The sequence below is a fragment of the Mauremys reevesii genome, linkage group 12 (genome assembly GCF_016161935.1).
Source record: "Mauremys reevesii isolate NIE-2019 linkage group 12, ASM1616193v1, whole genome shotgun sequence".
NCBI lineage: Eukaryota > Metazoa > Chordata > Testudines > Geoemydidae > Mauremys > Mauremys reevesii.
In genome coordinates, this window is record NC_052634.1 from 50,201,076 (window position 1) to 50,270,582 (window position 69,507).

Genomic DNA, 69,507 nt, shown 5'->3' on the forward strand with positions numbered 1-69,507 from the left:
TGTGTAGAGCAGGGGTGTCCAAACTACGGCCCGCGGGCCAACTGCGGCCCGCGGGTCAGTTTTTATTGGCCCGCAGCAAATTCGTTTGAGCTCCCGCCGGCATGCCTGCGGGAGCTCAACCGGAGCCGCGGGAAGACGGGACCCGCCGCAGTCATGCCTGCGAGGGGCGCCGTCCCGCGGCTCGGCTGGACCTCCTGCAGGCATGACTGCGGCAGGTCAAGCGAGCCGCGGGACCACGGCACCCGCCGCAGTCACTGCCCGGGCTCCGGTCGACCTGCCGCAGGCATGCCTGCGGAGCTCAACCGAGCCGCGGGAAGACGGACCCGCGCAGTCATGCCTGCGGCAGGTCCGCCGCCCGGGCTCCGCACACCTCTTGTGTGTGGCCCGGGCCTTTGCTTATTTTTCTGTATTTGGCCCTCACCAAAAAAACTTTGGACACCCCTGGTGTAGAGTCACTTTCTTGCCAGTCCCCAGCACTTTCCCAGAGGACTTTCAGTTACCTGGAGTCTGTGGTAGAATTTGTATTAACAGGGCCCAGGGCTGCCCCAAGGGGCTAGGACCAGCTGGAGAAAGTCATCACCTGGGCCAGGCAGAGAAGCAGCTTTAGTTAAGGTCACATCCCAGCACAGAGCCCCTGCTGGGGGAGCAGCAGCTGCTAAGCCTGGTCTCCCAGATCACAATGGAGGCTACAGCGTCTGACTCAGGAAGCTGAGCTCCAATATCCTGGGCAGAGAGGGACAGAGCGTTTGAGCAGCTTCCCTCCTTTAGCTCTCTGGGGAGAGCAGCTAATGAGAGCCCCTCCTCACAGGGAGAACTGCTGATCTCATTTGCCCCACTGTCCATCTGGAGTCACTCCCTGTCTTTCCATACAGTGACTCTGGATTAACAATGGTCTCAATGAAACCAGATTTCAGAATGAATGAGTCCAGAATGCTGTGGAAGAGACCATTGTGTGGCATTTCTAGCCCCCTTCCCACCTGCCGCACCCTCAAGATCTAGTATAAGGACCCGGGGGACAAATTTTCCCAATGGAACTGGAAGGTCCTGGAGTTTTCAAGATGTTTGATAAGTGGCTAGAAAGTTATCATGGTGACTGGGCCTGGCTGGGGAATGCTGGGACGTGCTTGGAGTCAGGATTCTGGCACAAGCTGATCAGAGAGAAGGAGCATGGTTAGTAGCAGCCCCCAGAGCCTCCATCCAGGGCCCCCCAGACACCCCCAGTACCCAGAGCCCAGACCCCGCAGCCAGAGTCCCACCAGATATTTCCTGGGACCCAACCCCCAAAATCCCTGAACAGGGACTCCAGATACCCCTCAGCACCCCACTGGCCAGAGAACCCACCAGACCATCACTGGCAGGCTGGGAAACCTAAAGGTTCCCCCCACCAAGAGCCCCCAACAGCCAGGGACCACCCCCCCAGGGGACCCCTCACTGGGAATTCAGTCCCTCACTGCCTGCCCAGGATTCCCCTACTGCCTGCCTAGGACCCCACCTGCCCTCCAGCAGGACCTGCCAGGCCGTTTGCCTGGGACCCCCTGATGCTTTACAACGGGACCCCTCACTCTGCTTGCCTGGCATCCCGACCTAGCGCCTGGGACTCCCCCACCCAGTTCTGTGCATTGGGCACGACTGAGCCCCTGGCACAGCACCAGGCTCCCTCCAGCCCCCTGCCCCGCCTCCCCAAGAGATGCCCACCCTCACTGTTCTGCACCAACAAGTCCCCAGCGATACCCACCTCCAGGACCCACAGCCTCAGGGCTGGGCACATCAGAACCCACCCCCCCAAACCTCCAGAACCCCCTGCCCAGTCACCCAGAGGCCTCCCCCTCCCACAATGCCCCTTCAGCTCCAGCTGCAATCTCCCCACACAGACACCCCATCCCCTACCCCAGCAACAGTTACCTCACTGTGTCTGCTAAGTGGATAGAAAGTTATCACTGCCCCCTGCTGGCCAGTCACCCGGGCAGAGGGATCCCTGGGGGGTGCTGCTTTAACAGGAGAATGGAAGGGCAAGAAAGGTCCATGCCCTGTCACTAGCTACATCTTCACACTGCGGGAAGCAACCCCTCCCAGAGACCATTTGTCATGGGCTTTGGGATACTGCTGGACCCACGCTGCACTCAGAGTGACCTCCTCACCCAGTGCCAGCTGGAGAAAAGAAAAGGGTCCAGCCAACTCTCCTGTTACCAGCTGGGAACCACTGATCCCCCAAACAGGGGGAGGCATCTGGGTTTGATGGGTATTAAATACGTTTAGAGAGGAAAGTGGAAAATCAGAGGGATTTTATATCAGTTGTTGATACGAGGTAAAATCTGAGTGTTTCACATCAATATCTGATAACTGAATAGAGAGAAAATGGGCAACATTTGCCAATATTTTATATCCATGTTCAGGAATCTGAGAAAAGGTGTAAATCTGAGATTTTCTTAGTATTTTATAATTAAAGAGACAGGGAAAAATCTCAGGCCATAGTCATTTAGAAATAGACAATTAGAGAAAAAGTGGGGCTTAGGATAATTTTTAGATTTGCAGAGAATACATATCAGAAACTACGCAAGTGATAACATGAGAGGGGGGAGGGATAGCTCAGTGGTTGGAGCACTGCCCTGCTAAACCCGGGGTTGTGAGTTCAATCCTTGAGGGGGCCATTTAGGGAACTGGGGTAAAAATCTGTTGGAGGATTTAGTTGGGGATTGTTCTTGCTTTGAGCAGGGGGTTGGACTAGATACCTCCTGAGGGTCCCTTCCAACCCTGATAGTCTATGAACACCGTCGAGATCTGAGGGGATTTTATATCACTGCTACATAACTAGAGGGAAAAGGGGAACTGTTGGACTGGATTTTATATTACTATCCAATACATATACACAAAGTGATGGTTCCTCCCACCCCCCACAGGCAGCAGGGAGCCCTGTGAGGAGCTGCTTTAAGAGGGCAAAGGGGGGGGGAGCTGGCAGGTCCCTGGAGGAGGGAAGGGGGCAGCAGTGGGGGATGGGCAGGTGGTAGTTGGGGGCAGTAACTGGGATCGGGAAACCGGGTCCGGGCAGCCCCACGGGGACACGTGCCCCTCCCGCCCCGCCCTGGCAGAGAACTGGCATCTCACCCCCGCCAGGGGCAGCCACGTGCTGGGGACTGACCCGGGGCAACAATTTCCCACCGAGACAAGGACAAATCGCTGCAGGTAAAACGAGGGGGGGGAGACCGGGGGGGGAGAACAGGGGAGCCGAGAGAGCGGATCATGCGGAGGGGGGCGCTGGGGCAGTGGGGCAGTGGCAGGCTGGCAGCACAGGGCGGGGGGACAGGGGAGCCGAGAGCGGATCATGGGGAGGGCGCTGGGGCAGTGGGGGAGGGGCAGGCTGGCAGCACAGGGCGGGGGGGGGGCAGGGTGTAACCAGTGCCCCTGTGCTGGGCTGAGTGGGGCCGCTCACTGCCCTGCGCGTCACCGCCCCCAGCCGACCCCTCTCTGTGCAAAGCGACCCCCAGCACAGGCTCCATTGCCCCAGGGGGGGCCCACAAATATGTTTGGTGCCAGGGACACAAAGTTAATCTGCCCCCGGGGAGGGGGGGGCGAATCTCCCCGGATGTTACAGCCCGAGCGAGACCCCGGGAGAGAAACGGGGCAGAACCGGAGAGACTCTGTGCCGGGGGGGGCGAGAGGCGCCAACAGGGACAGGAGCCAATTCACTCCCTGCCCCCGCGTGTCCCACCGACCTTCCCCGCAACTCCGGCTTCTCCCCCGGGCCCCAGGCTCCGCCCCCCCATCCCAGATGCGGCTCCCGGGGCCGAGGCGGCTCCGCGGCTTCTCCCAGGTTCCCCGGGGCAGAGTCACGTGCCCGCCCCGGGTCTCTCACTCACCGGCTCACACGGAGGCGGCAGCAGCAGCTTTGTTCTCCCGCCCGCAGCGGGGCTCGCACGGAGCATGCGCAGTTCCAGCTGCTGACCCCTCCCTCACCTGGGCTGGGGAGGGCGGGAGCGCCCCCGGGGCAGGCTGGGAGATGTAGTTCCTGACTCTCCCTGGACCGCAAGTGACGTCGGCGAGGGAGCCGGAACGGGAGCGCGCACGCGCTGCGGTTCTGTCTGGCTCGTGCGGGGTCGGAGAAGGTCTGTGCTGTTGGGGCTCTGGGCATGCGCACATCGCGGCGGGAGAGACCTTCATTAACCCCCCCCATGCCCGGCCCCTCCGTGGGAATGGGGCGGGGAGCGGTGCCCCGGGGAGCGGGAGAGAAAGGGGGCTGAGACCCCTCGGATTTACCGCTGCCCCGTGGGGACCCCTGCCCCCGCCCCGCCCCCTTTCTCCCTAGAGCCGCGAGCAGCCCCAGGGTGACCCCCTCCCCAACCCCTGAGAAGTTCCCTGTCCCCCCCCCCGATTGTGCCCCATTTTCTCTCCCCTTCCCCAGTGTCCAGCTCTCCCTGGGGCTGGTGGGGCTGTGGGGGTGTCTGGGGCCCCGGCTGTGGGGTCTGGGCTCTGGGGGGTGTTGAAGGGCCTTAATGGAGAGAAAAGATTGGGTATTAAAGCAGAGAAAGGCCTAACAAGCCCCAATGGCTGGAAGGTGAAAAGAGACAAATTCATATTACAACTAAGGCACAAATATTCACCAGCGAGGATGATTCACCACAGGAACAAGCTACCAAGGAAAGTGGTGGATTCTCCATCTCCTGATGTCATTTAATGAAGACTAGATGCCTTTCTGGAATGTGTTTGCCCCAAAAGTAGCTCTTGTGTCATACAGGAGGCCTGTGATATGCAGGGGGTCAGATTAGATGCTCTAATGGTCTCTTCTGGCCATAAAGTCGACTAATTTCTGAAAAACTGAGTGTAGCATTGGGAGCAGCATCTGATGTTTTCCTGTCTAGCCGGCTTGCTGCCTAGAACGAACGCTCCTTGAATGGGGTGATCCACAGGGAGTAGCTCAAACCTCCAAAGGGCCTGGCCAGGGGCAGGACATTAGCACCGCAAGGGAGGGGTGTGGCAGTGACATCACAAAGGCCTTTTGCAGGACCTCAGACTATTGGTCAAAGGTGGTGGGGAGGTGGTGACCTCACAGAGAGATGCTGACATCAGCCAGGCAGGACAGGAGCGAGGGGCCAGGGAAACCTCAGAGACCCCTGTGGCTTTGCTTCAGCAAGTCTCCTTCTCCAGGTCTCTCTTTGAGGACTGAGAGAGTATTCGGGTTCACGGACGTGAGCGCCAGGAGGAACCTCTTTCGAGTTTTCTCCTTCCCTTTTAGGGAGTTTACTAGAGACCAGCCGTCCCTGTTTAGAAGGTAAGAGCCTCCTTGAGGTTTGAAACCTGTTCAGTTTGATCCATCTGGTGATGAAATCTAAGCCTGGAAAACACGAGCTTAAGGAGGCAGAATTTTATTCCGCACCAGGGATTTTGTCCCCTAGAATTACTGGAGACATTAGGGTTTATCCTTTGTGTTTCACCTTTTCCTCCATCCCTTCCTCCTTTCTCTTCTCTTGCTTCTTTTGTCCTTTCACCTGTTTCCCTCCCAACACCAAGAGCGGGGTGTGTGTATGTGTTGCGGGGGAGTGTTTGGCAGCTCCCACTGTGGGAGCTCCACCCAAAAATGTGGGGCTGAAATAGTGCTTGGGCAGTGATCCCCACCAGTGACCTGAACCATCCTTTAGGCTCCCTGCTGAGAACCGTCAGCTTCCCGTCCTCAGTCTCTACCCTGATTGGCTCAGCAGGGGGTTATTGACAGGGAGGAGACTCAGGTCCTTGTTCTCTTTTAAGACCAAGGAAATAAGTCAGAACCAGTCATATGTTTGAATTTTGCTGCTTCTCTGCATTAATGGTCTCTGAGCAGGTCATGATTCTCTCGAACATTGCAGTTCTCCTCAAATACTTGCTGAATAATTACTGTGCACTGTTGGTCTGGAGCTCATCTGAGAGCACTTTATTCAGGTCATTCAATGGATGAAATTGAATGGGGGAGGGATAGCTCAGTGGTTTGAGCACTGGCCTGCTAAACCCAGGGTTGTGAGTTCAATCCTTGAGAGGGCCACTTAGGGATCTGGGGCAAAAATCAGTACTTGGTCCTGCTAGTGAAGGCAGGGGGCTGGACTAGATGACCTTTCAAGGTCCCTTCCAGTTCTAGGAGATTGGTATATCTCCAATTATTACATTATTACATTACAATTCAAGATCCGATGGTTAGTTTGAAAATCAGGGGTCTTGGGTCCTATTCCCAGCTCTGCCACTGGCTGGCTGTGTGACCTAAGACAAGTCAATTCTCCTGTCTCAGCCTGAGCTTCTCGCTCTTCCAAGTAGGGATAATAATGATCCGCTCCTACCTACCTTACGGTATGTGGAGGCAGGGCTGGCTCTAGGTTTTTTGCCTCCCCAAGCAAAAAAAAAAAATTGTCTGCCCTCCCATCCCCCTGCTGCCCAAGCCCTGGGTTCTCCCCTCCCTACACCTGCACCCACTGCCTCCCCAGCTCTGGGCCTCCCACCACTTTCACTCCCCTGCCAACCCAGCCCTGGGCTCTCCCCCACACACACCCTGTGCTGCCCCAGCTCTCGACTCTCCCCTTCCCCCCTACCAGTGCTCCCCCACCCACACACCCCCTGCTGCCCCAGCCCTGGGTTCCTCCCCGCACTTGCACCTTCTTCCACCCCAGCCCTGGGTCACTGGTAACTTGCTCCCAGGTTAATAAAATAGAAAAAAGAGAGGATTGAATGTGTAACAGGGAGTTTGGTAAATCTTGGTTATTTTATTTTTTCAACAGGCTCCTGTCCACCTCCAGTAGAATTTTCAGTCCCAATGGCAACTTACTTACCAAATGTAATACAGACTAGTCCATGCTTCCCAAGTGGATGTGGTTCTTGTCCTTCTGCACATTGTAGCCCGTGGAGGCCAAGGACCTGCAAATGTGTCTTCATGTGCCTTTGTTTCATTGATGAAAACATAAACTAGACTCTTAGAGGATTGGAACTGATTTCAGCTGGGGGACATATTTGCTAGATTTTTATGCATTTGCACAGGAAAATGTTGAGTGTTTCCATTCATCCCTAGTCAGTGGAGCTCCTGAACATAATGGAAATGGATATGCAATTACTTTTGTTGAAGGACCAGGCTTTTAAGGGGCACTTGGATTTGAACCAAGGCCCGTTTGATCTGCAGTCAAACACTCTACCACTGAGCTATACCCCCTGACAATTACATTGGCAAGTCAGTGATCTTAAGTATCTTGAAACCTGAGAGTGGAGTTTGTTTCTTCCACACCAGTGTTGCTGTCTGTGCATTCCAGAGCTATGGGGTGAGTGGGAAATGCCCACAACTAGCTTGTCAGTATCAAGAAAGGAGCAGCCGACATCAGGACCAACGAGACGTGTTGGTGGCGCATCAGGAAGAACCCACACTCCCAGAGACTTCTCGGCGAGGGCACGGTACACAATGGGGGCTACCTACCCGCCACGTCCCATCAAGGGTCTTTCTAGTCCCACTTCAGTGTTACCCAATTTCTAATCAGGCTTTGGCCCAGATTCCCTCCCTGAGTGGCACCAGCACATACCTGAGCCCCCTGCTAGTGTTAAATCTGCCTTGAGCTGGGACCCAGCTTGGCAAAGAGCCTGCAGCCCCCTCTATGCTGGAGGAGTGAGAGCAGCCCTGGCACTGGGCAGGGCAGCCCTGAGGGAATGAACCCAATGTGCCCGTGGGGCCCTGATCCAGAACCTCTGCCAGGCAGCTTGTGCTGCTCGGGCGTCTCTAGTCTCCAGTGAGGATTCAAAGCTTCTCTGCTCCAGGGGAACCCCTGGGGGAGGGAGGCAGGGCTCCTGCAGGATAAATCTTCCTGCCGGCAGAGCCCCGGTCCCCTCCTCATGGGCACAGGGCATTGCACACGGCACCCACCACGTGCACACACCCCTTTGTGAGGAGAATCAGCTCTGGGATATTGGGGTCAAACCCTTCCCACCTCGTCCTGCAAACCTTCTCCTGGCTTCAGTGAGGGAATGGGGGCGTGAGGGGCTAGTGCGGTAACAGCAGCAGCGTGGTCGTGGGGCTTGGCCGGTGGCTGGGGCCAGTCGCCTGAGCATGAACCCAGCCGACCCCAGGAGATGAACCCAGGTCACCAGCCCAACCCACCACGCGGCTGCTGCCGCTGCCCCGTTAGTGCGTGAGCTCACACAGACCACGCTGGGGAGAGCCCCCAGCTGCAGGGGAGACGCCCCTGAGTGCCTGGCAGGGCCCAGCTCCTGGCTGACCTGCACTGCTGGGGGTCAGGGGGCTGGGTGACAGGGAGGCGTTGGCTCTGGGGTGGGACTGTCACTTCCCCCCTGCCAAGCCAACAGGATCACAGCAAACGAAACCAGCTTGGCCGGCAGGGGAAGAGATCAGTCCAGGGCCTGGTGCATTCTGGGAGCAGGGGTGGTGCAGAGAAAGGGCAGATACAGGGCAGCTCTGAACACTCCGCGCAGAACTGCCTGTCCTGTCCCGCAGCCCCTGGTACAGGGGGCTTTTAGCCATAGTTATAATCAGGCCAATAAATTGAAACAAATCCCTGTTAAATCATTGCTCAGCCCGAGTCCTTCACCCACATTCCTTAGGGCATTGGGTGTTTCATTTCCTGCCTCCATTTCACACAGAGACACAATTTCCTTTGCACAGATCCATGAACAGCAAAACCTCCCTGTGTCTCTGGTCTGAGCCAGGGCGTTCGATTCCAGTGAAATCTTCTCTCCTGCAATGCGATGGTCAGACAGAGGGGACGTGGCACCTGCATCCCTGCCAGGGAGATATTGGCTCGGCTCTTTCTTTCTGCTGCTGTTGTTAGTCCATGAAACATCAAGGGTGGAATGCAAGGCTCAGTTCATGCACCAGCCCCCTGAAAACTTTCAGTGCCCCAGAGAAATCCTGCCCCCTGCTATTGGAACGATGTGCTGGAGATTTGACTAGGAAAGGGACTGTCTGAATTGTCAGAGTGGGGAATGAACAACAATCTACAGCAATGTCATTAACACAAACACACTCTCATCCTGCTCCAGCCGGAAGGGAAATGGGCAGGAATTCTCGCTGTTCACCCAAGGACACACTTACACTGATGCACAGCCATGAATGTGCTGGGGAAGCTGGTCTGAGCAAACAATTTGAAGAGACATTTCAGTGAGAACTGAATTATCGTGTAGTAAAACAATTATACATCAAGTAGTTGTGGCCGAGTGGTTAAGGCGATGGACTAGAAATCCATTGGGGTTGCCCCGCGCAGGTTCAAATCCTGCCAACTACGCAAGCACTGCACTGTTATTATGATTACTCTAGTTTTAGTTCCTGAGCATTCACAGTGCAAACTGGAGCTAAATCTAGTTTCACTCTATCTACACTAAAAATGCTGCTGTGGCACCTGCTATAGCACTCTGGAGTAGACAGTCAGTGGAGAGGTTTTCTCATCCCTGTAATAGCTGCATTGACAGAACAATTCTTCCTTTTCTTTAGCACTATCTAACCAGGGCTTAGGTCACTGTAACTATATGGGTGGACGGGGGGTTTCATACCCTGAGAGACGTCGCTCTGCCAGTGAAGTGCCCAACGTACACCAGCCCTTAGATCCCTTTGGTATTTCAATGCAGGCACTGACCTGTGAGAGGAAAACATCAGCTCACAAACACAGAGACTGAATTCACATTTAATCTCGCTGCACTTTCCAGAAAGTCACGAAATTCAATTCATTCTTGCTAGGACAGAGAAAAAATAAGTGACACTAAGTTTTTGTCTTGGTTAAATAAAATTAAGTGTTTAATTAATATAGTAAAAATCTGTCCTGATTCCTCTAACTAACACCACAGCGTGAAATAGGAACAGAGACAAAGCTTGTCAGTGATGACTAATTTTGCAAGTGATCTTTCCATTATTAATTTCCACGCTGCCCCATTGGAGGTCTGGGCATCTCCAGTGTCATTGCTCTGCATTCACCTTCCCTAGAATTGTTCTCAGACATTCGCCTTCCTCTGCAGCATGGGGCCTGGTCACTTGCTGGAGGATTCCCTGCCCCTTGAGGTCTTTAAGCCATGATTTGAGGACTTCAATAACTCAGACATAGGTTAGGGGTTTGTTACAGGAGTGGGTGGGTGAGATTCTGTGGCCTGCGTTGCGCAGGAGGTCAGATTAGATGATCATAATGATCCCTTCTGACCTTAAGTCTATGACTCTATTAATCTATTCCCAAATTTGGAAAATTGTGCAGTTCAGAATGTGAATAGTGACCCCGTCTCCTTCCTGCACCTGCTCTACATTGCTCCACAGCAGCTTCTCCACCTGCAGAGTCACCCCAGCACTGCAGTGCAGCTGCCCAGGGTTCAGCAGGAGCCCCTGGCAAGGACTGTTGGTGCAGCTAACAGTCCGGTGTGCCTGGCCGTGAGGCAGCTGTAGAAAAGCAACCCGACCCCACAAGTACAGAGACTGAATTCCTCAACTTTAACATCATGACCCCCTGTAGAAAGCCACACGTGTCAGTTGTATTTTCACAGGGAGATGCAAAAACCAAGTGACACCAATTTTTAAGTTGAGTAAATAAAGTTGAGGAGATAGTTATTAACCTCCCAAAAATACACTAAAGATCCCTCAACATAACACCTGAAGGTGAAATATGAACAGAGACAAACCTTGTCAGCAAAGGCTCATTTCCCAAACAATCCTCAAAATGTTACTAATTCCCACCCCTCCTCCACAGGAGCTCTGTGCAGTGTAACTGTTCTGCAGGCAGCTTCCCATTAAATGCTGTTGGGGGACATTCCCAGGCCTGGAAATGTACCAACGACAGAATTTGAAGAGCAAACCTGGCTCCCCGCACCAGGCGGGATTTGAGTGTTTTGTCTTTGTCACTTAGTCTTTGTCAATAGTACAGATGCCAGGGGCAGGACTCCAGGCTCTGCTTGAGGGATCCTGGCACAGGGGCTGGTGGAGGAGAAAGGATTGTAGCTCCTGACCTGTGCTCTGGAGAGGAGAAAATAATTGAAGGGGGCATTATTAACTCTTCCCCTTCTCCGGCTCCACTGGGCTGGAATTCTACATTCCACAGGGCCAGATAAGGGGGTGATGCCACTTGGTTAATGAAAACCAGTGCTCCAGGTGAGGCTTGAACTCACAACCTCAGCATAGCTCCTCTCAGCACTGCCCTATAAGTACTGTGTACTAAGCAATTGTGCCACTGGAGCACCTCTTCATAGTGATTTTCTGAGACCCCCCTAGGTTGATACAGGCGAGGAGTGACCCCAAAACATTCTCAGTGGGGTTGAGAGCAGGTAGCGACAAGTGTTGTACTTGGTGGGGTGGATTCTTCTTAAGGGTTCCAGGCACCATCTGACCCTTTTGTTCTTCCCTGTGTAATAACAGAGCTGGTTAAGACTCAATGGAGAGTCTTGCTGCAGACCAACAGATCTGAAATCACTGGTAACCAGCTCTAAGCATTAGTCCTGCTTTGGGACAGTGTCTCTCATGCAAGAAACTGCCCAGTCTGCGCTAGCAGTGAGGCTCCCTCACTAACAGCTGAAATCAGGGAGAGCTGTGGGAAGTGCAGGGCCCCAGGGGTGCCTGGACAGGGGGGAACAACACCCCAGGGCTTTTAAAAATGGGAGGGCTCTGCCTTGCCACTTTGTAATGACCGTAAGGGTGGGTGAGGGTGGGGAAGGGACGGAGAACAGTGAGCGGGAGGAGGGGCCTGGTGGGAAGAGGCATTGTAGGAGTGGGGTCTTGGGGAGAGGGGTGGGGCAGGGGTGTGGCGTTGAGTGGAAGGGGTGGGGATACTGTTCGGGCTCTGGGCGGCCCTGCTTTTAGGGAGCCTGTTCCGCTCCTGGTGGGACCACAAGACGTCCCAGAGCAGAGAGGGTGGCCAGCAGAGCAGTGACAGGGGGGAACGGCAAGTGACCGGCAATGTGGCCAGACAGCGGAGGGAGAAAGGGGCTTTCCCCCCATGAGGTGAGAGGTGAACTCTGGGTTTTCACTGACCCAGGGCAGCAGCTGTGGGTGAGGTGCAGTGAAGGGAGGGGCACATCCACAGAGCTTCTGGGGTCTGGATTTAAGAGCCTTAGGCAAAAGGCCACTGCCCAGCGCACTGTGGGTGGGTGTTTTGCTCATACTGTTGTGTTATGAATCCTGATTGTGGTGTTTTCCCAAGTTAATACAAGGTGATTTTCCTCCTTTTATTAAAGTTTCTTTTCTACACTCAGTGCGTGTGAGTGGGAAAGTATCGCCTCTTAGAGGCACCCAGTGGCCAGGGCTAGTTTCCCCAGGTTACTGGGTGGGGGCTTAAGCAGATTGTGTGTTGTATTGTTGAAGAGGAGCCCCAAGCACCCAAACAGGGAACTGTAACTTCAACCTTCAGAGTAAGAGCCAGAGGTGCTGCCAGCTGAGCTAGCCAGGCGGCCTAAACGTATTAACCCCTTTCACCGCAAGAACAAACACCGGGTACTTCTGTGCTTCTCAGCAGCTGGGAAAAAGCCTCTTGGGGGGAAATATCTCCTGCCCCACTGCCAAAAGGAGCCCCTTGAGTGGGAACGGTCAGAGGTCCCACCTGCTTTCCAACCACCTTGTGATGCTGGCCGGCCGCAGAACGAATGCTGGTCTGTGGGTGGCCTTCAGTGGGGGTTCGGCATGGCAGGGAGCAGGGAGCAGGCTGGCCGGGTGTCTCTGTGGCTGTCTGCTGGCCACTCATAGGCATGGTTCTCCCCTCCTCTTGCCCTGCCCTTGGTTGCTCTGTGGCTTTTAAGCCTTCCCTTGGAGCTATCAGCACCAGCTGCCTCTGCTCCAGGTGCCCAGAGGAGGAGAGGTGTGTGGGGCTCCAGCCTGGGACTCTTCCTCCCTCCTGCCTAGCCCTGACTATGAAGCCTGACCCTGGCCCTCCTTCCTTTAAATGCCATGTGGGCAAGAGGAAGAGTGTGGCAGCTGCAGGGACCAAAGGTGGAGCAGTGAGAAACCACCATATGGTCAACCCACAGGAATCTCTAGCTGGACTGTTATGTTCTAGGACCCCAACCTATAGCCGCCAGCCCATTGAACCAGCCAGACCAAAGACCTATCTCCAGTGGGCATCAGTCACCCAGCAGGAGGGAAAAACCTCACTCTAGTTCACCCTGAGAGAAGGTAGCCAAACACATTGAGCTCCAGGGCTTTGTAGCAAAGCAACATATCTCCACGAGGTCCCACTGAGATTTGAAATCAGATTTGAGGATTCAAAGTCCTGAGTGCTGCCCATTACACCATGGGACCTGCTGCTATTTCATTTTCTAGATCCCTGTGACTCTTGGCTGGTTTGCACTCTGCACTTATTGCTTCCCACCATCAGCTTCCTCTCGCAGGACTCTCTCTCCTCCTCCAGCGACTGTGGTCCTGCTCTACCAGATCTGTGGGTCCTGCCCTGAGTCCCCACATCCCCCTGCTTTGTCTCCATTCCCTGCAGGCTGCAAAAATGTCAGGGGAGGCCGCCCCTCCCTTCACTCAGTGCTCCTGCTCATATCGGCCAGCTGCAGCCTCATCTCCTGGAACTCGGGCAGCTGTCGCTTGATCCGGTCGTACAGTCACACGCTGACTGGCTCCCCTGCCTGGATGCTCTTGTGGAAATCCCACAGGTGACGCTGCAGGACTTGGCACTGTTAGTTTCTTTAATGTGGTGGTGTTTGCCCGACTGCTGGAACAAAGCCACCAACTCCTCCCTCACCGACTCCCACCAATCCCCTGGTTGCCATAGAACCCTCTGATGCTTTCCCGTTCTGCCAACAGCGCCAGGCCTCGCCCCCTGCTCCTTTATCTTGCAAGCTCTGGATGTTCAGCTTCCAATGTCCTCTGCTGTGGGTCAGGGACAGGGGTGGCTCCAGGCACCAGCGCAGCAAGCTGCGGGGGGTGGCCTGCCGGTCGCTGTGAGGGTGGCAGTCAGGCTGCCTGCAGGAGGTCCCCTGGTAATGCGGATTAGGTGGCATGCCTGCGGGAGCTCCGCCAGTCCTGCGGCTTCAGCGGCAATTCGGTGGTGGTTACGCCAAAGGCACAGGACCGGCAGACCTCCCGCAGGCCTGCCGCCGAATCCGCCTTACCAGAGGCCCTCCGGCAGGTGTTGGGATAGATCTGTATTACATTATACACTAATGTTAGATGTGTAGACAGTGTGACTAGAAAGGAGCAGTGTGATGGTGCTGCCCGTGGGAGCCAGCTGAGGTCACTCAATCAGGGTGAACTGCAAACAAAACGGGGCAGACAAACCCCAAATGCTGGTGGTTATTCCAATACTTAGATTTACCAACCAGCACAAAACAGCTTCTGTAGCACCTCACTGGTTACTCAGAATCCAAACCACGCAGTTCCCTTGAAGTGCCCAGCCTCAGGCCTCCATCCAGACACACATGTCAGATATGATGATGAGTCCTGAAAATCTGATCTCATCGTATAAAAGAAAAGGTTCTTCCAATCCCAAAGGATCAGCCACATACCCAGGTCCAATTATAACTTAGATCTTACGCAAAATACACACTACAGCCAATTCTTATTAACTAAGCTAAAATTTATTAAAAAAGAAAAGAGAGAGAGAGAGAGTTGGTTAAAAGATCAATCTACAGACAGACTTGAATTCAATTCTCGAGGTTCAGATACATAGCAGAGGTGAGCTTGTAGTTGCCAAAAATCCTTTTAGAAATGGTCGAGAGGTTATAGTCCAATGTCCATATACAGGGTGACTCCAGTCAGTGACTCGGGATCTCAATCCTTATGGCTTAAGGTTTCCCCCTGTTAAATCCCAAAGCAGATCTGAGATGAAGCAGGATCATGTCCCAGGGTTCTTATATATTTCCAGCAGCCTTTCAGCCTGAGAAAACAACAGGTTTAACTCCTTCTCCCAAACATCCTGGCAATTAGCACAGGGTAATTTACCCATTAAACAGTTCAGATACAGTTTATCACAACCTTCAAAGAGACACAGAGACAATAATACTATATCACTCAAGTATCGTCATAAATGTTAATATTCCTTTTTTGATCTTTGAATTAAAACTACAGCAATAGACAAAACTTGTTTGCTGACATCACAAGCCCTGAGCAAACATCTCCCCTTCTACATCTAACAGTGCAGACTTGCATTTCAAAGCTCTGTTCATTTACAGATCTTCCTAACCAGTCCTTAAGGTTCACCCATGGGGCAGGTCAGTCAGTGAGGTGAGTTAATTAACTCTTTCTGGCCCTGTCACCTTTCAATGAAATATTATATTACACTCATAATGTCACAGGACATCAGGACTGGGATGGCAGGGGCTGCAGGACGGGAGTGAGGGGCACCAGCAGAGCTGGAGGGAGCCCAGGGGGCTGCGGATCAGGAGTGAGGGGTTGTCACAAAATACACCCAAGCCCCAGCTGCTCAGTAGGAGTAGCGATGGGGCTGTAGCTTTCCACAGCATCTCAATTTGGGCAGCTTTCCATTCCTCTTTTCTGTGTAATGTCCCTCCCACGGGTTTCACTTGCGGAGCTGTACGACTCTGGCAGGGTGGCCATTTAGAAATCTTTTCCTTGCTTTTCTTTTTCACCTGGCCCCAGCGTTAGGACCGTTTGGGTGTTTCAGTGTGTGTGTTTTCCCATTTGGAGGCATTTGGAAGTTTGGAAGGGGAGCCGAAAGAGGCGTCTTTTTCACAAGCAAGTTGGCTTTCTCCACAGGTAGAGCCCTTGGCCGTAAAGCTTAGCTCCGTCAGTGCGTCTGCATGGGGTTCCTCCAGTGCCTCAAGAGCCCGTGCTAAACTCTCGGTGTGGGCGTTTGGCTTGCGCCAGTCAGAGTGCCGTGCCTGCGTCTTCCCAGGGCCGGCTCCCGTGAGGCGCGCATAACTTGGGAGGAAAGGGGTAGAAGAGGAAGCAAGTGAAGCTGACTTCAAGTGGTGGTGCCCCTGGGCGGAGTGGTCCTCCTGCTCCTTCCTGTCGGAGGTGTGGGCTCGAGTGTGGGCTTGGGGGGTCTGGCTGTGGGCGGTGGGAGGATGGTGTCCAGGGAAGTCCCAAAGGTCACCCTGCGCCGGCGGAGTGTGAAGCCTCTCCCCTAGGTTGGGGTGCCGAGTATTAAGCCTTCCTCTGTGGCTTGGGCTGGGGAGCGTGATCCAGCATCGGGTCCATTTGGGTGGAGCTGGCAGCCGGCAAGAATTCGGGCCATCAGGTCAACCCTCTGTGGAAATGGGGGTGAGCCGGCAGGCCTGTGATTTTGGCTTCGCGGGCGGGCAGCTCAAGCCTGGCCTCCTATGAGCCTGGAAGGCAGCCGGCCGGGCTCACCCGTCTCCTCCCCAGGCCCAAGTTCCTTTCAGGCAGCTGGTGGAGCGAGGAGCCCAGGGAGGAGAGCCCAAGGAGGTGTCCAGAGCCTCATCCTGCCTGGTGCCCAGCAGGGCTCTTGCCCGCTCCCAGCCCACCTGGTTTTGGCCTCTGCCACCGCTAGCAATCAGCCAAAAGACCAGAAGCCACCCTCTCCCTCCTGCACCCCGAGTGGCCAGCATAGGGCTTGAACCCATGACCTTGGCGTTATTAGCACCACGCTCTAACCAGCTGAGCTAGCCGGCCTACGGGGTGCCCTCTCTTGCCTGACCCTTTTGGAAGGAGTCACCGGCTGGCGCGGGGAACGATGTGGCCTCCGTTATCGAATGGATGGATCAAGACGCCGTCTGCCAAGGTAGGGGAATTAGCTCAAGTGGTAGAGCGCTCGCTTCGCATGCGAGAGGCAGCGGGATCAATGCCCGCATTCTCCAGCAGCAAGGCAGCCACGGGACCTTCTCTTGCCCTTCTTTTAGAAGCCATGGACAGTCAGCCGGCTCAGCTCCTCCAGTGGCCTCCATCCCTCTCCCCGCTTGGCCTCCCAAAAGGCCAGCCCTTGCGGAGCACAAAGCTCTTCCACCCCGGCCCTTCTCCCCCTTGCGCTGACTGGGAGGCTGGAGACAGCTGGGGGAAGTTAGCTCAAATGGAAGAGCATGGGAGAAGTAGTCAGACCCATACACACATTCTCCAGCCTGCTCTGCTCTGCTTTGCTCTGCTGGGCTAGGCTCTAGTGGGGGACCTGCACCTTTCTTTCTGAGCTCTCACTGGAGCACAATCCCTTTCCTCCTCCCTCCCTGCTAGTCTACGCCAAGCTCATTGGCCGGGAGGGAGAGCCACTCAAATACAGAATTACTCACATCCCAGGGGTCCATGAAGGGAATGAGGAGATGGGCGGGGTGGCACGCGATACCAGCTCAGCTGAGACCGTGAGACCTCGAAGCCTCCTGATCTCAGGCAGCATGGCAGCCGTGGAGCAGAGCAGAGCACACAGACAGCTTGGAGACAGCCAAAGCGGGGAAGGGCTGCGTTGGTCTGGAAGAGGGAGTCGGTGGCTGTCTATCCTGGCGGAGGCAGGGTCGTTTTGCTGTATGCTGGGCCAGGGGCCAGGGAGTCTGCTAGAGTTGCTGAGCTGGGCCTGCTCCTGGCTTTGCTTGGGTTAGAGGAAAGTGGTGAAGATAAGAACGGCCCTCCTGGGTGAGACCGATGGTCCATCTAGGCCACTATCCCGTCTTCTGACAGTAACCGATGCCAGGCGCTTCAGAGGCAATGGCCAGAGCAGGCAATCGTCAAGTGATCTATCCCTGTGTTGTCTTCTGAAGTTTGGTGCTTGTTTCTGGGGCTAACTCTCACCCCAGACACACTCCAGGGAGGGAGCGTTGGTGTTTGTGCCGAGGAGCGTGGCTGGGACTCGGACCCCCTTCCCCATCTCTGGGTAGCGCCTCGCCCCCACCCCCCCATTTCAGGCTGTGTTCTGCTTGAGGCCACAGAGCCCTTGCCTTTTTTTGCCCGGTGCCTGAGAGTCAGGCCAGCGGTGGGGAATTAGCTCAAGCGGCAGAGCGCTCGCTTTGCATGCGAGAGGTAGTGGGGGACGCTGCCCGCATTCTCCAAGCCTGTCGACTAAGGGCTCATGATGAGCGTGGTGGACGGGAGAGCCGGCCATCTGACTTTTGGCCTTGCTGCCCGTAGCGGTCAGGCCGAAAAATCAAAAGCCACCCTCCCTGGGCCCACAGCCACCCAGGGGCTCCTCTGCACCATCTTGCCTGAGCGGGTGGAAGTGGAGCCTGGAACTGAGCTGATGCGCTGAGGGTTATTTGCACTGTGCGCTTCACATGGAGGTGAAAACACGGGGCACAGATCTTTGAGCACAACCCCCGTCCTGAGGAATGGGGGGGGGGGGGCTGCATAAAGAGAGACCGGCTCTCCCTGGCGGGGCTGCAGTGGCTCTTCACAGGGGCAGTCCCAGTGCCAATTGGTACCAGAGTTTTGAAAACCACTTTTCTGGGCTGGCTCCTCTCTCTCTAGGGGGACTGGCGACCCCAAACTTCCCAGAAACCATCATAGCGAGGCCAACCTGAGCACAGACACCTGCTCAGCACCCCGGGGTGCAGCCCTGAACTCCGGCAATCAGCTACGCTCAGCTGACCACCCAACAAGCGTTACATGCAGGAGCCTTCGTGCCCCGCGTGTTCAGCTCCCTCCCAGCGCCAGCTTTAAACTCCGCTGCTCAGTTCTAAGCTTTGGCCACACGGGGGCAGCCTGGAGCTCAGCCAATGCCTCCCGTTGCTGGTTCCGTTTCCCACTCCTCGTGGCAGGTTCACACCCCGCAGGCAGATCTCTGAATCGGAGCCGAACCGTTCCCCAAATCCAGCGCTTTAGCAGCAGCTTTGCTAGGAAAGCGCTGACGTCCCCAAGTAACGTAAGAGCCAGAGCGCTGTGTCCAGGATCTTCTCTTGGGCCCCTCACCGTGGTGTCTGTCAGGCGCAAGGAGAAACCAGGGAAATGTTTTCATGGCGTTTAAGGGCAGAAGGGGCCATTAGCTCAGCTAGTCTGACCCCCGAATAACACAGAATTACACCATGACACGTATTGATCCCACAGACCTTAGACAGATCAAAGCGTTTCAGCCCTCAGGAAGGAGGCTAAACTGGGTACCAGAGGCAGCGAACAAGGGGCCCCCAAGGCAATGGCAGGGAGCTGACGAGGTGAAATATGCCCAGATGATCCCAGCAGGCGACCCACCCCCATGCTGCAGAGGTGGGAGTCCCTGTTCCTCCTGCCCTTAAGAATCTCTGGTGGTTAGTGGGTCCCCCCAGTTCCCCAGATAAGAATCCTCCATGTGGTTTCCCTGGCTTCACCTCCAGATAAGAACATTGTGTGGAGGGAGTGGGAGGAAGGTTTTCTGGCAGATATGTAAATGGGGACTGTGTCTCCCTGTCTGGCCCAGGCTCCTGGGAGGAAGTGATCTCAGTGTGTCTGGCTGTCTCCATTCCTCCCACCCATAAGAATCCCTGGTGTGTGGGTGCACCCTAGACCATTAAGGATCTCTGGGGGGTGGGTGTCTCTCTCCCCCTAGTCAGGATCACTGGGGCGTGCGTGTACAAAAAGAGACTTTGACTCACCCAGGCTGGGCTGCCATCATGGAACAGACCAGGTCCTTCTGTGGAGGGTTTGCGTTCCTCCAATGATGTGATCTCAGTGTGTGTGGGTGTCCCTGTCCCTTCAACCCTTAACAATCCCTGGTGCGTGGGTGCGCTGGGCCCCATTACAATCCCCTCTGTCTTACCCCCCATGAGGGATCCGGTGGATGTGGGGGTTCTCCACGCTACGCGGGGTGTCTGGTGCCCCTGTCCATCCTGGTTAATAGTGGAGTGTGGGTGTCCCCCCGCCCGTTAAGGATCCGTGTTGTGCGGATGCCCCCGTTCTTCTCATTAAGAATGGTGCAACGGAGCATATGGGTGTGTCCCCCCACCCCATGAACTAGCTCCCATGTATGGTTCCCCTGCCCCCATCCAGGCTCTGTGGGTGTCACTGTTCCCCTTTTCAAGATCCGTGTGGCAGGGGCGCCCTCCCCAAGTCAGATTCCCAGCGTGTGGGTGCTCCCATCCCCACCCAGGCTCTGCGGGGGTCTTAAAAGAGACTGTGTCTCACTGTCTTGCCCAGGCTACACTGCAGGGGCTATTCACAGGCGCGATCCCACTACTGATCAGCATGGGAGTTTTGACCTGCTCCGTTTCCGACCTGGGCCGGTTCACCCCTCCTTAGGCAACCTGGAGACCCCAAGCTTCCCCGGGATCACCATATTGATGCTGAACGTAATGCAGACACCCGATCGGCACAGCCCCCTGCAGCCCAGAACTCCTGAGCTCAAGCGATCCGCCAGCCTCAGCCTCCCCAGGCGCTGGGATCACAGGCACCAGCCACAGGGCCCAGCTTGTTTTGCTGCCTGGCAGCTGGAGCTTTAAACTCTGCTTGTGAGCTCTGTGCCTTGGTCAGATGGGGACAGCCTGGAACTGGGAAATGCTCCTGGTTCCCCCGCCCCCATCTCATGTCGGGGTGCAGGCGCCGCTGTCCTCCCAGGTAAGATCCCGGATGTTTCAGTGCCCCCCATCCCCCATCCAGGAGCCCAGGTGTCCGGGTACCTCTGCCCCCCATACAGAATCCTGGATGTGTGGGTGTCCATCCCTCTGCAGAGGATCCCGGAGTGTGGATGCCCTTGTCCCTCTTTAGAAGATCCTGGGTGTGTGGGTGCCACTCTCCCCCCCGAGAAGATCTCTGGTGGGTAGGTCCCCAGGGTGTGAGAGCTCCCATTCCCCGATACAGGCTGGGGGAGGGGGGGTATAACTGGCTCTCCCTGTCCTGCCCAGGCGGTGCTACAGCAGCTGTTCACAGGGGCAGCAACCCCACTGTCAACCTGCAGCTTTAACCTGCTCCAGGGGTGACCCATGCGGGTCGGGAGTGAGGGGCACCAGCAGAACTGAGAGTCTGGAGGTCAGGACTGGGATAGCAGGGGCTGCGGGTCGGGAGTGAGGGGCACCAGCAGAGCTGAGAGTCTGGAGGTCAGGACTGGGATAGCAGGGGCTGCGGGTCGGGAGTGAGGGGCACCGTCAGAGCTGGTTGACGCCTAAGGGGCTGCGGGTCGGGAGTGAGGGGCACCAGCAGTGCAGTAACTGGGGAGCTCAGCGAGGAATCGAGGGGGCTGTGGGTCAGGAGTGAGGGGCACCAGCAGAGCTGTGAGGCTGGAGGTCAGGACTGGGATAGTAGGGGCTGCGGGTCGGGAGTGAGGGGCACTGGCAGCGCAGTAACTGGGGAGCTCAGCGGGAAATCGAGGGGACTGCAGGTCGGGAGTGAGGGGCATCAGCAGAGCTGTGGGTCTGGAGATCAGGATTGGGATAGGAGGGGCTGCGGGTCGGGAGTTAGGGGCAGCAGCAGAACTGTGAGTCTGGAGGTCAGGACTGGGATAGCAGGGGTTGCGGGTCAGGAGTGCGGGGCACCACTCGAGCTGGGGGGAACCCAGGGGGCTGCGGGTCGGGAGTGAGGGGCACCAGTAGAGCTGAAGGAAGCCCAGGGGTCTGTGGGTCAGGAGTGAGGGGCACCAGCAGCACAGTGACTGGGGAGCTCTGCGGGAAGCCCAGTCGCTGCAAGTCGGGAGTGAGGGGCACCAGCAGAGCTGTGGATCTGGAGATCAGGATTGGGATAGGAGGGGCTGCGGGTCGGGAGTGAGGGGCAGCAGCAGAGCAGGAGGGAGACCAGGGGCTGCGGGTCGGGAGTGAGGGGCACCGCGTCAGAGCTGGTGGACGCCTAAGGGGCTCCGGGTCGGGAGTAGGGGGCAGCAGCAGAACTGTGAGTCTGGAGTCAGGATTGGGATAGCAGGGGCTGCGGGTCGGGAAGGCGGGGCACCGGCAGAGCTGGAGGGAGACTAGGGGGCTGCGGGTCAGGAGTGAGGGGCACCAGCAGAGCTGTGAGGCTGGAGGTCAGGACTGGGATAGTAGGGGCTGCGGGTCGGGAGTGAGGGGCACTGGCAGCGCAGTAACTGGGTAGCTCAGCGGGGAATCCAGGGGCATGTGGGTCGGGTGTGAGGGGCACCAGCAGAGCTGTGGGTGTAGAGATCAGGATTGGGATAGGAGGGGCTGCGGGTCGGGAGTGAGGGGCACCAGCAGAGCTGTGAGTCTGGAGGTCAGGTCTGGGATAGTAGGGGCTGCGGGTCGGGAGTGAGGGGCACCGGCAGAGCTGTGAGTCTGGAGGTCAGGACTAGGATAGCAGGGGCTGCGGGTCGGGAGTGAGGGGCACCGTCAGTGCTGGGGGGAACCAAGGGGCTGCGGGTCGGGAGTGAGGGGCACCAGCAGAGCTGTGGGGCTGGAGGTCAGCACTGGGATACCATCCAGCCTGATGGTAAGCGATGCCCAGCTGAGCCCATGGCCAGTACGTCCTGCTCCACCCACGGCCGGGCTGGGAGCCAGGACTCCTGGTTCTTCTCCCCAGCTGTGGCAGGGCAGTGCAGGCTAGTGGTTAGAGTGGGGGTTGGGAGCCAGGGTATCCGGGTCCCACCGCTGGCTCTGGGAAGGGAGTGGGGGCCAGTCGTGGTGCCCCCTGGCTTGAAGTCGTTTCCATCCTGTGCAGGGTTTACAGGTTTGTTCACTGGCTCTCAGCACCTCCCACTATACAAATTGTCCCAGTGCTGCGGGGTCTAGTGGTTAGAGCCGGGGAGGCCGGGAGTCAGGCAGGGGCGGTGGGTGTAAGGGGCCCGGGGAGGCACCTGGCCCGTGCTCCACCCAGAGGCCCTGCTCCCCCGAGTCCTCTCCCCCGCAAGGCCCCATCCTCACTCCGCCCTTTCCCAAGCTCCATCCGGCCACATGGGGCCATGGGAGAGGCCGGGGTGCAAACAGCAGAGAGACAGGTGGGGGCCTTGGGGTGGGGCGAAGAGGCACAAGTGGCAGGGCCTCGGGGAAGAGACGTGAGAGGTGGGCGGGGGTCAGGGAGTGGAACAAAGGGGTCCTGAGGGGGCGTGTGGGCGGGGCTGAAGGGGCGTGTGGGCGGGGCTGAAGGGGGAGTGTGGGCGGGCTGAATGGGCATGTGGGCGGGGCTTTGGCAGGAGGAGGCTGAGTGGCAGCAGGCCTTGGGGCAGGGCCACAGTCCGGGCCCGCCCAGCCTCCCCAAGTGGAGGAGTCCCAAGCTGCCCATGGAGCCAGGACTCCTGGGTTCTATTCCTGGCTCTCCCACAGACTCCCAATCTGAGCTGGTGCAGCCCATCTCGCCCTCCCTGGTGCCTCAGTTTCCCCCGTGTGAGACGGGTCCCAGTGTGAACGGCTGCAGCGCCGTGGAGAATCTCGTCCCTTCTCCTGGCGGCTCCTTGGGAGCCCTGGGAAGCAGCCAACTGCTGCAGCCCCTGGCTCCCGTCTGGGCAGCCCGGGTGGGGTGGGATCTGGGCAATGGGAAGAAGGAATCCCCTTCCCCACCCCACCCCGGGGACATGGGGAGGCTGGTGCTGCGGGGGCAGGAGTCCTGCAGCCCTCGCAGGGAGAAGGGGCAGGTTCGGCTTGGCTGCTGATGGGGCGGGGTGGGGGCACTGCTGGACTGGGGCTCCCCTGCGGGTGGAGATGGAGCACGGCCTGCTGGGAGCGGACGTCTCCTCTGGATGGGGAGGTGACACTGGCCAAATTGTGGGAGCCCTGTCCCCAGACAAGGGAGGGGCCTCTCAGCCTTGCCGGCTCGTCTCTCTTTCACCAGGATCGGCCCAGCACCTGGCCTGGCCCAGACCCCCTTCCTCAGCGCCAGCAGCTGCCCATTGTGGGGAGTGGAGCGGCCGCGGGTGGGGCTCTCAAGCCCCGGGAGCAGGGCCGGGGCACTGGGGGCAGAGGCTGCGATGGGGGAGGTGGGGTTGGAGAGATGTCAGGGGTGAAGCTGGGACTCAGGGGAATGGGGCAGGCTGCAGGGAGGAAGTGTGGGGGGGCCACCGGAGGGGAGCTGGGGGGCTGGGAAGCTGCGGGGGGGAAACAGACGGGGGGGTAGTGGTGACACCGCAGGGGGGGCTGCTCAAGAGGCAGTGGGCTGGGGGGCAGAGCGGGAGCTCGGACAGGGGTGGGGGGGTCAGGCTATTGCGGGTCTCCCTGTGAATGGCACCAGACTGCAGGGAACCCCCCGGCCGGCAGCCCCCCTGCTGGGGGGTCGGGTGAGTGCAGACCCCCCCCCCCGCTGCACCCTGCTGGGGGGTCTGGTCAGTGCAGCCCCCCCCAGATGCACCCGGCTGGGGGGGCTGGTCACTGCAGCCCCCCCCGGATGAACCCTGCTGGGGGGTCTAGTCACTGCAGCCCACCCCCGATGAACCCTGCTGGGGGCTCTGGTCACTGCAGCCCCCCCGATCCACCCTGCTGGGGGCTCTGGTCACTGCAGCCCCGCCCCCGCTGCACCCTGCTGGGGGCTCTGGTCACTGCAGCCCCCCCGATGCACCCTGCTGGGGGCTCTGGTCACTGCAGCCCCCCCCCGCTGCACCCTGCTGGGGGCTCTGGTCACTGCAGCCCCCCCCCGCTGCACCCTGCTGGGGGCTCTGGTCACTGCAGCCCCCAACCTCACACTGGAACTGGGCGGGGGGGAAGGTTTCTTCTCGCGCTCCCATTGGTCAGGGCTCTGCCTCCTCTTCCTATTGGCTGTCTCGGAGAGGCGGAGTTTCCGAGAGGGCGTCACGTGGCCTTGAAGCGTTCGCGAGGCGGCTCCTGAGCAGCCCAACCCCCTGAGCTCCCCTCCCCTCTGCCGCCCCTCCCCTCTCTGCCCGCCCCCAACCCCCAGGCTCCCCTCCCCAGTGCCGCCCCTCCCCTCTCTGACCCCGCCCCAACCCCCGAGCTCCCCTCCCCACTGCCGCCCCTCCCCTCCTGCCCCGCCCCAACCCCCAGCTCCCTCGATGCCGCCCATCCCCTCTTCTGCCCCGCCCCAAACACCCCCAGCTCCCCTCCCCACTGCCGCCCTCCCCTCTCTGCCCCGCCCCCAACCCCCGAGCTCCTCGATGCCGCCCATCCCCTCTTCTGCTCCCGAACTCAAACACCCCCGAGCTCCCCCTCCCCAGTGCCGCCCCTCCCCTCTTCTGCCCCGTCCCCAACACCCCCAGGCTCCCCCTCCCCAGTGCCGCCCATCCCCTCTCTGACCCCGCCCCAACCCCCAGCTCCCCTCCCCAGTGCCGCCCATCCCCTCTTCTGCCCCGCCCCATCATCCCCGAGGACCCCTCCCCAGTGCCGCCCATCCCCTCTTCTGCCCCAGCCCCAAACACCCCCAAGGCCTCCTCCCCAGTGCCACCCATCCCCTCTACCCCGCCCCAAACACCCCCGAGCTCCCCGATGCCGCATCCCCTCTTCTGCCCCTGCCCCAACACCCCCGAGCTCCCTCCCCAGTGCCGCCCATCCCCTCTCTACCCCCGCCCCAAACACACCCCGAGCTCCCCGATGCGCGCATCCCCTCTTCTGCCCCTGCCCCAACACCCCCGAGCTCCCCCTCCCCAGTGCCGCCCATCCCCCTCTCTACCCCCGCCCCAAACACACCCCCGAGCTCCCCCTCCCCAGTGCCGCCCATCCCCTCTCTACCCCCGCCTGAAACACCCCGAGAACCCAATCCCCAGTGCCGCCCATCCCCTCTCTACCCCCGCCCCAAACACCCCCGAGAACCCAATCCCCAGTGCCGCCCATCCCCTCTTCTGCCCCGCACCCAACACCCCCAAGCTCCCCTCCCCAGTGCCGCCCATCCCCCTCTTCTGCCCCCACCCCAAACACACCCCGACACTGTTCCTGGTTTTGGGAGGGGAACAGGAGACAGGACAAAAGAAGCAAGAGACGAAGAGAAAGGAGGGAGGGATGGATGGAGGAAAAGGTGAAACAAAAAGAACAAACCCTAATGTCCCCAGTGATTTTAAGGGACAAAATCCCAGGTACGGAATAAAATTCTGCCTCCTTAAGCTCGTGTTTTCCATGCCTAGAATTCAACGGTCACCAGATGGATCAGACTGAACAGGTTTCAAACCTCGAGGAGGCTCTTACCTTCTAAACAGGGACGTCTGTTTTCTAGTAAAATCAGGAAAAGGGAAGGAGAAAACTCGAAAGAGGTTCCTCCTGGCGCTCACGTCCGTGAACCCGAATACTCTCTCAGTCCTCAAAGAGAGACCTGGAGAAGGAGACTTGCTGAAGCAAAGCCACAGGGGTCTCTGAGGTTTCCCTGGCCCCTCGCCCCTGTCCTGCCTGGCTGATGTCAGCATCTCTCTGTGAGGTCACCACCTCCCCACCACCTTTGACCAATAGTCTGAGGTCCTGCAAAAGCCTTTGTGATGTCACTGCCACACCCCTCCCTTGCTGTGCTAATGTCCTGCCCCTGGCCAGGCACTTTGGAGGTTTGAGCTACTCCCTGTGGATCACCCCACTCAAGGAGCGTTCGTTCTAGGCAGCAAGCCGGCTAGACAGGAAAACATCAGACGCTGCTCCCAATGCTATACTCCATTTTTCAGAAATTAGTCAACTTTATGGCCAGAAGAGACCATTAGAGCATCTAATCTGACCCCCTGCATATCACAGGCCTCCTGTATGACACAAGAGCTATTTTTGGAGCAAACACAGTCCAGAAAGGCATCTAGTCTTCATTAAGTGACATCAGGAGATGGTGAATCCACCACTTTCCTTGGTAGCTTGTTCCTGTGGTGAATCATCCTTGCTGTTGAATATTTGTGTCTTATTTGTAATATGAATTTGTCTATTTTCACCTTCCAGCCACTGGGTCTTGTTATGCCTTTCTCTGCTAGATTAAAGAGCCCTTTCATACCCAGTCTTTTCTCTCCATTAAGGCCCTTCAACACTTCAATGAATTCACCTTTCAATCTTCTTTTGATAAGCTAAACAGGTTGAGCTCATTCAATAGCTCCCTAGAAGGCATTTTTCTCCAGCCCTCAGAACATTTGGTGGTTCTTTGGTCATCAGACTCCTGAATTGTAGCTTGTTCTTCTGCACAGCATAGCTCCTGGAGAAGAGGGATCTGCAAATATACATTCATATGATACCTTTGTTTAATTGATGAAAATATAAACTAGACGCTTAGAGGATTGGAACTGATTTCAGCTGATGGACAGGTTGGCTAGGTTTTTATGCATTTGAACAGCGAAATGTTGAGTGTTTACATTCATATCAAGCACCCCCGTATAGTGGAGCTCCTGAACATAATGGAGAATGGAAATGAAAATGTTTTCCTTTTTTTAAAAAAAAAAGAAAAAAGGTTATAAGAGAACACAGGGGTTTGAACCAAAGACTACTTCATTGGTAGTTAAGCACTCTACCACTGAACTATACCCCCATGACAACAAGAGTATGGAATCGTGATTTCCAGGACTATGAAGGACAAACCCTGCTTCATCGAGCTCCTTTGCCATTCCCAGACCACAGGTGGTTTTAAAAATGGGGTTTGACTAAACTTCTTAAATGTGGCAAACACCACAGCTTGCAGCCCCACCGATATAGCTTCTCCCACTGACATAGCTGCCATTTCTTGGGAAGTGGATTAACTACACCCACAGGAAAACTCTCTCCCATCAGCATAGAGCAGTGGTTCTCAAACTGTGAGTCAGGACCCCAAAGTGCAAGTGGGTCATAATCCTGTTTTAATGGGGTCACCAGGGCTGGCATTAGACTTGTTGGGGCCTGGGGCTGAAGTCAAAAGTCTGAGCCCCACCACCCAGGGCTGAATCCCTCAAGCTCTGGTTTTGCCCTCCCCTAACTGGGGCAGGGCTCAGGCTTTGTCTCCCCTGCCTCTGCTCAGTGGGGAGGGGCTTGGTCCCTCTTTCGAGGGCCATGGAGTAAGTTTTTTTTTTTTGCAGAAGGGGGTTACAGTGAAAGGAAGTTTGAGAAACCCTGGCATAGAGCCTCTGAATATGTCTAGACTTGGCTCCCTGTGGCAGATCAGACACTGAAAGTACAGCCATGGAGACATCACACACCAGCCTTGCCTAGCAGGCAAGAATCAAACCTCCACAAAAAGATGTCCATTGCTTTCTAACCCATCTCCCTAAGCCCTCAGCCACCACCACTTAACAAAAGGGTTTTTCTACACTATGGTTCTGGTCTCACTGAAGGGTCATTTCCAATTTTTTGCTCAGACCAGCATTAGGGAAAATGGTGCCCTGGGCAAAGCTTGTACTTTGGCACTTCCCCATTGCCCCTGGATGATCCCCACTCCCCCTTTACCACTAGCTCCTGCACTCCCAACCCTTGCGCCTCCTTCACCCCTAACTCCTGCCCCCTCCTGTGCCCCCTTTGTCCTTAACTCCCAGTGCCACCAGCCATTGCCCCTCTCCTGCAGCCCCTTCACATGGCTCCAGTGCTGGGGGCCCCGCACTTGTTCTCCCTTTCCCTGGGCTTTGGCATCACTAGCCCCTGCTTAGCGAGTAGGGTTCAGTGGTCCCCACAATGTGGGGCATGACTCCTAGGGGGACACAGAGGAACATTCATGGGGGCACCTCAGGGCCTGAGCCAGCCCCCATGGAGGGAGCAGCACTCAGCCCCACTCTGCCCCAGTTCTTCCCCAACCCCACCCTCAGCCTGGGGCTCTGGCTCCCAGCTCGACCTCGACCCCCTTACCCCTGTCTGCACCCCTCTCCCCAGCAAGCAACAGCTCCATTCCCAGCCCCGGTTCTCGACCGTGGCTTTCGAGGGGCCACAGCCATGGCTAAGAGGGCACAGTGTGAAATGTTTGGGGACCACTGGTTTAGGGTGATGTTCTCAATCACTTCTACAAAGTCCTATAAAAGCTATTCCTCACCCATCCATCAATATGGACTAGGTATGTTCTGCTGCCCTTCACTCATGCAGGAAGGATAATAACATTTCATTCCATTCAATCCTAAAGTGATTTGTAACCCACCACCAGCCAAAACTGGTCATTTTGGGGAAGTGGCCTTATCATGCTGCATATCTAGGCAGAGTAGGTGTGTCTGTGCAAACACGGTCTGTTCCTGAAGTCTTTCCCCCAGCTCCTCACTAGATGTGAGAGGGGAGCTGATTCAGCCTCTGCTTCTGCTTAGTATTTAAAAACTCCTTAGTGTCCCTAGCTCTGCTGGCCTTAGATTTCTCCTCCTGTCTCCTGTTTGACAGCTCAGATGAGGTGGCTGAGTGGTTAAGGTGATGGGCTGTTGACCCATTGTGCTCTGCGTGCATGGGTTCAAATCCCATTCTCATTGGATGCATTTAGTCTTCACCCCTCATTTGTAGGCAACCATCTCCCCCTTTGGTACAGTGATAGATGAAACAATGTTGCTTCTTGCAAACAGAAACTCAGAACTCTCTTGCTTTAAATAAAAGGTGTAAATCCCAGATTTCTTTAAAAAAAAATTTTCTAGTACTGTATTTCTTAGTTTTTATCTCAAAAGGGAACATCCTCATCATCTCCCCCAAACACCCTGGGACCTGCCTAAATTATTAAAATACCCTCAACCCGAGCAAGGCCAGAGCAGTGAACCAGAGCTAGTGTCTAGGCCAAGCTGTTCTGAAGGAGGCAACTCAAACATTTTCTCTCTGCTTCCCTTGGCAAGGTCTGACTGAGAAAACAAAATTCCCCAAGCTGAAAATTTTCTGCTGAAAAACCAATACTAGTCTTGTTGGGGACTTCAGTTTGAAAGTATTATTGTTATTATTCTCTTCTGTTTCTGAGTCAGTTCAGTTCAGTCTTTGTCCTCCAGATGTGTTTCAAGCTGCTGAGTTGTTGGGGAGAGAGGCCAATTCATAATGTCTCTTCCCCTCTTTCATAGTTTCTTCCAACTTGCTAGGAAGCTCCTTTGCTACGATGTGAGTCAAGCAGTGTCCATTGTCTCTGCGCTATCTCGGAGAAGCCTGCATTGTACATGGTTCCTGGGATAGTCCTTGGGACTGTGGATCCCCTCAGTGGGCCAGCAGCGAGTCTGGCTCCTCCATTGTCAAATCTGAAAGGCTGGTGGGGGCATTTCCTAACCTCGTAACATATCTCAGTAACACACACAGAGCAAAACTTCATAACTTCCCAACCAATGCGAGCACACACAATCCAACCTGATATTAATGTTCAACAGATCAAGACTTTTTAAATGACACCTCACCAGGCAGACTTTGTACAAACCATGTCATCATTATATGAGAGTGGTGAATATGGGGCTTCCAGGTGCTGCTTTGAGCACAGCGTGCCACACCTGGGCTGACACTGCAATGGAGACGTACCCTTAGAGTCCATCTCTCCTGGGATAAAGATGGCAGCAGGGCTGGCCTGGGTCATCTGACTTGGGCTCCTGGACGTAAAGCTGAGGGGCTAAAAACTGTGGTGCAGATATTTGTGTTCACACTGAAGCCTGGGTTCAGAAACCCTCATGGGGCCTCAGAGGTTGGGCTCAAGCCCATATGTCTGCACTGTAATTTTATAGAGGTTGGGAGGGAGTTTAGCAAGTGGAAATGGTAAAACCACATTGAGGGGACTGGATCACTGACCTATCAGCTCTTAACACCCAAACTTTCAGTAACTCTATTATCAGTGCCTGCAAGTGTAATTTAAACCATAGGTCCATCTAGCTCTGAATCTTCTTTTTTGACAGTAGCCAATACCAGGTGCCCCAAAAGCCACTCCTCAAGGTACCACTGGGAGTTGAACCCACAATCTCTTGTTTACCAAGCAGGTGCTTTAATCAGCTAAGGCCTGGTCTACACTAGGCGTTTAAATCGGTTTTACGAGTGTAAAACCGATTTAACGCCACAACCGTCCACACTAGGAGGCACCTTATATCGATTTTAATGGCTCTTTAAATCGGTTTCTGTACTCCTGCCCGACGAGAGGAGTAGCGCTAATATCGGTATTAACATATCGGAATAGGGTTAGTGTGGCCGCAATCGACGGTATTGGCCTCCGGGAGCTATCCCACAGTGCACCACTGACCGCTCTGGACAGCATTCTCAACTCGGATGCACTGGCCAGGTAGACAGGAAAAGCCCCGCGAACTTTTGAAATTCATTTCCTGCTTCGACAGCGTGGAGAGCTCATCATCACAGGTGACCACGCACAGCTCATCAGCACAGTTAACAATGCTGTCTCCTGAGAATCGAAAAAGAGCCCCAGCATGGACCGCTCGGGAGGTACTGGATCTGATCGCTATATGGGGAGAGGATTCAGTGCTAACAGAACTGCGTTCCAAAAGACGAAATGAAAAAGTATTTGAAAGAATTTCTAAGGCTATGACTGCTAAAGGCCACAGCAGGGACTCCGTGCAGTGCAGAGTGAAAGTTAAGGAGCTCAGACAAGCCTACCAGAAAACCAAAGAAGCAAATGGAAGGTCCGGGCAGGTCGAAAAACATGCCGCTTCTATGATGAGCTGCATGCAATTTTAGGGGCTGCTGACAAGTACCCCACCCTGACTGTGGATTCCGAGGTGGGGTTGTAATCTCTGCCATGTCTGAGGATTATGCAGACGGGAAGATGAAGAGGAAGAAGAAGAGGAAGACCTCGCAGAGAGCACACAGCACTCCGTGACCCCCAGCAGCCAGGAGCTTTTTATCACCCTGACGGAATTACCCTGCTCCCAGCCCTCACAAGCAACTATTGCAGAGAATGATGCCCTGGAAGGGAGCTCTGGTGAGTGTACCTTTGCAAATAGCAAACAGTGTTTTTTAAGCAAGCCTTTTTTAATGATTGATTTGCCCTGAGGACTTGGGATGCATTCGCAGACAGTATAGTTACTTAGAAAAGTTTGTTAACATGTCCGGGGATTGAGAGGAAATCCTCCAGGGACATCTCGATGAAGCGCTCCTGTAGGTACTCCAGAAGCCTTTGCAGAAGGTTTCTGGGCAAGGCATCCTTGTTCTGCCCACCGTGGTAGGACACTTTACCATGCCATGCATGTAGCAAGTAATCAGGTATCATTGCGTGGCAAAGCATCGCAGCGTATGGTCCCAGGGACTGCTGGCATTCAAGAAGCATCCGCTCTTTATCTTGTTCTGTTATCCTCAGCAAAGTGATATCGTTCAGGATAACCTGGTTAAAAATCAGGAATTTAAGTAAGGGGGGTGGCCATTTTTCTACTGGGTTCGTGGAATGCAGCAGCTTAAAAACACTTTCCTGCACGTAGCGGCGGGGAGGAGGGGTGAAATGCCGATGATCTTTTCTGTTTGGTCACCGGCGAGGCGATCTTCCCAAGCTACCGGACAAGCAGTGGGTGGGGAGGAGGGGGAAGGTTGTTGATTAGCAGGAGCTAGCGTGGTATTAGCCATGCGTTGGGGGGGGAGGGGTAAATCACTGAGACAGTGGCTTACCATGGCCGCATGCAAGCTGAATCCTGATGCCTGGACCTGTGTCTGTGAGATCTGTAACCCCAGAGATGCAAGCAGTCACTATTAAGATGAAAAATGCGACCTTGTAGGGAAATCACATGTGCTATGTAAGGTGAATAGTGCTTTTCACTGTGAAAGAGTATAACCATTGTTCTGTAAAATGTATCTTTCTAAATATTTATCTCCTCATGCAGCTGCAAATTTTTCAAGCGTCCCTCCTCCATCCCAAAGGCTAGCACAGATAAGGCGGAGGAAAAAGAAGACGCGAGATGAGATGTTCTCAGATATTATGGAAGTTACACGCAATGAAAGAGCTCATCTGAATGAGTGGAAGGACGTGGTTTCAAATTACAGGAAAGAGGCCAGTGAACGTGAGGACAGGAGGGACAACCGAGATGAGAGGTGGCGACAGGAAGACCAGCAGGAAAATCAGCGGTGGCGGCAGGAAGATCAGCGGTGGCGGGATGCAACTCTGGGGCTGCTGCGTGATCAAACTGACATGCTCCGGCGTCTGGTGGAGCTTCAGGAATGGCAGCAGGATCACAGAGTGCCGCTGCAGCCCCTGTATAACCACCCTCCCCCCTCACCATGTTCCTTAGCCTCCTCACCCAGACGTGTAAGAACGCGTGGGGGGAGGCTCCTGCACCCGCCCACTCCACCCCGTGGACAGCCCAACCAGAAGGATGCCGTTACTCTGAATTTTTTTTTAATGGCCTTCTCCATCCCTCCTTTCCTCCTCCCAAAGCACACCCTTACTTCTCTCCCTCTTTTTATAATGAATCAATAAAGAATTCATGCTTTTTAAATATAAGTGACTTTATTTGCATAAGTAAGCTGTACTCGAAGGGGGAGGGGGAGTTGCTTACAGGGACTGAGTCAATCAAGGGGGTTGGGTGTTCATCAACAAACACAGCAGTCACACTGTACCCTGGCCATTGATGAAGCTCGTTTTCAAAGCTTCTCTGATGCGCACCGCTTCCTGGTGTGCTCTTCTAATCTCCCTGGTGTCTGGCTGCGCGTAATCAGCGGCCAGGTGATTTGCCTCAGCCTCCCACCCCGCCATAAAGGTCTCCCCCTTACTCTCACAGAGATTATGGAGAATACAGCAAGCAGCAATAACATAGGGGACATTGGTTTGGCTGAGGTCTGAGCGAGTCAGTAATGTGCGCCAGCGTGCCTTTAAACGGCCAAATGCACATTCCACCACCATTCTGCACTTGCTCAGCCTGTAATTGAACAGATCCTGACCACTGTCCAGGCTGCCTGTGTATGGCTTCATGAGCCATGGCATCAAGGGGTAGGCTGGGTCCCCCAGGATAACGACAGGCATTTCAACATCCCCAACTGTTATTTTCTGGTCTGGGAAGTAAGTCCCTTGCTGCAGCCGTTTAAACAGAGTAGTGCTTCTGAATACGCGAGCGTCATGAACCCTCCCTGGCCATCCCATGTGGATGTTTGTGAAACGTCCCTTGTGATCCACCAGTGCTTGCAGCACCATTGAAAAGTACCCCTTCCGGTTTACGTACTGGGTGCCCTGGTGCTGCGGTGCCAAGATAGGGATATGGGTTCCATCTATCGCCCCCCCACAGTTAGGGAATCCCATTGCAGCAAAGCCATCCACTATGGCCTGCACGCTTCCCAGAGTCACAACCTTTGTAGCAGCAGCTTAGTGATTGCTTTGGCTACTTGCATCACAGCAGCCCCCACAGTAGATTTTCCAACTCCAAATTGATTCCCGACTGACCGGTAGCTGTCTGGCATTGCAAGCTTCCACAGGGCTATCGCCACTCGCTTCTCTACTGTGAGGGCTGCTCATCTTGGTATTATGGCGTTTCAGGGCAGGGGCAAGCAAGTCACAAAGTTCCATGAAAGTGCCCTTACGCATGCGAAAGTTTCGCAGCCACTGGGAATCGTCCCACACCTGCAACACAATGCGGTTCCACCAGTCAGTGCTTGTTTCCGGGCCCAAAATCGGCGTTCAATGGATAGAATCTGCCCCATTACCATCAGGATCTCCAAAGCGCCGGGGCCCGCGGTTTGAGATAATTCTGTGTCCACGTCCTCATCACTGTCATCGCCGCTGCCGTGATCCGCCTCTTACTCGCCTCGGTTCAAGGTCCTGGTTCAGCATATACTGCACGAGAGTGCGCGAGGTGTTTAAAACATCCACGATTGCGGTATGGAGCTGAGCAGGGTCCATGCTTGCTGTGCTATGGCGTCTGCACGGTTCACCAAGCAAAAAGGGCGCGAAACGGTTGTCTGCCGCTGTCAGGGAGGGAGGGAGGGGTGAGGCTGTACCCAGAACCACCCGCGAAAATGATTTTTGCCCCATCAGGCACTGGGATCTCAACCCGGAAATGCCAAGGGGCGGGGGAGGCTGCGGGAACTATGGGATAGCTACGGAGTAGCTACCCACAGTGCAATGCTCCAGAAATCGACGCTAGCCTCGGACCGTGGACGCACACCACCGATTTAATGTGTTTAGTGTGGCCACGCACACTCGATTTTATAAAATCTGTTTTACAAAACCGGTTTATGCAAATTCGGAATAGTCCCGTAGTGTAGACGTACCCTGAGAGGCTTTGTTTTCATTATATTTTAATTTGTGCTCCTTCCTCTTCTCATGATGCACATTTATTAATTTGCACTTCATTTTGACCATAGTTCTATCCTGTTTCTCAGAAAGGCTCTAAGGGCTTGTCAGTTAAAATATGTTCCAAAGAGACCCATTGCTCCCGTGATTAGTGACTTTCTTAAAGTCTCTCAGTGCTTGTAAGTTAAACTAGTTTTCTAAAAAGACCCCTCTTTTTAAGAGCAGGATTAGTAATGAAACTTACCCTCTTTCCCACAAGCCACTGCCTCGGTGCCTTTACTGTCTGCTGCAACACCTTCAAATAATTCTGCTGAGGATGTTTCCCAGAAATTAATCATCATTGGGATGGCTAGGAATGTATGGGGAGAAAAAAAATTAAGATTCTATATTAAATGAATAAAATCATTCCAAGAAATATAAATTAATTTAAGGCATAATGTAAGCATAAAAAAAAGTTTAGAGCAAAAAGTTAATTAAAAGAACCAAACAAACATTGCATTCTTAAAGAAGTGCAGGTTATGCAAAAAAAAAAAATTATATATATATATATATGATGGATAGATAGATAGATATAGATAGAATTGCTGTTTTAACCAAATTAGATGCTAATAGCTGTTTTATTTATTTAAAGTGTAAAAATCAGCTACAACCTGTGTCACAAGAGGTAAATAGTGCACTAAAATAATAATAAGTTAAAAATGTGACTACATTACCAATTTAGAGTCACAACAAAAAAAGTCTATATTTTTTAAAAAACTAACTATACTCAGCCTTTGTATTTTTTTTTTAAAAAGTATCAAGCAGGCACTCAAACATAGGAAAAGTTGTCAAAGACAACTTAGTGGTCTTTTAAAAAAAAGCTTTAAAATCAGACTACGCAAACTTAATTAAAACACTATTAATATTACTGCAATTAAAAGGGCAAAAAAATTCTTAAAATTAATGTAGTCAGTTAAAAATGCAATAATTAAAGAAAGCAAAGGTAAAAAAAATGAGTACTAAAAAAACTGCAAAACACTTTAAATGCTTATGTGACATTGTTGAGCTAAAATATTTAAGAAACAATCAGTTGAAAATATAGTGGTGCAAGAACAAAGTAACATCACTTCCCATTGTTACACAGCTTCCAGGTGCTGGAGGCTGCGATCCCCTGTCGTTAACATGGTTATTGGTCTGAAATCTCCCCATGGCCAGTCAGAGACAGACACGTACCTGTGTCGATCCCCAGCCCCCGTCGCAGCGTCTCTAGGGGAAGGAGAAGATGGGAGAGGTGAGGATTCAGTCCCTCGCATTCATGGAGAAATCCCCATTGCTTATTAATGGAACTGCTGTTAACTACGAGATGGTGACAGAGATCAGAGGCCGATAACGCAGCCGCTGCAGACAGAGCTAGCCCCACAGGGCTGCTCCATGGGGAAGGGCGACTCGCTGAGCTGGGCTGTGAGATGGAGCCCAGGATCAGTGACATCACTAGAGTCCCCGACTCCTCCCCAGGGCGAGGGTCGCTCTAACCAGAGGAGACGCCACCCCCAGACTCCAACTCACCTTTGAATCCCAGCAGCACCTCCTGCAGCACGGCACTTTGCAGAGAGAAATCGCTGAGTCTCTTCTCCAGCTCCGCAAATGACGGCTCTGGCTTCCGAAACGTCCCATCCTCCCTGCTGGGGAAAGGAGGGGTGAGAAATAGGCCTGAACCCCAGACCCTGAGCCCAGCAACCCCCAAACTCCAGGAAACCTGGATCTGAGCTTTGCAGCCTGAGATGGTCGTTGTCATGGTGAGTCACCTCAGCCCTGTGCTCCCCAGAGAGACGGGAAGTGGGGAGACACTAGAGCAGGGAACGGAGACATTGTTCAGGAGCTTTCTCAGGGACGCTCTGGTTCTGTGGGGGGCAGACCCACCCCATACGCTGGGTTACTGCAGTAACAAGGGGCACCAGCACGGGGATCATGTGGAAGGGAGGAGAGACAGACCAAAGAGTGGGCAGGTCCTACATGCTGACAGTGGCCACAGACAGAGCTCAGGGCTCCAGCAGGGAATGAGCCTGGCCCCTTAAACACCAAAACCCCCCAACCATTCAACTGAAGCAGTAACCCTGGGGTGTCCAGCTCATTCGCAGAGATGGCCACACTGCCCTGTCCGTTACGGCCAGTGGCCCGGGCATCAGGTTAGGACTCTGTGCCCTGCTCCATTCACAGCAGAACACCCACTGCTCCCCATGGCACACCCACGTACGAGGAACAAGGGGAGAACCTGCCCTTCGCATCGGAAATAAAATTTTAGTTCTTAGTATTTTGCCAAGTCTTTGTCTGTCACACTCAGTGTCACTCAAGAGGAAAACAGCCCCCTCCCGGACACCCTGTAGGGCCCTGCTTGTTCTTCCCTGTGTTTCCTGCCTTTCCCACCCTCCTTTCTCCATTTCTCTCTCGCTTCCTTGTCGTCGTGTCTCTCCTCTGTTCTTCCCTCCCTACAGCAACCCCCTGTTCCCACCCCACAAAGGTTTCACTCCTGCCCCCTCCCCATTCCACCTGCTCGAGTGATCAGCCAGGGAATGTTCAATGTTGACATCAAAGTGCTGCCATTTCAGTTGACGCCCCGATGACATTAACAGGGGACAGGAGAGTTCACGCTCTCAGAGCTACGGCTTCAGGCTGCTGGCAGCCCCAGCAAGGCAACGCTGTCTCCGTTTACACTGGGGAGGTGCTGAGGGCCGGCAACTCACTTTAACAAAGGCGAAAGCTGAGATTCTGCACCCTCTGAGTACATGACGCAGCCACGTCAGTCCAGGAGACAGGCCTGGTCTGTCCCATCGGCCCTGGGTCTAGCAGCCCTGCTGTGACCTCCTTAGCGATCAGACAGTAACCGGCTGTTCTCCTACCTGAGTCAGCCACTAGGGGAGCCAGAATCACATGCTCCCAGGGCAGGGGGCAGCTTCCTATTCAGCGCAGTTATCAAACCTAACGGCCCATGAGGGGGAGCGAAATGGAGCCCAGGACTTACCTGCCCCCAGCGCTCCCAGCACCCTAAAGAGGGGGAGAAAGAGGAGGCCGTCAGGGGCAGTGTCCCTGGGTGGGGAGGCCTCCTGCTCTGCAGGGGTCACCACTGAGGCCTCGGGCAGTAGGGGAATTTCAGGTTTACATTCCCAGAGCAGCTGCTCCCCGGGACTTTCCCCTATGCAGCCCCAGCAATCCCTGCGGGCAGGTCGCCACTCTGAAAATCTTCTCCCCGGGCACTTTCCAGGCAGAAGATATTTCTCTGCATTGAGAATCAAATTCCCCTCAGTGCTGAGAGACCCAGAAGGCCCCTGGCCCCACTAAACCCATTAACCTGCAGTGTGAGGGGCCTTGGGCCTGGCTCGGGACCTCAGCATGGTGGGGGAGGGGATTTCACCCTCCAAGAGCAAATGCAGAGAGACATTTCCAGGAGAGAAGGTCTTGGGGCTGCAGCATCCAGGACTTCCAGGACCCATCCGTGGCGCCGCTGCCAGACTCACTGGGTGACCTTGGGCAGGGCTCTGCCCCTCCCTCTGCCTCCCTTTCCCCATTTGTCCCAGAGGGATAATGCCCCTGACCCCACTCTGCAAAGTGCTTTGGGGTCCAGGGCTCAGAAGCACCTATACAAACGCTGCGTATGATCCTTGCAATGACAGCCTGACCTGCAGGGGTTGGCTCAGCGGCTGCTGCCCCTTCTCTCCTCCCCTCTCGCTGAGCAGGGAAATCTCCCAGGACAGGCTGCAGACGCCCTCATCCCTTCTCTGGACAATGGCTCTCTCTAGCTCCTCCAGCCGGGCCAGCAGCTGCTGCTCCTGCTCCTCCAGAAACCCTCGCAGCTCCTGCCACTCCCAGACGATCTTCTGCCTCTCGGCTTCCGTCTGTTTCTGCAACAGGGAGAGGGCGGCTCAGTAACAGGGGAACATAGAACATAAGAACGGCCAGACTGGGTCAGACCAAAGGTCCATCTAGCCCAGTCTCCTGTCTTCTGACAGCGGCCAGTGCCAGGTGCCCCAGAGAGAATGAACAGAGCAGGGAATCATCAAGTGATCCATCCCCTGCCACCCATTCCCAGCTTCTGGCAAACAGAGGCTACAGACACCATCCCTGCCCACCCTGGCTAATAGCCACTAATGGACCTGTCCTCCATGCACTTCTCTAGTTCTTTTTTTAACCCTGTTAGTGTCTTGGCCTTCACAACATCCTCTGGCAAGGAGTTCCACAGGTTGACTGTGTTGTGTGAAGAAATACTTCCTTTTGTTTGTTTTAAACCTGCTGCCTATTCATTTCACTGGGTGACCCCTAGTTCTTGTGTTATGAGGAGTAAATAACACTTCCTTATTTACTTTCACCACACAAGTCACGATTTTATAGACCTCTACCATATCCTCCCCCCTCCCCCCCAAGTAGTCTCTTGTCCAAGCTGAACAGTCTCAGGCTTTGTCTACACTGGCACGTCTCTCCTGCCAACAAACAGCAGCTACTCTGTGCGCCTGTTAGCGGCACGGCTGTAGCGGCACAGCCGTGTTGCTAAAAGCTGCGGCGTGTAGCCATAGCCTCAGTCTTATTCATCTCTCCTCATACGGAAGCTGTTCCGCACCCTTCATCATTTTTGTTGGCCTTCTCTGAACCTTTTCCAATTCCAATGGTTGTTTTTTTTTGGTTTTTTTGAGATGGGGTGACCAGATCTGCAGGCAGTATTCAAGGTGTGGACATACCATGGATGTATATACAGGCAATAGGATATTTTCTGTTTTATTGTCTATCCCTTTCCTAATGATTCCCCACATTCTGTTTGCTTTTTTGACTGCTGCTGCACATTGCATGGATGTTTCCAGAGAACTATCCACAGTGACTCCAAAATCTCTTTCTTGAGTGGTAACAGCTAATTTAGACCCCATCATTTTATGTCCATTTGGTATTATCTTTTCCAACGTGCATTATTTTGCATTTATCAACACTGAAATTCACCTGCTCAGTAACTGGGGAAAATCATAAATGCGCCTCGGGGCGGGTGGCAGAGTTATTTACCAGAACACAAGATCTCTTGCGGTGGGGGATGGGAAGTTCATTTATCCCAGGAAGGGAGGTGGGATCAGGGCCGGGGTGAGCTGTACATCACCTACAGGAGGGACACTTCTCCCAGAAACCTCATCAACTTGCACTGAGCCAAATCCTCCATCTCTGCAGCCCACGTTTCATCTCCTTCCTCCCCATCCCCCCCAGGAGCTAGAAAGGATCCCTGGTCACTGTGACATCCAGACAGCCCGTGGGCAGGGGCTCTGGGCTAACACAGACTGACCCTGTGCCCTAAGGGCATCATGTTACCCCCGTGTCTGACCCTGCAGGCTCCCTGGGCTCCAGCGGGGATGGGTCCCTGGCTGAGGCTGGCAGGGTGGGCCCTGCATTCACCAGGTCATTCATATGCCAGGCAAACCTCAGTGGCGGGGGACTCTGGGCACCTACCAGCAGCTCCTCGCTTTGCCGCTGCTCCTCGGCTTTGGCTGCTTCTCTCTCTTTTCCCAGGGGGGTCGGATGCTTTTGTGGTACCTCCTGGAAGAAGCAGGGGAGGGAGGGTTAGAAACTGCTGCAAACCTCCCAGCTGCCAGATTTCAGGGCCTGTCCTGCCCTGCAGATGCCTGGGCAGGGTCCCTGGGACTCAGACTGAGAGGAGCTGGTGAAACAGGGAGCAGCTTTTCCAGAGGAAACGCAGGGCCCCAGGCTGCAGGGACAGGGGGGCAGCCCAACCCCTGGCTCCCCGGGGCCTCGCCCACATCCCAAGCAGCCAACTTCAGACAGTCCCCCACTTTCCCCAGCGCCAGCCCCCAAAGCTCCCGCAGGGCCAGATCTGAACATGGAGCCCCCCGAACATCCCCAACCCCCAGCCCTGACCCCCCAGCACACCCCAAACTCCCAGCAGCCCCACAGGCCCCCAGTCCCGGCCCCCAGCACACCCCAAACTCCCAGCAGCCCCACAGTCCCCAGCCCTGACCCCCAGTGCACCCCAAACTCCCAGCAGCCCCCAGTCCCCAGCCCTGACCCCCAGCGCACCCCAAACTCCCAGCAGCCCCACAGGCCCCAGCCCTGACCCCAGCACACCCCAAACTCCCAGCAGCCCCACAGGCCCCCAGCCCTGACCCCATCGCACCCCAAACTCCCAGCAGCCCCACAGGCCCCCAGCCCTGATCCCCAGCACACCCCAAACTCCCAGCAGCCCCACAGTCCTGACCCCAGCACACGCCAAACTCCCAACTCCCCACAGTCCCCAGCCCTGACCCCGCCACACCCCAAACTCCCAGCAGCCCCACAGTCCCCATCCCCAGCCGCTCCCCGCCCCAGCCCGGCTCGGACACCCCAAATCCGCCCCCGATTCCCCTCCCCTCGCTCCCGGGCCCAGCCTGGGCCTGAGCTCTGCAGCCGAGCCGCGCTCCGGCCCCTGCAGCTCCCGGGCTCCGCCCCGCCCGGGCCACTCGCCCCGCAGCCCCGGGCAGCCCTGCTCCGGCCGCGGGGAGCGCGGGGACCCCGGGCAGGGCGCGAACCAGGCAGCCGGGCCCGGCCCCTCCCGGCAGGAGCGTGTCCGCCCCACGCGTGTCCCCGGGCCCCGCCCCGCCCCGCCCCGCGCTGCCCCCGGCCCCACCGCGCTGCCCCGCGGGCTGCAGGGCTGAGCAGCCCCCCCGCTGCGCTCCCGGCCCCGGCCATGGCCCCGCTGCCGCACACAGGGGCGGGGGCCGGGCGGGCGGGGGGAGCAGGAAGGGGCGGCTCCTCCCCGGGCCTGGCCCCGCCCCCGGGCCCCTCGCAGGGGGGTTGGGACCCGCGGGGAAGCGGGACCCGCCTCAGCCCGGAGGGGGCAGGAGAGGGGCCGGGTCTCCCCAGGGGAAAAGCGGGGGCGGGGCTGGTGCTGCTGAACCATCGGACCAAGGAGCCCCCGGCGGAGAATGCAGCGAGCGCGGGTCAGTTCAGCGCTGGGGGGGGGACCCAGCGCGTGTCAATCACCTGCCGCTAAAGCGTCTAAATCCCCTGGGCACAGCTCGGGAGCTGCACTGTGACTACATCCTGCAGGAAGCCCCCCTCCCCCCATAGCAGAGTGGCGCAGCGGGAGCGTGCTGGGCCCATAACCCAGAGGTCGATAGATCGAAACCATCCTCTGCTAGTTTGGTTTTTATTACAGCCCTGGAAATAATCCAGCTGCCTGCGTGTGTTCAGAAAAGAAGAACAAATTCTCTCCCTGTTCACCCTTCCACGGTGATTAAAGGAAGGAAGAAAGCCCCAGCAGAGCCCTGCCCCACAGAGTCCCCTCCTGGAGGGCGAGAGCTGGGCAGTGACCAGGGCTCCAGCTCAGGGTTGCCAGGTTTATATAACTTTTGGTGATGCCCAGAACAGGTCCAAGTCCTGCCCCTTCCCCTCCCCCCCCCCCATCTCTGCCTAAGGCTCTGGGAGGGAGTTTGGGGACATGAGGTGCTGGTTCTGGGATGGGCAGGGCAGGGGAGGCAGTTTGGATGCAGGAGGGGGTGCATGCTCTGGGAGGGAATTTGGGTGCATGAGGTGCAGGCTCTGGGCTGGGGCAGGGGTTGGGGGGCAGGGGGGGCAGTGGCAGACTCAGGGAGGGAGTTCGGGTGTGTGCAGGATCTGGGCTGGGGCAGAGTGTTGGGGTGTAGCACCTTAACTTGGGAAGCTCCTGAAAGTGACCCGCACCCACATCTGGCAGCAACTTCTACATGGAGGAGGCCGGGGGGAATCTCCTGGGGCCACTGCCCACAGGCACCACCCCTGCAGCTCCCATTGCCGCAGTTCCAATGGCAGAGTTGGTGCTTGGGGCAGGGGCAACATGTGAGAGACACACCCCGCAGGGATGTGCCAGGTGCTTCTGGGAGTGGTGCGCCGTGCAGAGCGAGGGTGGGCAGGAATCCGCTTTAGCCCCACGGTGCTGCCGGTAGTAGTGGCAGGAGCCCCCAGGGCCAGCTGATCTGACTTTCTGATAGGGAAGCCCCAGGAGTGGTCATGCACCCCTCATGAGCAGTTCTGGGGAGTCTTTTGGGGGCTCCTGGAGTAGGCGGCAGAGAGGTGCAGCCTCACCACAGAGTCTGTTTCCCTGGAGGGGAGAGGGGGCTGCAGGGTGATATCCCACCTCTGGGCATCCAGGAGCCTCTGCTCCCCACTGTCATGCTGGAGCCTCCACATCTATTTATTGGCAAATAAAATTAGCAGAATTCTAAAATATTGTGCACAGAATTTTTATTTTTTTTTGGTGCAGAACTGACTCAGGGAACCTGCTTGGATTGTCACCGCTTGGTGAACCACTCACCACCACACCAATGCACAGAGAGAGTGCCAAGCCCTACCGCAATGTGGGGCTGGGGGCTGGGGTCGGGTTCCATGTGTGGGAGGAAGCTCTGGGCTGGGGAAGGAGGTTGAAGTGCAGGGGGGTGAGGGCTCTGGGGTGCAAGAGGGGGCTCTGGGTTTGGGGGGGTTCAGGGCTGGGGTAGGGGGTTGGGGTGCAAACTTACCTCGGGCGGCTCCTGGTCAGCGGTGCAGCAGGGGGGACCTACTGGCCACTTCCAGGGCGCAGCGCGGTGCCCTAGGACACGTAGGGACCAGCCTGCCTGAGCCCCGCAGCACCGCTGACCGGACTTTATAACCCAGTCACCCCACTGGGAGCTCCAGGGTCCCCCTGTCACATGTGGTACCTGGGAGCTCTGGGATCCACCCACAACAGCTGGGAGCTCTGGGGGCCTCCCGCTGCTCACAGTAGCTGGGAGCTGTGGGGTCCATCCGTGGTGGCATGGGTCTGTGGGAGCCCCTTCCAACACTGGTGGCTGATAGCTGTGAGGCCCCCACTGGCCGACAGCCCCAGTCTTCCTGCCCCAGGGCTGAGGTGGAAAATGTCACTGAGATCTCTGAAAGTCACAGTTTCTGTGACCCCCTTTATATAATCTTAGCCTTAATCGTTGTTGACTGTCTCTCTCAATCTCTAGGTCTGCTCTAGCGCGGATGGGACAGGGAAGACAGACGCTCACCCCCCCAGCACAGGTTTGGGCAGAAATGGCTCTTGGGCTATTTGCTGAGCATGCAGAGGACTTGTCCAGGCCGGTGGAGCAGCTCAGCCAGATGAGGAGCTGGAAGAAGGAGACCGGAGCAGCCTGGAAATCCCACTTTTTCTCCACAGCCACTGCCTGTCAGCAGGATTCCTCCTCCTCCTCAGTGAGACCAAATCTAAGCACCTAGACAGCCGGTCTGTCCGCTGCACCCCAGTCCCTCATGCCAGAGCCTCCCTGCCAGAGTCCTGTACCTGGCTCCAGAGAATTGTCTCACATCTCGCTGGGAACTCGACTTCTTGTGCCCAGAGTCTCGGCCCCACTCAGCAGAGGACCTGAGAAACACAGTGTCTGCCTTTTCCAAATAAGTGCCTGGAAAGGTTTTGTTCTTGTGACCACGTGGCCTAATGGATAAGGCATCTGACTTCGGATCAGGCGATTGAGGGTTCAAGTCCCTTCGTGGTTGTGCTTGTGCGATTTTACCTTTGGGCTGAACGTCCTGCTCCCTTCAGGGCTGGAACCTCTTCTTGGCCGCTCAGGCCAATGCTCTGGCTTCAGCTAGAGCCCCGGGAAGGAGTTGGGGTTTGGGTGTCACAAAGGCTGGGCCATGAGCCCCAGGTGCTTCCAGTCTCGCCTTTGCCCTTCCTGACTTGCCAAAGAAAATGGGCGGCTGCCCGGGCTAGAGTGTGGAGCAGTTTCCCTCTTCCAAGTGTGCGCCTGTCCCTGTGCTGGAGGGGGGTTGCTACATAGCACCTTGGGAGCCTGGGTATTTCTCTGCTTCTCGCCAGCTGGGGAAAAGCCTCTTGGGGTAAAATCTCCTGCCCCACTGCCAAAGTGAGCACCTTGAGTGGGAATGGTAAGAGGCCCCACCAGGGGCGCTGGCCCTGCTTTCCTACCGTCTTCTGATGTTGGCCACAGAGCATCAGCAGCTGGCTGCGGGTGGTTTTCAGTGGGGGTTTGACATGCCAGGGAGCAGGGAGCAGCCTGGCCAGGTGTCTCTGTGGCTGTCTGCTGGCCACGTATAGGCATGGTTCTCCCCTCCCCTTGCCCTGCCCTTGGTTGCTCTGTGGCTTTTAAACCTTCCCTTGGATCTGTCAGCACCCGCCACCTCTGTCCTAGTGCCCAGAGGAGGAGAGGTGCTGGGCTCCAGCCTGGGACTCTGCCTCCGTCCTGCCTTTCCCTGACTATGAAACCTGGCCTTGACACTCCTTTCTTCAAGCGCCATGTGGGCAAGAGGAAAAGTGTGGTAGAAAGCACAAGGGCCAAACTTGTGGGCATCAGAAATCCCAAACACCCAGTCAAACCACAGCCACTTCTAGACCCCATTCCAACCAAAGACCTGGCTCCAGTGGGTATGAGTCACTCAGCACAAGGTAAACAACTCATTCTTAGACAGCTGGAGATAGGAAAGCACTTGGATCTCCAGGGATTTACCATAATGTCCCACTGAGATTTGAACTCAGATTCCAGCATGCCAACCATTACACCATGGGCCCAGCTTGTGATAGTTTCTCTGAACATTGGTGACCCTATCATAGAATACCAGGGTTGGAAGGGACCTCAGGAAGTATCTAGTCCAACCCCCTGCTCAGAGCAGGGCCAATCCACAGACAGATTTTTATCCCAGATCCCTAAATGGCCCTCTCAAGGACTGAGCTCACACACCTGGGTTTAGCTGGCCAATAGTCAAACCACTGAGCTCTCCCTCCCTCACAGGCCCAGCTTGTGTAAGGGACTGTTGGCCCTTTACTAAAACTGAGTGGGGTTTTTTTGGTTGGCTAGTTCCCAGTTCCAATAGAAGGGGGACGGGTCAATGGGAAATCAGGACCCTGAGACTGACAGGCCCCTGGGGCAATGGTCACCAACTGGTAGGGAACAAGTGAGAATTTGTTAATGAGTAAAATTCCTGGTGAAAATTGGCAAAGCTGTGGAAATTTTGAAAAGTTCCAGTGAATTTACACATGAAGATACAAACAGAGAGAGAACATCACAGACTGCACAGGCCCACACAGACATAAACAAAAGCTAAACCCACACAGCACACAGAGCCATAGACACATAAGGGAAAGCCACACAAAACATAGAACAAATCCACACCAAAAAATACAGCAAAAGCCCACAACAGGAAAGCACAAAAACCACATACCAAAAGAATACTTAGCAAAAAACCAATCTGCATGCAAAAGTCATACACACACACACACACACACACACACACACACACACACACACACACAAAACTATGCAAGGCATCCACAAAAATCACACAGGACCCACATGCACAGCAACACGACAGACAAAAAAACCCCAACATACCGAAAGCCAGGCAGGGTTTGAGTCTCACAGCGAAGAGGGTGAGCACACAGGTGGTTTGGGGAGCAAAGACTGAGGGGGAGTCGGGGGCAGTGCTCGGCTCTGCTTGACCCTCCTGACACAGGCGGCTGGTGGGGAGCAGAGCCTGGTAGATCTGTGGAATCTGCCCTGCTCTCTGTAAAGCAAGGGGACCTTGGTGTCTTCTGAGCTGCAATTGTATTTTCTGCAGGGCAAAATGATTGGCAGAAGCCATTTGCTTAAAGGAAACTAGTGCTGTAGATGAGGTTTGAACTCACAACCTCAGCATGACTCCACTCAGCACTGCTCTGTAAGTACTGGGCACTAACCCATTGCACCACTGTGGTGCTGCTATAGCACTTTGGAGTAGACAGTGACTGGAGGGGTATTCCCAGCCCTGTAATAGCTGCATTGACAGACCATTTCTTCCTTTTCTTAAGCACTATCTAACCAGGGCTTAGGTCACCTTAACTCTATGGGTTTGGGGGGAGGAGGGATTCACACCCTGAGAGACGTCGCTCTGTCAGTTCAGTGCCCAGCGTACACCAGCCCTTAGATCCCTCTTGGTATTTCAATGCAGGCACTGACCTGTGAGAGGAAAACATTAGCTCACAACCACAGAGACTGAATTCCCCACATTTAATCTCACTGCACTTTCCAGAAAGTCACAAAATTCAATTCATTCTTGCTAGGAGAGAGAAAACATAAGTGACACTAAGTTTGTTGCTTGGTTAAATAAAATTAAGTGTTTAATTAATATAGTAAAACTCTGTCCTGATTCCTCTAACTAACACCACAGCGTGAAATAGGAACAGAGACAAATCTTGTCAGTGACGACTAATTTCACAAATGATCTTCCCATTATTAATTTCCACGCTGCCCCCATTGGAGGTCTGGGCATCTCCAGTGTCATTGCTCTGCATTCACCTTCCCCGTAGAATTGTTCTCAGACATTCGCCTTCCTCTGCAGCGTGGGGCTCGGGTCACTTGCTGGAGGATTCCCTGCACCTTGAGGTCTTTAAGCCACAATTTGAGGACTTCAATAACTCAGACATAGGTCAGCAGTTTGTTACAGGAGTGGGTGAGTGAGATTCTGTGGCCTGCATTGTGCAGGAGGTCAGACTAGATGATCATAATGGTCCCTTCTGACCTTAAGTCTATGAATCTATGAATCTAGTCCCAAATATGGAAAACTGCAGTTCAGCATGAGAATAGTGACCCCGTCTCCTTCCTGCACCTGCTCTACATTGCTCCACAGCAGCTTCTCCACCTGCAGAGTCACCCCAGCACGGCAGTGCAGCTCCAGGGTTCAGCAGGGGCCCCTGGCAAGGACAGTGGGTGCAGCTAATAGCTCAGTGTGCCTGGACGTGAGGCAGCTATAAAAAAGCAACACCACCCCCCAGAAGTACAGAGACTGAATTCCCCAACTTTAACATCATGACCCCCTGTAGAAAGCCACACGTGTCAGTTGTATTTTCACAGGGAGATGCAAAAATCAAGTGACACCAATTTTTAAGTTGAGTAAATAAAGTTGAGGAGATAGTTATTAACCTCACAAAAATATACTAAAGATCCCTCAACATAACACCTGAAGGTGAAATATGAACAGAGACAAACCTTGTCAGCAAAGGCTCATTTCCCAAACGATCCTCAAAATGTTACTAATTCCCACCCCTCCTCCACAGGAGCTCTGTGCAGTGTCACTGTTCTGCAGGCAGCTTCCCATTAAATGCTGTTGTGGGACATTCCCAGGCCTGGAAATGTACCAATGACAGAATTTGAAGAGCAAACCTGGCTCCCCGCACCAGGCGGGATTTGAGTGTTTTGTCCCTGTCACTTAGTCTGTGTTAATAGTACAGATGCCATGGGCAGGACTCCAGGCTCTGCTTGAGGGATCCTGGCACAGGGGCTGGTGGGGGAGAAAGGATTGTAGATTCTGACCTGTGCTCTGGAGAGAAGCTAATAAGTGAAGGGGGCATTTCTGACTCCTCCCCTGTCTCAGTGTCCCAGGGCTGGAATTCTACATTCCACAGGGCCAAATGAGGGGGTGATGCCACTTGGTTAATGAAAACCAGTGCTCCAGGTGAGGCTTGAACTCACAACCTCAGCATAGCTCCTCTCAGCACTGCCCTATAAGTACTGTGCGCTAACCAATTGCGCCACTGGAGCACCTGTTAATTAAGATTTTCTGAGACCCCCTAGGCTGATAAAGCCAAGGAGTGACCCCAAAACATTCTCAGTGGGGTTCAGAGCAGGTAGCAACAAGTGTTGTACTCGGTGGGGTGGATTCTTCTTAAGGGTTCCAGGCACCATTTGACCCTTTTGTTCTTCCCTGTGTAATAACAGAGCTGGTTAAGACTCAATGGAGAGTCTTGCTGCAGCCCAACAGATCTGAAATCACTGACAACCAGCTCTAAGCATTAGTCCTGCTTTGGGACAGTGTCTCTCATGCAAGAAACTGCCCAGTCTGCGCTAGCAGTGAGGCTCCCTCACTAACAGCTGAAATCAGGGAGAGCTGAGTGAAGTGCAGGGCCCCAGGGGTGCCGGAACAGGGGGGAACAACACCCCAGGGCTTTTAAAAATGGGAGGGCTCTGCCTTGCCACTTTGTAATGACCGTAAGGGCGAGTGAGGAGGCAGAGAGCAGTGAGCAGGAGGTGGGATCATGGGGGAAGAGGCAGCGCAGGAGCAGGGTCTTGGGGAGAAGGGGTGGGGCAGGGGCGTGGTGTTGAGTGGAAGGGGTGGGGCTACTGTTTGGGCTCTGGTGGCCGCTACTTTTAGGGAGCCTGTTCCGCTCCTGGTGGGACCACAAGACGTCCCAGAGCAGAGAGGGTGGCCAGCAGAGCGGTGACAGGGGGGAACGGCAAGTGGCCGGCAATGTGGCCAGACAGCGGAGGGAGAAAGGGGCTTTCCCCCCAGGAGGTGAGAGGTGAACTCTGGGTTTTCAGTGACCCAGGACAACAGCTGTGGGTGAGGTGCAGTGAAGGGAGGGGCACATCCACAGAGCTTCTGGGGTCTGGATTTAGGAGCCTGAGGCAAAAGGCCACTGCCCAGCGCACTGTGGGTGGGTGTTGTGCTCATAGTGTTGTGTTATGATTGTGGTGTTTTCCCAAGTTAATACATGGTGATCTTCCTCCTTTTTCCTTAAAGTTTCTTTTCTACACTCAGTGGTTGTGAGTGGGGAAAGTATCACCTCTTAGAGGCACCCAGTGGCCAGGGTTACTTTCCCCAGGTTACTGGGTGGGGGCTTAAGCAGATTGTGTGTTGTATTGTTGAAGAGGAGCCCCAAGCACCCAGACAGGGAACTGTAACTTCAACCTTCAGAGTAAGAGCCAGAGGTGCTGCCAGCTGAGGTAGCCAGGCCGCCTAAATGTAGGCCATTTTCACAGATGCCCCTTCCAGGGTACTGCCCTCGCTCAGCTGCACAGGGAAATTTTCATCCCTTATTCCTGCCTGTCACTGCCCAGCAGTTCCCTGGCACTATTCCTGAGGGTCACCCTGCCTTGCTCTCTTCCTGCCATATTGGGTCCACCAATAACTCCTGTAGGAGAGACAGCTCCTGTCCCTCATTGTTAAAGGTAAGGCCAGCCAACTAGGAGCAGAAGCCCACAGTATCTTTTCCTACTGCAGAGCTCAAGCTCAGAGACTCACCTTGGGTGCAGGCACTGCTATGCTTCCAGAAAACAAGCCACCACTGCACAAAGGGGGATGAATAATCCACCAAAACCTGGGATTAAACTAGGGATCTTTGGATCATCACTCTAACGCTCTCCCAACTGAGCTACTTAGGCAGCTGTTGGGGACTATTTGGGCCTGTTGCTTCTCTGCCTGGGATGTTTTTGCAGCAGTCGCACACAAAAAGGACATCATTGGGAGCGGCCCATGAACACAAGACTCACTTTTCCCTGCCTTGCTCAGCTTGACTTGCTGCCTCACCCCATTCCTGCCCTAGTGCCTGGGTTGACCTGGTGGTGGAAGGGGACTGGGGGGCCAGTGGCACGGGGAGGAGGTTGAGCTGGACCCTGAGCTAGACTAGACCCTGGCGGTGAGAGTCTGGCCACCACTTGCCGCCCCACCCTATTGTCCTGGCTTCCCCCACTGGGCGTCATTTCGGGAGGGAAGTGGGGCTTCTGCCTCCCCTCCCCGATTTTCACACCGCAGAGGAGTGCGAACAGGAAAACGAACGGCTGCTCCACACCCCCACTGGAGGAACCTGGCGCCCTTAGCTGTGGTGAGTAAGAAGTGGCTGTTGGCTGACAGGGCCTGTCCCCGAGGAGCTGGAACAGCAGCTGCCGCCTCCCCCTCGGCTCCAGGCTGTGGGAAATGCTCATTGCTTGGCTGCATGGGCGGCTGCTGCTCCCTGCTCTGGAGAGCGTCTGTATTGCTCTGTCAACATCCCGTCTTCACTGCGCCAGTCTGGTAAGGTCCCAAGTGCCCCCTCCGGCCTGGCAGCTGAGAGTCTGTGCAGACATCAGCCCCCCTGCCAGCCCCACAGGCAGCAGCAGCGCCAGCCCCCCAGCACCACAGGGGCACTCAATGCACTTCCTGTGGGGAAATGGCTCCTTGGCATCCAGCTGCTAGAGTGAGAGCCAGGAGAGAGCAGTGTCTGGCTCACCCTGGGGGAGAGAAGAGACCTGGTGAGTGCGGATCTCCCTCAGCCTCCCCCGCAATGCTGGTCAGTTATATTGTCACTGTGATAGTCGGTGCTTCCCTTCAGGGCCATCCCCGAACAACTCCCCCCTTTCCTCCCCAGGCCCTGCCTCCACTCCACCCCTGTCCCATCTCTTCCCGCCCTGCACCTTCCTGCCCCATTCCTCTCCCTCCCCCACCTCTTTCTATCTCTGCTCCTCCCCCTCCCCGCCCAGCGCCTCCTGCACCCCACTGAACAGCTGATCACTGGCAAGTGGGAGGTGCTGAAGGGGAAGAGGAGGAGCTTGTCAGCAAGGCCTGTAGTGGGGGGGGGGGAGCTGGCTGCCAGTGGGTGCTGAGCACCTATTTTTGCTCTGTTGGTTCTGCAGCCCCGTAGCTCCCATGGAGTCGCTGACTTGGCTCCTTTCACACGCTAGAGAGAGGAGCAGAACCAGGGCTATGGCTGATCTATGGGGCACCAGGTGGGTGGCAGAGGCTTCAGGTGCTGAGAGTTTGCCTGACCCCTCAGGGACACAGTGTGAGGTGGTGTCCCAGGGATCTCTATGAAAGGAGCAGAACAGGATTTACTTGGGGTGGGGAGAGAATTGAGTGTGTCTCAGGGGGTTGTACAGAGGTATTGCCCGGGTGAGGGACTGGCTAAAACACAGGCCTTGCTGTGAGCTGGATTCAAACCTGCGCAGGGGAAACCTATTGGATTTCAACGCCAACACCTTAACCACTCAGCCATCAGCACAAAATTGCCCCAATGCCAGAGAAACTGGTAAAGAATCCCAATGCCCAGGCGTGAAGTCATCTGAACTACAGAATTCCCACCGCAAACCTGGCTCCCAAAGCACAGGGGGGATTGGGGGTTTGTTCTCTTTGCTTAGCCATGTGCAGTCGCACAGAGAGCGCGTTTAAAAGTCTCCCCTCCCACAGAGCGGGAAGGGGAAATGATTCTCAACTTGAAGCCTGATGTAGGGTGACCAGACGTCCCGATTTTATCAGGACTGTCTCAATATTTGCTTGTTTGTCCCGCATCCCGACCGATGTTTGGTCGGGACACTGGACAAACAAACAATTTTGCCCTCTGCTCCAGCACACAGGCAGAGCCCGGAGGGACACTCGCCCCCCTGACTCCGCCCCCTCCTTCCCCCATTGGATCCCTCTCGAAATCCCTGCCCTGGCGCTTCCCCCAGCCCCACCCCCTCACTGCCCCATTGGATCCCTCCCCAAATCCCCGCCCTGGCCCTGCCTCTTCCCCAAGCAGGCGGCATCCTCCTCCCTCCCAGGTCTGCACACGGGCCGTGGCCATGGCCGGGAGCGCAGCGCGGAGGCTGCTCCAGCCCCGGAGCCTGCAGGGCAGCGCAGTGGGGCTGGGGGCAGTGCGGAGCGGGCAGGACCCATGTGGGTCGGGGGCGGAGACACACGTGGGGCAGACATGCTCCTGCCGGGAGGGCCTGGGCCCGGCTGCCTGGTTCGCCCCTTGCCCGGGAGCTGCAGGAGGGACCTGGGGCGCGGCTCGGCTGCAGAGCTCGGAGCCCAGGCTGGGCCCAGGAGCGAGGGGATGGGGGAGGTGGGGGTGTATCAGGGCTTGGAGCCGAGAGTTGGGTGGAGACGGGCTGTGTCACTGCCGCCTGGCCGGGGAGCCTCCGGCTTTTTGGCTCTGCCGCCAGCTTTTTTTTTTTTTTTTTCACCGCCCCCCGCATCCCAAAAATTCATATTTTAAATATGGTAACCCCAGCCTGGTGTGAATGAGGATGTCTGGACCAAGGGGCCAGGGACTGGCCTTTGCTAGAGAAACCACTGTCAAGTTTTAGCCAATTAGGACAAGGCTAAATAAGCAAATAAGAACAACCTCAGGTCTCAGTAAGTGCTGCAGGTAGCAAAGTCCTACAGGGAGCAATTTTTGGCACTACACCTGAGCAGCTCTGCTCCCCGGCTCTTCTCAGGCTCCTGCTCTCTCCTTAGCTCTGCCCCACTCTGGCCCAGGCAGTTCCAGCTCCCACGGAGGATGGGACCCCCTGGGCTGGTGACTCCCTCATTACACTGCCTGACCTGTCAGTGCGGCTAACTTGGAGCTTTGGCCTCTCCCCATTGCCCTGGGGACTGTCAGTCTCAGGGGCCTGATTTCCCATTGGCCCTTCCCCCTTCTACTGGGACTGGGAACTAGCCAACCAAAAACCCCACTAAGTTTTAGTAAGGGGCCAACAGTCCCTTACATGAGCCAGTCCTGTGAGGGTCACCAATGTGCAGAAAAAGCAGCAGGAGCTGGTCCCATGGTGTAATGGGCAGCACTCAGGACTCTGAATCCTCCAATCTAAGTTCAAATCTCAGTGGGACCTTGTGTTGCTTTGTGGTGAAGCCCTGGAGCTCGCAGTGCTCAACTTCCCTGTCTCAAGTTGTAGGAGAACAAGTCTTTCCCTTCTGGCTGTGGTGGGTCAGGGCTCTAGAGCTGGGTACTGGTGTCTCAGGGTTGGGGTTCTCATGGCTTTACCTGGTGCCCATAAGTCTGGCAGTTGCCACTGTGCTTGAAGGAAGCAGGGCTGGGCAGGCAGGAGCCCAGCACCTCTCCTCCTCTGGGCACCTAGAGCAGAGGCAGCTGGTGCTGACAGCTCCAAGGGAAGGCTTAAAAGCAACTCAGGGCAAGAGGAGGGGAGGACCATGCCTATGTGTGGCCAGCGGACAGCCACAGAGACTCCCTACCATGCCAAACCCCTGCAGGGCAGCTGCTGATGCTCTGTGGCCAACATCAGAAGAAGGTAGGAAAGCAGGGCTGGGCCTCTGAGGGTGCTCACTTTGGCATTGGAGCCGCCCATTTTCTTTGGCAAGTGAGGAAGGGCAAAGGCGAGACTGGAAGCACCCGGGGCTCATGCCCCAGCCTTTGTAAGCCCAACCCCCAACTCCTTCCTGGGGCTCTAGCTGAAGCCAGAGCATTGGCCGGAGCGGCCAAGAAGAGGTTCCAGCCCTGAAGGGAGCAGGACTTGCAGCACAAAGTGAGCACAACCACGAGGGGACTCAAATCCTGAATCATCCGATCCACAGGGAGATGCCTTATCCTTTAGGCCACATGATGAGGGGATCTAAGCTCTTCTTTGGAAAAGCCGGACACTGTGTTTCTCAGGTCATCTGCTGAGGGGGCTGAGACACTCTGGGCACAAGAAGTCGAGTCCCCAGCGAGACGTGAGACTTAATTGTATGGGCCAGGTGCAGGGTTTGGCAGGGAGGCTCAGGCATGGGGGATTGATGTGCAGCGGATGGACCGGCTGTCTAGGTTGGGAGATTTAGTCTCCCTGAGGAGGAGGAGGAATCCTGCTGACAGGCAGTGGCTGTGCAGAAAAAGAGGAGGGGTTCCTGGGACTTTTTTTGCCCCCACTTTGCCTGCCTGCTCACTCTTGTGGTGAATGGTGAAGATGTTTCCTAACAAGCCCAGGTAGCTCAGTGGGTAGAGCATCAGGCTCTTAATCTGAGGGTCCAGGGTTCAAGCCCCTGTCTGGATGCTCAGCTTTTAAGTTGCCTTGTGTGCCAGGAGCTAAACTCTGTTCACAGCCACACAGGGATTCCCAGAAGCTGTGGCCATTTCCTGGAAAGTTTCCTTTCCTTAGCAATCAGGGGAGAGGCCACATCCACAGGAGCAGGTGCAGATAGCGCAGTCTCTGGCTGCCAGGAAGTGCTGTGTGGGGCCAGGTGCTGAGAAAGCCCAGAGGGGGAGCAGCAGAGATGGGGGGAAGGGAGAGAGAGAAGCAATGAGGACAGAGCACAAGTGTAAAGGGGGCATCTGGTCTGGCTATTGTGGGGAACTTCCCTGGTTTATACACGACCATGGTGGAATTGGCCAGGGGAAGGATCTGAGTCCCCACCCCCTTACCCAGAGGCTGCCTGACCTCGAGGACTGTTAGGATACAGAGATTCAGGCCAGTCTGCAAAGGCCTGTACTTTAAGAATTTAGGTGTATTTTTATCACTTAGCAAGTTATAAAGGTATAAAAGAAAGAATAAAAAATCACTGTCTGTCTGTGTAATGGCCTTCTCTCACTGTGACAGTCTGAGGCCTGGTTCTTCGGCTAAGCAGCAAAGGCAGCCATAAGGTGGGAAGTGTATGGTCACATTCACACATTCCCAACTAGTCACATTGAAATAAGGTGCGATTGGGCTGTTAGGAATACAATCCTGTCCTGATATTCCATCACCTCCAGAGAAAGGGAAACTTAGTTTGGTAGCATCCTGTCTGGCAAGAACTCACTTATCAATAGACGCAGCTGGAAAACCCTTATGTCTGTATAGATGTAGTTGTGAAATCCTCCCTTCTGTATTGTTTTGTATGTTTATTTGCATGGTCTCTGTCTGGGTCTGTGATTGTTTCTGTCTGCTGTATAATTAATTTTGTTGGGTGTAAACCAATGAAGGTGGTGGAATATAATTGGTTAGATAATCACGTTACAGTATATTAGGATTGGTTAGTTACATTTCAGTAAAATGATTGGTTAAGGCATAGCTAAGCAGAACTCAGGTTTTACTATATAGTCTGCAGTCAGTCAGGAAGGCAGGGGGGAAATGGGAACAGGGACTGGGGATGGCGGAATTGGGATCATGTTTTGCTACAGGGGGAAATGGGAACAGGGGATGGGAACAGAAACAGGGACACAGGCAAGGCTCTGTGGTGTCAGAGCTGGGAAGGGGACACTAAGGAAGGAAACTGGAATCATGCTTGCTGGACGTTCACCCCAATAAACATCGAATTGTTTGCGTCTTTGGACTTCGGGTATTGCTGCTCTCTGGTCATGCGAGAAGGACCAGGGAAGTAAGAGGGTGAAGGAATAAGCCCTCTAACACTGTCATTTGTTGCTCTAGGCTCCATTCACATCCCACTGCTGACACAATCACTGTCTTCTATCTGACGAAATAGCCTAATTTCAACCTCTCCTGTAACATTACACCACCAACTATTCAGCATTTGTAGGAGAGAAGTTGGAGGGAATTCAAACATCTTCAAATGGCAAAACTTCCCCCCCGGCCTGGTCACTGAATCCTATGGTGAGAAACTTTCTGTGCATTTCAGTTTCTTGTATTGGTGGATGGGGCCTGAGGTGCTGGAAGGGAAATGTCCATGGAAAACCTAGACATCACTGTTGTCCAAAAAAAGGCAGGTGTTAGACACAATCGCTTCTCGTATTCCCGTGGAATCCAAGTCTAGCTGAAGAATTTCTGTCTATCCTAGAGAGAATCATTCCATTGTAAATACAAATGAAATGAGATCTTCAGGTCAAGTCAGCACCTTTTAAAAATATTTACTGAGAAAAAAGCCATTCTTTGCCTTGTTGATAAGGACAAGAAGCCCTCTTTTCCTTTCCATTTCAAATGCAAAATGAATGGAGATTTTCATTGAAAAACGTCTCGTTTTTAGGGGGAATTGAACTGAGGCCATGGCTGTTAAAACACCAGAACCTACTGCTTAAAAGACCAGGAAGGGCTGTTGTTCTCTGAGAGCCAGTGTTGTTTTTCTCAGCCTCCTACTTCACCAATGTCAGACTCTGAGTGCAGTTAAGCTCTGGAATAGGCTCCCAAAGGCATCTGTGGTGTCTCTGTCCTCAGAGGTTTTTAAGAACAGGTTGAACAAACCTCTGTTGAGGATACTCTGAATATACTTGGTCCCATAGACAACCTGCTCTGGCTCTATCTGCTACCTTCATCGTGTTTGGATGTAAAGGTGGGAAATAATGGAGAAATTGGCCCCTCTTTCAAGTTTAAATGTTGTAACTTCTAAATCTAGACTGCGGTGGCCAACCTGAGCCAACGTAACTGCCAAACGTGCACCTTTGTATGCAACTGCTGAGTCAGTTGTGAACCTTCCCATCATTATCATTATCCCTTTGAAATGATGATGGTGATGGACACTTGGCTCTATATCCCAGTGTGCCCTGGACATCTACAGGCTGCATTAGCCAATCCAACCATTTGGCACTTACAGATGGGCACCTCTGTATTGTGCCTGAGTCTTGTACAGCTATGAATGGCTGGTAGATGTCGATATTTTCCCGTCTTTTCAACCAGCACTAATACCCAGCCAGGCCAGGGCTGGGAAGAGAGAGAGGCAGCAGGTTTCCCCTATTGTGGCCATCTCACTTTCTTTTCTTGACTAGCTTCATCTCTGCACCAACTTGTGTCTTTCATATGTGAGCCTGGCTAGCTCAGTTAGTAAAGCATCAAACTTTTAATTTGAGGGTCCAGGGTTCAAGTCCTGGTCAGGTGAAAAACTCGTCACTGTGATTATAAAAATCTGTCTCTCTGGAGTCTTGTTCAGTGTTACTCTTTCTCTCCAGGATTTTGCCTTTCCTAAGAAGGGTCTTTCTGTGGCGGGGGATTGAAGGAGCAACTCCTTGACATCCCCTCTGTCCTTGCAGGCTGGAGGAATAAAGTCCTCTGGGCATATAGCATGTTCCTCCCCTGCACATACAAACACACAGAATATTCATAAGGAATTAGAATTAGAATCCACCACTTTCCTTGGGAGCTTGTTCCTGTCGTGAATCATCCTCGCTATTGAATATTTGTGCCTTAGTTGTAATATGAATTTATCTCTTTTCACATTCCAGCCATTGGGTCTTGTTATGCCTTTCTCTGCTCAATTAAAGAGCCCTTTCATACCCAATATTTTCTCTCCATTAAGACCCTTCAACACTTCAGTGAAATCACCTTTCAATCTTCTTTTGATAAGCGAAACAGGTTGAGCTCGTTCAATAGCAAAGAGCCACCAAATGTTCTGAGGGCTGGAGAAAAATGTCTTCTAGGGAAAGTGGTGGATTCTCCATCTCTTGATATCATTTAATGAAGACTAGATGCCTTTCTGGAATGTGTTTGCCCCAAAAGTAGCTATTGTGTCATACAGGAGGCCTGTGATATGCAGGGGGTCAAATAAGATGCTCTAGTTGTCTCTTCTGGCCATAAAGTCGACTAATTTCTGAAAAACGGAGTGTAGCATTGGGAGCAGCATCTGATGTTTTCCTGTCTAGCCGGCTTGCTTCCTAGAACGAACGCTCCTTGAGTGGGTGATCCACAGGGAGTAGCTCAAACCTCCAAAGTGCCTGGCCAGGGGCAGGACATTAGCACAGCAAGGGAGGGGTGTGGCAGTGACATCACAAAGGCTTTTTGCAGGACCTCAGAATATTGGTCCAAGGTGGTGGGGAGGTGGTGACCTCACAGAGAGATGCTGACATCAACCAGGCAGGACAGGGGCGAGGGGCCAGGGAAACCTCAGAGACCCCTGTGGCTTTGCTTCAGCAAGTCTCCTTCTCCAGGTCTCTCTTTGAGGACTGAGAGAGTATTCGGGTTCAGGCACGTGAGCGCCAGGAGGAACCTCTTTCGAGTTTTCTCCTTCCCTTTTAGTGATTTTACTAGTAAACAGAAGTCCCTGTTTAGAAGGTAAGAGCCTCCTCGAGGTTTGAAACCTGTTCAGTCTGATCCATCTGGTGACCATTGAATTCTAGGCATGGAAAACACGAGCTTAAGGAGGCAGAATTTTATTGCGCCCCTGGATTTTGTCCCTTAGAATCACTGGGGTCATTAGGGTTTGTCCTTTTGGTTTCACCTTTTCCTCCATCCATCCCTCCCTCCTTTCTCTTTGTCTCTTGCTTCTTTTGTTCTTTCTCCTGTTCCCCTCCCAACACCAGGAAGGCTTTTTTCTCCAGCCCTCAGAACACTTCGTGGCTCTTTGGTCATCAGACTCCTGAACTGCAGCTGTATGTGGTTCTTGTTCTTCTGCACAACATAGCTCCTGGAGAAGAGGTATCTGCAAATGTACATTCATATGATACCTTTGTTTAACTGATGAAAACATAATTTGACACTTTGAGGATTGAAACCGATTTCAGCTGATGGACAGCTTTGCTAGGTTTTTATGCATTTGGACAGTGAAATGTTGAGTGTTTACATTGATATCAAGCACTCCTGTATAGAGGAGCCCCTGAACATAATGGAGAATGGAAATGAAAATGTTTTCCTTTTTTTTAAAAAAAGAAAGAGGGTTATAAGAGAACACGGGGGTTTGAACTGAGGACTACTTAAACTGCAGTTAAGCACTTTAACACTGAGCAATATCCCCATGACAACAGGGCTATGGAATCATGATGTCCAGCACTTTGAAGGACAGACCCTGCTTCATCGAGGTCCTTTGCCATTCCCAGACCACAGGTGGTTTTCAAAATGGGGTTTGATTAAACTTCTTAAATGTGGCAAACACCACAGCTTGCACACCCACCGATATAGCTTCTCCCACTGACATAGCTGCCACCTCTTGGGAAGTGGATTAACTGCACCCACAGGAAAACTCTCTCCCCTCAGCATAGAGGAGTGGTTCTCAAACTGTGTCAGGACCCAAAGTGGGTCATAACCCTGTTTTAATGGGGTCGCCAGGGCTGCCATTAGACTTTTTGGTGCCTGGGGCTGAAACCAAAAGTCTGAGCCCCACCACCCAGGGCTGAATCCCTCAAGCTCTGGTTTTGCCCTCCCCTAACTGGGGCAGGGCTCAGGCTTTGTCTCCTCTGCCTGTGCTCAGTGTAGAGGGGCTTGGTGCATCTTTCTAGGGTCATGTAGTAAGTTTTTTTTTTTTTGGTAGAAAGGGGTTGTAGTGAAAGGAAGTTTGAGAAACCCTGGCATAGAGCTTCTGAATACGTCTAGACTTGGCTCCCTGTGGCAGATCTGACACTGAAAGTGCAGCCATGGAGACACCACACCCCAGCCTTGCCCAGCAAGCAAGAATCAAACCTCCACAGACAAGTGGCTGTTGCTTTCTAACCCATCTCCCTAAGCCCTCAGACACCACCACGTAACAAAGGGGCTTTTCTACACTATGGTTCTGGTCTCACTGAAGGGTCATTTCCAATTGTTTGCTCAGACCAGCATTAGGGGAAATGGTGCCCTGGGCAAAGTTGTACTTTGGCACTTCCCCATTGCCCCTGGATGATCCCCTCCCCCTTTACCGCTAGCTCCTGCGCTCCCAACCCTTGCACCTCCTTCACCCCTAACTCCTGCCCCCTCCTGTGCCCCCTTTGCTCTTAACTCCCTGTGCCACCAGCCATTGCCCCTCTCCTGCAGCCCCTTCACATGGCTCCAGTGCTGGGGGCCCTGCACTTGTTCTCCCTTTCCCTGGGCTTTGGCATCACTAGCCCCTGCTTAGCGAGTAGGGTTCAGTGGTCCCCAAAAAGTGGGGCATGACTCCTAGGGGGACACAGAGGAACATTCATGGAGTCAATGAAATCAATTGAGCTTCTTCAGTCTCTCGCTGCAGACATTTCCCTTGTTTTTAAAGGCAAAAATCCTGATCTTTCCAATGGGAGCTGCTGCTTCAATGTTCAGTTTGGGGAGGGATTTGGCTGCACTCAGAGATCTGCCCGCGGGTTACAATCTGCGATCCGAAGGGTCGAACGCAAACAGCGTTTAGATGGGACCGTTAGTGCCGCCCCCGTGTGGCCAAAGATCAGAACTGACCAGCAGAGTTTACATCTGGAGCCTGGGACGCTCCTGAACAAACTGGGCACGAAGCCTCTCGTGTGGGATCCTCGCTGTGCAGCAGGAGGCGGAGGGAAGCTGATTGTCAGGGCTCAGGGCAGCTCCCTGCCAGGCTGAGCCGGTGTCTGTGCTAAGCTCGGCATCAATCAGGTGATTCTGGGAAGTTCGGGGTCCCCGGGCTCCCACAGGAGGGTGAAGCAGGTCACCCCTGGAGCAGGTTAAAGCTGCAGGGTGACAGTGGGGTTGCTGCCCCTGTGAACAGCTGCTGTAGCACCGCCTGGTCAGGACAGGGAGAGCCAGTTATACCCTCCCCCCCCAGCCTGTATCGGGGGATGGGAGCACTCACACCCTGGGGACCCACCCACCAGAGATCTGCTGGGGGGGAGAGTGGCACCCACACACCAAGGATCTTGTAGGGGGGGACAAGGGCATCCACACTCCGGGATCCTCTGCAGAGGGACGGACACCCACACATCCAGGATTCTGTGTGGGGGGCAGAGGTACCCGGACACCTGGACGGGATGGGGGGCACCGAAACATCCAGGATCTTACCTGGGTGGACAGCGGCGCCTGCAGCTCAACATGAGACGGGGGTGGGGGGAGCAGGAGCATTTCCCAGTTCCAGGCTGTCCCTGTCTGGCCAAGGCACAGAGCTCACAAGCAGAGTTTAAAACTCCAGCTGCCAAGCTACAAAGCAAGCCGGGCTCCATGGCTGGTGTCTGTGATCCCAGCGCCTGGGGAGGCTGAGGCTGGCGGATCGCTTGAGCTCAGGAGTTCTGGGCTGCAGGGGGCTGTGCCGATGGGGTGTCCGCACTAAGTTCAGCATCAATACGGTGATCCTGGGGAAGCTTGGGGTCCCCAGGTTGCCTAAGGAGGGGTGAACCAGCCCAGGTCAGAAACGGAGCAGGTCAAAACTCCTGTGCCGATCAGTAGTGGGGTCGCACCTGTGAATAGCCCCTGCAGTGTAGCCTGGACAAGACAGTTAGTCTGCATGTGGATTTTACAGTATGTTGGAAATAGGTTGGGTTGTTTGCTGAAGTGATCACTTTTGGCTGGTGTTGGATTCCCAGTCTCCATGTTATAGGGGCAGGAGAAATAAAGGGTTGTTATCCTTGTTGTGTGAATCAAGGGCAGCACAACTGTGCTTGGCAGACCCCGATGGAGGGACTCACCCTCAATTCAATAGCACTTGCTAGGCAGGGGACATGGGTTCCAAAGCCAAGTGGGCTGGGGTTTGGGTCTCAACACTAAAATTTAGGTGTTAGACCAACATTAGGACAGGGTGGCTGTGGAGGGATGAGTGAGTCCCTAGACAACATAGTGAGTACGGGGCCTTCTTATTTTCCCCCTTTTCCACCCAGGATGGCAGGTGAACTCTACAGAGGCACCTCTGGGCTTGCACTGACTAAGGACAACAGCTGTGAGTGGGGTGCAGAGCAGGGATGGCTCATGTTAAAGGACTTTTGGTTGCTGGACTTATGAACCGTAGGGAGAAGGACACTGCCCAGCTTATCTGGGGGTGGGTCTTTCTCTCGTGGTTTAAGTTTATGTGTTGGGGCTGCTGACATGACTTCTGCTAACTCTGGGCTTACATTGCAGTGTAGACATACCCTGAGAGGGCATCTAGACTGTGATAAAATCCCGCTGGCCCGGCTGGCCTGGATGATCTGATTTGGGCTCCTGGGGCTCAGACTGGAGCCCAGGCTCAGAGACCCTCACCCCTCGCGGGGTCTTGGAGGCTGGGCTCAAGCCCAAGTGTCTACACTGTAATTTTATAACCCTGCAGCACAAGCCCCACAAGCCTGAATCAACTAAACCAGGGTTTGAGAATAGTGACTTGGGTGTGTTAATGGCAGTGTAGACATAATGCTGGGCTATGTCCACACTGCAATGAAACACCCACGGCTGTCCTGTGCCAGTGCAGGCTCCCAGGCTAGGGCCGTGGGGTGGTAAATTTGCACTGTAGACATCTCGGCTCAGGCTCAATACCGGGCTCTGGGAGCCCTCAAGGTTGGGAGGGAGTTTAGCAAGCAAAAAAGGTAGAACGACAGTGGAGTATTACCCTGGACTCAATGGCATTTCTCCATTGCTCTGTCTGCTTTGGGGCAGGGACAATAACGCATCCTGCTGTTTTCGTTATTTCAAAGGGCAGTCTAGGATTTTCATTCACACACACAGTGCACAAAGCAGAACTCAACCCTCAGTGCAAACTAGATGAGCTGCCCACAGGTTCTGGCAGCCACAATGAGCCATTTGGTGTGAGAGCTCAGACTTGCCCCTGTCCCAGAGGAGGGGGGGTCATCTGTGACAGGCTGGGCCACTGACCTATCAGCTCTTAATTCTCAACATTTCAGTAATTCTGTTATCAGTGCCTTGTGAGTATAATTTAAAGAGCCATACTGGGCTGAACCAAAGGCCCATCTAGCTCTATGTTTTGTCCTCCCACAGTAGCCAATACCAGGTAGCCCAACAGTTACTCAACAAGGCACCATGAGGAGTTGAACCCAGGATCTCCTGTTTACAAAGCAAGTACTATAGCCAGCTAAACCATGGCGCCTGTGAGTAGCTAAAATACAGTGTTTGCCCACACCTGACTCCCTGCCATCCCCACTGGGGCCTGAAAAGCTTTGCTTGTGTTTGGATTCTGCAAAGCAGAGGAGCAGGTGACATTTTCCTTGCAAGGTGTGTGTGTGTGTGTGTGTGTGTGTGTGTGTGACTGAATCTTTGGCCAGGTCTGCACTACAAAGTTATTTCAGCAGAATTATATTGCTCAGGTATGTGAAAAACACACAACGCTCCCTCGGTCGGCAGCTTGTAGCTGGTGCACACACTGCAATACCACTTCTGGCGACAAAACTGCTCTGTTTTGGTGACAAAATAAAACCACCTTGACGAGAGGCCTAGAGCTTTGTTCAGCAAACTTAAAGTGACAAATTGTCAGTGTAAATGCTGCTGGTCATTATATCACCATAACGGGCCTCCACCAGTATCCCACCACATCTGCCATGAACTCGCCTGCCCTGCATTCCTGCTACAGAGGCTGGGCCCCTCCCCTTTCATAGCTCCAGAAAGTTCTGACAGCTGAGCCGCTATCTACACCGGGATTAGGTTCATATAACTGCATTGTCAGCCTAAGTAATGTAATTACTCCAATCTAATTTCATAGTGTAGACCTGTCCAAAGAATCTCACACACACCGTGGGAGCAAAACTTCACCTGCTCCTCTGCTTTACAGAAGCCAAACACGAGCAACACTTGTCAGGGCCCAGTGGGGATTGGCAGAGAGTCAGGTGTGGGCAGACACAATGTTTTAAGTAACATCAAGCATTGTGGCTTAGCTAATTAAAACACCTGTTCTGTAAACAGGAGATTCTGGGTTCAATTCTCAGTGGTGCTGTGGGTAGTGGCTTTTGGGGCACCTGGTATTGGCTACTGTCAGAAGACAAGATTCAGAGCTAGATGGATCTATGGTTTAAATTACACTCGCAGGCACTGATAATAGAGTTACTGAAAGTTTGGGTGTTAAGAGCTGATAGGTCAGTGGTCCACTCCCATCAATGCGGTTTTACCATTTCCACTTACTAAACTCCCTCCCAACCTCTATAAAATTACAGTGCAGACATATGGCCTTGAGCCCAACCTCTGAGGCCCCACGAGGGGGGAGGGTTTCTGAACCCAGGCTTCAGCGTGAACACAAATATCTGCACCACAGTTTTTAGCCCCTCAGCTTTAGCTCCAGGAGCCCAAGTCAGATGACCCAGGCCAGCCCTGCTGCCATCTTTATCCCAGGAGAGATGGACTCTAAGGGGACGTCTCCATTCTCCATTATGTTCAGGAGCTCCGCTATACTGGGGTCCTTGATATGTATGTAAACACTTAACATTTCACTGTCCAAATGCATAAAAACCTAGCAAAGCTGTCCATCAGCTGAAATCAGTTCCAATCCTCTAAGTGTCAATTTATGTTTTCATCAATTAAACAAAGGTATCATATGAATGTACATTTGCAGATCCCTCTTCTCCAGGAGCTGTGCTGTGCAGAAGAACAAGAACCACATCCAGCTGCAGTTCAGGAGTCTGATAACCAAAGAGCCAATAAATGTTCTGAGGGCTGGAGAAAAATGCCTTCTAGTGAGCTATTGAACGAGCTCAACCTGTTTAGCTTATCAAAAGAGATTGAAAGGTGACTTCATTGAAGTGTTGAAGGGCCTTAATGGAGAGAAAAGATTGGGTATTAAAGGGCTCTTGAATCTAGCAGAGAAAGGCATAACAAGACCCAGTGGCTGGAAGGTGAAAAAAGACAAATTCATATTACAAATAAGACGCAAATATTCAACAGCGAGGATGATTCACCACAGGAAGAAGCTACCAAGGAAAGTGGTGGATTCATCATCTCCTGATGTCATTTAATGAAGACTAGATGCCTTTCTGGAATGTGTTTGCCCCAAAAGTAGATCTTGTGTCATACAGGAGGCCTGTGATATGCAGGGAGTCAGGTTAGATGCTCTAATGGTCTCTTCTGGCCATAAAGTTGACTAATTTCTGAAAAACTGAGTGTAGCATTGGGAGCAGCGTCTGATGTTTTCCTGTCTAGCCGGCTTGCTTCCTAGAACGAATGCTCCTTGAATGGGGTGATCCACAGGGAGTAGCTCAAACCTCCAAAGTGCCTGGCCAGGGGCAGGACATTAGCACAGCAAGGGAGGGGTGTGGCAGTGACATCACAAAGGCTTTTTGCAGGACCTCAGACTATTGGTCAAAGGTGGTGGGGAGGTGGTGACCTCACAGAGAGATGCTGACATCAGCCAGGCAGGACAGGGGTGAGAGGCCAGGGAAACCTCAGAGACCCCTGTGGCTTTGCTTCAGCAAGTCTCCTTCTCGAGGTCTCTCTTTGAGGACTGAGAGAGTATTCGGGTTCACGGACGTGAGCGCCAGGAGGAACCTCTTTCGAGTTTTCTCCTTCCCTTTTCCTGATTTTACTAGAAAACAACCATCCCTGTTTAGAAGGTAAGAACCTCCTCAAGGTTTGAAACCTGTTCAGTCTGGTCCATCTGGTGACAGTTGAATTTTAGGCATGGAAAACACTAGCTTAAGAGGCAGAATTTTATTCCGCACCTGGGATTTTGTCCCTTAGAACCACTAGGGTCATTAGGGTTTGTCCTTTTTGTTTCACCTTTTCCTCCATCCATCCCTTCCTCCTTTCTCTTTGTCTCTTGCTTCTTTTGTCCTTTCACCTGTTCTCCTCCCAACACCAGGAGCTGTGTGTGTGTGTGTGTGTGTGTGTGTTGCGGGGGAGTGCTCTGCAGCTCCCACTGTGGGAGGTCCACCCAAAATGTGGGGCTGAAATAGTGCTTGGGCAGTGATCCCCATCAGTGACCTGGGCCATCCTTTGGGCTCTCTGGTGAGAACCCTTAGCCTCCCGTCCTCAGTCTCTACCCTGATTGGCTGAGCAGGGGGTTATTGACAGGGAGGAGACTCAGGTCCTTGTTGTTCTCTTTTAAGACCAAGGAAATAAGTCATAACCTGTTATATGTTTGACAAATTTTGCTGCTTCGCTGCATTAATGGTCTCTGAGCAGTTCATGATTCTCTCTAACATTGCAGTTCTCCTCAAATACTTGCTGAATAATTACTGTGCACTGTTGTTGGTGTGGAGCTCATCTGAGAGCACTTTATTCAGGTCATTCAATGTGTGAAATTCAAGTTCTGATGGTTAGTTTGAAAATCCGGGCTCTTGGGTCCTATTCCCAACTCTGCCACTGGCTGGCTGTGTGACCTAAGACAAGTCAATTCTCCTTTCTCAGCCTTAACTTCTCCCTCTTTCAAGTAGGGATAATAATGATCCGCTCCTACCTACCTCACGGCGAGTGGAGGATGGGGATCCATCGGAGGGTGTCACTAAGAGTATCAGAGGGGTAGCCGTGTTAGTCTGGATCTGTAAAAGCAGCAAAGAGTCCTGTGGCACCTTATAGACTAACAGACGTATTGGAGCATGAGCTACTGGACATGGCTAAGCAAACAGAACAAACCCCAAATCTCCCCTGTGCTTTGGGAGCCAGGTTTGTGGTGGGAATTCTGTAGTTCAGATGACTTCAAGCCTGGACATTGTGATTCTTTAGCAGTTTCTCTGGCATGGGGGCAGTTTTGTGCTGATGGCTGAGCGGTTAAGGTGTTGGAGCTAAAATCCAATAGGGTTCCCAGCCACAGGTTCGAATCCTGCTCACAGCAAGGCCTGTGTTTTAGCCAGTCCCTCACCTGGGCAATACCTCTGTACAACCCCCTGAGACACTCTCAATTCTCTCCCCACCCCAAGTAAATCCTGTTCTGCTCCTTTCATAGAGATCCCTGGGACACCACCTCACACTGTGTCCCTGAGGGGTCTGGCAAACTCTCAGCGCCTGAAGCCTCTGGCAATCACCTGGTGCCCCATAGATCAGCCATAGCCCTGGTTCTGCTCCTCTCTCTAGAGTGTGAAAGGAGCTGAGTCAGTGACTCCATGGGAGCTACGGGGCTGCAGAACCAACAGAGGAAAAATAGGTGCTCAGCACCCACTGGCAGCCAGCTCCCCCCCCCCCACTACAGGCCTTGCTGACAAGCTCCTCCTCTTCCCCTTCAGCACCTCCCACTTGCCAGTGATCAGCTGTTCAGTGGGGTGCAGGAGGCGCTGGGCGGGGAGGGGGAGGACCAGGGATGGGAAGAGGTGGGGGAGGGAGAGGAATGGGGCAGGAAGGTGCAGGGTGGGAAGAGATGGGACACGGGTGGGGACTTGGGGGAAGGGGTGGCATGGGGGCAGGGCCTGGGGAGGAAATGGGGGAAGCACTGACTATCACAGTGACAATAGAAGTGACCAGCATTGCGGGGGAGACTGAGGGAGATCCACACTCACCTGGTCTCTTCTCTCCCCCACGGTGAGCCAGACACTGCTCTCTCCTGACTCTCACTCTAGCAGCTGGACGCCAAGGAGCCATTTCCCCACGGGAAGTGCATTGAGTGCCCCTGTGGTGCTGGGGGGGCTGGCGCTGCTGCTGCCTGTGGGGCTGGCAGGGGGGCTGATGTCTGCACAGACTCTCAGCTGCCAGGCCGGAGGGGGCACTTGGGACCTTACCAGACTGGCTCAGTGAAGACGGGGAGTTGACAGAGCAATACAGACACTCTCCAGAGCACGGAGCAGCAGCCGCCCATGCAGCCAGGCAATGAGCATTTCCCACAGCCTGGAGCCGAGGGGGAGGCGGCAGCTGCTGTTCCAGCTCCTCGGGGACAGGCCCTGTCAGCCAACAGCCACTTCTTACTCCCCACAGCTAAGGGCGCCGGGTTCCTCTGGTGGGGGTGTGGAGCAGCCGTTCGTTTTCCTGTCCTTTTTGTGTGCAACTGCTGACAAAAACATCCCAGACAGAGAAGCAACAAGCCAAACTTTTACCATGCAGCTTCCAAAGTAGCTCAGTTGGGAGAGCGTTAGACTGAAGATTTAAAGGTCCCTGGCTCAATCCCGGGCTTTGGCAGACCCTTTCATCTCTCTTTGTGCAGAGGTGGCTTGTTTTCTGGGAGCACAGCAGTGCCTGCACCCAAGGTGAGCCCCTGAGCGTGGGCTCTGCAGTAAGAAAACATTGAATGGGCTTCTGCCCCTAGTTGGCCCACCTGACCTTTAACAAGGAGAGATGGGAGCTGTCTTTCCCAACGTGGCAGGGAGAGAGCAAGGCAGGGTGACCCTCAGGAATGGTGCCAGAGGGCTGCTGGGCAGTGACAGGCAGTGGATTGGGGATGGAAGCTCCTCTGTGCACCTGAGCAAGGGCAGTACCAGGGAAGGGGCATCTGTAAAAGTGACCCAGCAACACCTCTCCTCCTCTGGGCACCTAGAGCAGAGGCGGCTGGTGCTGATGGCTCCAAGGGAAGGCTTAAAAGCCACAGAGCAACTGAGGTCAGGGCTAGAGGAGGGCAGGACCATGCCTAGGTGTGGCCTTCAGACAGGCACAAAGACACCCAGCCAGGCTGCTCCCTGCCATGCCAAACCCCCACTGAAGGTCACCAGCATGTGGGGCAGCTGCTGATGCTCTGTGGCCAACATCACAAGATGGTAGGAAAGCAGGGCCAGCCCCCATGGTAGGGCCTCTTACGGTTCTCACTTTGGCAGTGGGGCAGGAGATTTTACCCCAAGAGGCTTTTCCCCAGCTGGCGAGAAGCAGAGAAACACCCAGGCTCCCAAGGTGCTATGTAGCAACCCCCTCCAGCACAGGGACAGGCGCACACTTGGAAGAGGGAAACTGCTCCTCACGCTAGCCCGGGCAGCCGCCCATTTTCTTTGGCAAGTCAGGAAGGGCAAAGGCGAGACTGGAAGCACCTGGGGCTCATGCCCCAGCCTCTGTGACCCCCAACCCCCAACTCCTTCCCGGGGCTCTAGCTGAAGCCAGAGCATTGGCCTGAGCATCCAAGAAGAGGTTCCAGCCCCGCAAGGAGGATGACATTCAGCACAATGGTAAAACTGCAGAACCACAGCCACCAAGCGACTTTAACCCTCAATCTTCTGATCCACACTCAGATGCCTTATCCATTAGACCACATGAGAAAAAGTTTCTCCAAGCTCTTCTTTGAAAAAGGTGGCCATTGTGTTTCTCAGATCATCTCCTGAGGGGGGGCCAAGACTCTCTGGGCACAAGAAGTCGAGTTCCCAGCAAGACGTGAGACTTAATTCTCTGGAGCCAGGTGCAGGGCTTTGGCAGGGAGGCTCAGGCATGAGGGATTGGGGTGCAGCGGATGGACCGGCTGTCTAGGTGCAGAGATTCAGTCTCACTGAAGCACAGGAGGGAGAGTCTGTCGCCACGGCTATGTCCCAGGGTAATTTTGGGGGGTTCTGATTCCCCACTCAGCCGGGGGGCTCCCCTCTGGGCTGAGGAGCCCTGGGGTGGGCGGGTGCAGGGGCTGGGTGTGTGTGTCAGGCTGGGGGAGCTGCCTGGGCAGAGGGGCTGGAACCAGGGGCGGCTCCAGGCACCAGCACACCCAGCGCATGGTTGGGGGACAAGCTGCAGGGGGGGCTCTGCTGGTCACCGCGAGGGCAGCAGGCACCCCAGCCCCTCCCCCACTCTACCCCCCTCGCCCCCCTCCCCTCCCAGAGCTGGGGGAGAACCCAGGAGTCCTGCCCCTCCCCCATTTCCACATGGCTCCATCCAACAGCCCCGCCCCCCCCGCGAGTGGGGAGAGACGAGGCCAAGGGAGAAGCAGGTGGGGAGCTGGGGGGCGCGCGCTGGGGCCGGGCCGAGACCCCGGGACACGCGAGTTCGCGTCAGGAGCCGGAGGGGGGCGGGGCCGGGGCTCTCTGGGGGGCGGGGCGGGGATGAGGAGTTGCGCTGGGGGGGGAGGTGTCAGGTTGACCCAGGGACCCGCCCTCACCTGGGCTG

At 54.6% G+C, this 69,507-nt stretch overlaps 1 long non-coding RNA gene and 8 other non-coding genes across 9 annotated transcripts; 5 read left to right on the top strand and 4 right to left on the bottom strand.

Annotated features, from left to right (window-relative positions):
- Positions 1-7,084: 7,084 nt before the first annotated feature.
- Positions 7,085-7,156, bottom strand: TRNAC-GCA. Its single transcript has one exon. It is a non-coding gene; the product is annotated as a tRNA-Cys (tRNA).
- Positions 7,157-9,148: 1,992 nt separating this feature from the next.
- TRNAS-AGA lies at positions 9,149-9,230 on the top strand. Its single transcript has one exon. It is a non-coding gene; the product is annotated as a tRNA-Ser (tRNA).
- A 7,200-nt stretch (positions 9,231-16,430) lies between these two features.
- On the bottom strand, positions 16,431-16,504 carry TRNAI-AAU. The gene has a single exon. It is a non-coding gene; the product is annotated as a tRNA-Ile (tRNA).
- Positions 16,505-16,616: 112 nt separating this feature from the next.
- On the top strand, positions 16,617-16,689 carry TRNAA-CGC. Its single transcript has one exon. It is a non-coding gene; the product is annotated as a tRNA-Ala (tRNA).
- Positions 16,690-28,864: 12,175 nt separating this feature from the next.
- On the top strand, positions 28,865-28,946 carry TRNAN-GUU. Its single transcript has one exon. It is a non-coding gene; the product is annotated as a tRNA-Asn (tRNA).
- Positions 28,947-34,670: 5,724 nt separating this feature from the next.
- LOC120375472 lies at positions 34,671-36,207 on the bottom strand. The gene is made up of 3 exons (XR_005586566.1): positions 36,188-36,207; positions 35,855-35,887; positions 34,671-34,991 (listed from the first exon to the last, which is right to left on the bottom strand). It is a non-coding gene; the product is annotated as an uncharacterized LOC120375472 (long non-coding RNA).
- A 7,848-nt stretch (positions 36,208-44,055) lies between these two features.
- On the top strand, positions 44,056-44,128 carry TRNAR-UCG. The gene has a single exon. It is a non-coding gene; the product is annotated as a tRNA-Arg (tRNA).
- Positions 44,129-48,068: 3,940 nt separating this feature from the next.
- TRNAI-UAU lies at positions 48,069-48,162 on the bottom strand. Its single transcript has 2 exons — positions 48,125-48,162; positions 48,069-48,104 (listed from the first exon to the last, which is right to left on the bottom strand). It is a non-coding gene; the product is annotated as a tRNA-Ile (tRNA).
- Positions 48,163-54,047: 5,885 nt separating this feature from the next.
- Positions 54,048-54,120, top strand: TRNAK-CUU. Its single transcript has one exon. It is a non-coding gene; the product is annotated as a tRNA-Lys (tRNA).
- The last annotated feature ends 15,387 nt before the right edge of the window (positions 54,121-69,507 follow it).